This window comes from Centroberyx gerrardi, chromosome 8, assembly GCF_048128805.1.
Source record: "Centroberyx gerrardi isolate f3 chromosome 8, fCenGer3.hap1.cur.20231027, whole genome shotgun sequence".
Taxonomy (NCBI): Eukaryota; Metazoa; Chordata; class Actinopteri; order Beryciformes; family Berycidae; genus Centroberyx; species Centroberyx gerrardi.
Window position 1 is genome coordinate 23,556,030 of NC_136004.1, and position 72,089 is coordinate 23,628,118.

Sequence of the window (72,089 nt, forward strand, 5' to 3'; positions counted from 1 at the left end):
TGCCGTTCACTTACCTGTGCCTCCTTCAAGAGTTGATCTCCAAACCACACCCCCACACCACGGAGATCTGCGTCAAAGCCTTCATTGTCACTCTCTTGGGGAAATTGACCGGCAGCAGCGGCGTTTGGCGGATCTGCGCCACCATATCAGACGGCACCGGCTACTTGGATGTGGAGCTGTCAGATGAGGTTTTGACGGGTCTGCTGGGGTTCTCGGTCGCAGAGAAGGGGGTTCTGAAGCGTGACCCGAGTCGGAGAGGTGAGCTGGACGCCGGGATGAAGAGGTGTCAGGAAGAGCTGGTGGACATGTGCTGCGTGATGACCATCGTGGTTGAGCCACACGGGAGGAAAGCTGTGGTGACCAAGGCAGACCCCGTCACCGAGAAAGTGCTTCAGGCGCTGGAGCAGAGGGTGAGAGACAGGAGAAAATAGAAATAGAGGAGAGGTCAAGAAGGGAGAGAGTTCAAGGTAAGGGTGATGAGAATATTAGAGGCAGGGAAGCAGGGATAAAAATGTGCAGATGGGACATGATTGTGGCCAATATAAGATTGCACATCAGCAGTGCCTTTTAAAAAGTTAGCCCATATCTAATGACCCTAAGGTATTGTCAGCTGATTGGCCACTGACCTCTATCAGCAGATATAAACTGCATATGAGATGAGTGATCAACCTGCCATTCTGCTCCGGTTTTGGAGAGCAGAATGTGTGAACTGCTTGTCTGATGATCACCAAGCAGCATGTTGCAATGCGCCCCATCTGCTATATGTGAAGAACGTAACATTCTGTCATTTGTCAGTAAAGGATTTCATTCATCATTTATATCAACTTATTTTTTTCTGTTTGAAATGCACTGCAACCTGTTCAAGCAAAGTAAACAAAATGAAACATTTAAACATACTATATATTGATAAATCAGTATTCTGTTGTTGATGATCTTCTAAAAAAAGAAAAAAATGGTGATCATATCAGCTCAAAGAACCCAGAGTGGAGCATCCCTAGTTATATGTAGAGGTGGACCATTTTGAACTATCTGAAGGAAAGAGTGAGGTATAAAGGGGGGAAAAGAGTGAAGGATTTGAGATGAGGAAAAGGGATACGGTGAGCAGAGGGGGAAAAAAATAGAATTCATACTCTGATTGTTGTAATGAATTGCCAGCCTTTGCATTCATTCAATACATCCAGTTCTCCCAATTGAAAAATGATTGAATGTCCAAGGGCAGTGTGGGTCTTTAATAAACTCCCACAGAAGAGAATGAGAGGAAAGGAAGATAAAGGAGAGGCCACGAGCTTCAATTATTTCCATTCATTAAAGAGCTCATCTGTGTTTTGTCTGTGATGAATATATTTCTAACACAGCACCACAGAGATAGTATACCACAAATTTAATGCTTTGCCTGTACATATGTTGGAATATAACCGTTGCCAAGGTTTTACAATGTCTTTCACACACTTAATAAAACTTGCTTGAAATAAACGCTTGACTCCACTAATTTTACCTTTTCCATTTCTGCTCGTCAAATGAGTATTCCCATTCCCTGCAGCGTCATAATTTACTTAATTCTATCAAATCATAAAACATGCATATCAACTCTACAAACTAATTTGAAGTTGGAGTGTTTCAACAATATGCATTACAATTAATTTGTATCTTGTTAGATAAATAAAGCCCAATGCATCTTCTCTGCCATGACGTTATTAGATGCCATTTTTAGGAGTATGTATTATAAGTCTTAGTCTTAGTCGTACCTCAGTACAGGGACAAAGGCTTTTTTCAGTGTGATAATGAGCAAAGCACAGGCTAATAAAGGTGCCATATATGGAATGTATATTTGTGTGTATGTATGCATGCATGCTTGCTTGTGTGTGTGGTTGCGTGCAGGAAGAAACATGCATGTGTCTTATTGCTATGCCACAGTGTGCACTTCCATTCAGATGGCTGGTCTCAGCTCATTAAGACCTAATCAGGTTGAACATCTAAATCAGGGCCCTGCTACGCATGTCGTTAGCCTGTTATGTGCTAATGAGGCCGCTACGACGGAAGGATGGGGGAGGAGGAGAAGGAGACAGAGAAGGAGGAGAGAGGAAACCCATAGGGAGAAAATATAGGGTGATAGAGAAGATAACACAAGAAGGGAGTGCTGTAACAGTAGATAAGGCAGTTGTTGTATGCAACCCACCCATTCTATATATTCAGTGGTAATTAGGCTGATAGGTGGGTATACTCTGTGTACCTGTGTTTACCTTTGACTGTATTACTGAGAGAGGGGCGAATAAAGCAGGGGACATGGGTAGGGCTAAAGGAGAATAAGATGGGAGAAGGGATGGTAAAGGTGAAAGCAAGACAAAATTATTGATTGGTTTATAAATTGATATGACTGACTGGTAAGGTTATGATTACCATTCAAGGATTTGCAAGATCCATTGCTATCTGAATTTCTTGGTGTGAATTTACTTTGGCAATAAGCACCTTTGTATTTCATGCGAATAAAGCCTATTTGCAGAGGGAAGGACAGAAAATCTTTAGACAATGTCACTTAACTATAGGTGTCCATTTATTAAAGTCAAATTTTGTGTCTTTGATGTCAAAAATTAGCTGCTTGCATTGATTTTCTCCAATCTTCTATGATGCATCATAAGCTAAAATTAGTTTCTATCATTAACCACCCTTTACATTTGTATTTATCATAAGTAAGGCCCCGGGTCCCAGGGCTAAACTGTTTCTTATTTGGGTCCTAGGCTGAAAATGATCAGGAGTAGAAGAAGAAGTAGGCAGGGGGACAAATACAGACAACTCAAAACACAACTTTCATAACATGAATCCTTTTCTGAAAGGTAAATGGTATACTAAGCCATGATCTTCATCATTTCCCTAAAATGTATTACATCTGCACTGTGGTTCCGGCAGCATTTAAAGGCTGGACTGCACAGTCTTGTGAGGAAATCACACAATTTTGCACACATCAAAGGTTTGCCATGTATGGGCAAATGATAAATGATATGGGGAGGAGGCATGAGAAAATGTTCAACCGCACTAATAGCTTTCCATTTGCAATGTTATTTCCTTGATTATGTTAGTCTTCCGCTTCTGACTCAGTCTAGAGAGGTAGTTAGAGATAAAAGAAGCTTTTTCATTCCCCTGTGAGTTTGGACGTACCTTTCCAAATTGCATATAGCAGGCGAGTGCAGGAGAGTGAGACATAGGGGAAGAGAATGCACATGTGGGAGAGAGCAGACCTCTTTGGTCATCACAAATATCGAGGTAAAAAGTATACGAGCAATCCTGACTAATACCCTCCTGCTGTAGCAGCTGTAATTTTCTTTGCCCTATTAGAGCTATTAATGAAAAATCCACTTAGGCAGCTCGACCTCTCTGTTAGGCCTCCACCAAGATGAGCAAATGGTTTCGCTCCATGGCAAAAACATACCTGTGTGTGTGTGTGTGTGTGTGTGTGTGTGTGTGCATGCCTGCTGAGGCTTGAGGATGTGAGTCATTAAAGAAATTGAAAATTATGAGGAAATTGGACTTTTTTTTTGGACTACTTTTGTAAGTTTGATTCATATTTGGTGTCATGTTTTTTTTTAGGGCCATTAATGCAATGTTTCAACATATAGATTTACTATAATCAAAAAACCAACACAACAAAGTTCTGAAAAGTGTAGAAAAAGTTTGGAGACACAGGTAAGAAACTTTCTCAAAGGCAATAAAATGGTAATTTGAAGCACATCATCTGTACTTTTCTCTGATGTTATGACACAAAAATCCAGAAATACAGCTGGTAGAAACAATGTGAGTAGTAGGCGAGAAAAGGCTGTAACGATTTTATACAGTAGAAGAAATCCATGCAATTACGGAGAGATAATTAATATGGTCTTTGGCCTTTTATTGACGACTCAGGTGAATGGTGGTTAACAACACTTAATGGAAAAGCCTATTAAAGCTCAGTGAGACAGCTCTGAAAGAGTGGAGATAGACGATTGACAAGCCCACAATACAGCCAGGATTAGAACAACACCTGGCCTCTATACTCTCTCTCTCTCTCTCTCTCTCTCTCTCAGTCCTCTCTTCATCTGTCTCTCTCCCACCCCCCCTTTCGTCTCCCTATCTCTTTTTCTCTATATCCTAGTCTCATTCTCCACAAAGTCATTACCACCATTTGAATATGCGCAGGATGTACTTTAGAAACGGGGGTTAAAAAAGAAAGAAAGAAAAGAAAACAAAAGGAACTATAAAGAGAGCCGAATGAGTGAGTGATTTCTCCGTGACAAGGAAGAGAATGGCTCGCTCCCCCCCGCTTGTCCTTTCTCTCCAATGAGACGAGGCGGCCTGACAAGCTAGCCATTAGGAAGGTAATTTGACAAGCTGTGCAGAGTGTTTTCGCTGTGCCCTTACACCTCTTGAACATCTTGAAGCCTTGTTCTGTACCCCTGGTTAATGATGAGAGAATACGAAGGCTGCACAAGACTGGTGAGGGAGGGGAATGACAGCCGGTGTGTCTAACATACAGGTCTTCGCGGTTCAACGTGGTTTGTTGAACACGCCGGCAGTCAAAGAGCAGTCAGTCAGTCAAGCCAGATGTTCATGGCTCGCAAACTGTCGGTGAATTCCTGTTATGTGTTGTTCATCTGGGAGACAATCGTAAGTTGATCTTTTGGTGAGCTGGTCACATTTTTAGGTGAAGGCATCGACGTCACATATGCCATTAGGGTGTTAATTTATTGGTGTATGCACCTTTGTGTGTGTGTGTGTGTGTGTGTTTATTGGTAGAGTTAATGCCTTTAATACATGAGGCAGGATATGAAATAAAAGGTCACCATCAGGAAACCATTGGGACAAGAAAGAATTAAGGGAAATGAGATCCCCCCTAGAAGAAATTAAGAAGTGTGTGCGCGTGTGTGTGTGTGTGTGTGTGTGTGTGTGTGTGTGTGTGAGAGAGAGAGAGAGAGAGAGAGAAAGAGAGAGAGAGAGAGAGACAGAGAAAGAGAGAGTCCTTGTTGTAGTGTGTATGAAAGAGTTTCTAAACATTGTCAAAAAGTTAAGTTTCAGCTTGTGTCTGAGAGCATGCTTGCGTGTGTTTGTGTGTGTGCGTGTGTGTGTGTGTGTGTGTGCGTGTGTGTACATGTGTGTGTGTTTGTACAGAGACAGAAAAGGCATGTAAAGGTTGAAGTGACAGACCTCTCATCAGCGTCAATCCAAATGACTCCTCATCCCTGAGTATCTGCACACATACACACAAACACAATACACCCAGAGACTGAAAGGCTGTTTGCCGATTGTCTGTGTTGTTGCCGTAGTGATGGGCAAAACAGGAATAAACCTCCAGACAGCCGCTGTCTTGTAAAAAGGACAGTATTCACCGCTGAAGGCTGTACAGTATATCACAACCCATCATCCAGCCTTTCCTCCCATGTTAGTCTATTTCTGTTTTCCTCTCCTCTTAAACCCCAGTCTCTCTCTCTCTCTCTCTCTCTTTTGTTCCTCTCCTCCCTCCTTTCTTATGCTCTATTCTACTTCTTTCTCTCTATCTCTCTCTCTATTTCCATTATGTTTAGATAATCAATCTATATGCTGTATGCTGTTCTTGAAAAAAATATTTTGTTTGTTTTTGTTTTTTTCACAGAGCTATAACTGGAAAAATATGAAATAAACTTTAGAGAGAACAATATTCTTTTTGGCACCTAGAAATTGGGGGCCATTTAAAAAAGGACTGTAAACAAACTGTTCATCTGTTAAATTAATGCTCCTTATCTGACTATTAACCTCATAGAGAGTGAATTATTCATATCCGTTGTGTTAGCGTAGATCAGAATTAAATATTCTCAAAGAATCATTGTCCAAATACATTTGGAGGTGATTTGTCCTTCACAGATTTGTTTAATGTCGCCCCACCTGTTGCCCCATCCTTGCCTTACATGCAATTTCTGGGAAAATACATGCCAGACTATGATGAAACTTGGGTCAGTGATGTGTCTTAATACTGAGATATAGCATTTACAAAATTACAATCAAAACTAATTGGCTTAGGTGCGTGCTATAGGAATTAGGCAAACTGAAAACTCTGAACCAGCCTATATCCTGAGCTACAGTCATTGTGGGAATTAAGTTTCTCATGAAGACCTTCTCCCATTATGTTCTCCAAAAGAAATTAAGACTTGGGACAGTGTTGGGCAACAACATGTTTACTGTAAGTTTGTTTGTTGTGTTCTTCTAACTTGTGGTCATCTCAGCTTTACTTTTCAGTTTCTTAGCAGCTATAAACAAGGCAGAGTCAGAGAGGCTGCTGGGTACATTGTGTTTGCGCTTACTACACTGCACCGTGTGCCACCGGAGCGCTCTCTGATATTCTCTCTTTCTTTCTCACACACACACACACACAAAGTTGCGCTAAATAAGCTACACCGCTTGTGGAAGAGCAAGGTTATGTTGCCTGCAGAGGCGAAATTATACAAACATAATCAGAATTAGTAGCTCATTTATGCACACGCACACACACATGGTCATGAGAAACAGAGTCTTGGATGTCTGTGGGGACATTATCAAGTCTTATTAATGGACCTGATCAGAAATGGACCAGCTGGCTGCTAACTGTTGCTCATCCATTAGAATGCATTATCACACCCTTGCAAATGTCTTGCACCATAACCATGTTTGTTTCTCTACTGACGCCATGAATCTTGTATCCAGTGGATGATTTATTCAAATTTAACAAGAGGGGGGTAGTGGGCAGGTACATTTTTGTTCTGCTCATTTCCCCTTTAAACCAATAGTTAACGAGGAGGATGCAGGTTAATATTTGTGGGTAATCACCCCTGCTTGTATCAACATGGCAGCCTATTTGGCCAAATGGTTGATTGCGTGTTTGTCCCAAGGTCCCAAGCAAAATGTTCTATCTTGATTTCCACAGGCCTGGACAAAATCGCACATCCATGCATCAACACTGTATGCTCTCTAGCATATTAATTCTCAGTCTTTTAGGCTTGCAAACCCTATAAAAACTCAATATTCAGAAGAAATGTGTAAGTCTGAACCCTGTGTTTATTTGCATTCCTTTCATGCTCTTGCAACCCCCTAAAGTCATCTCACAGTCCCCCGGGGTGTCCTGAACCTCATGTTGAATACTACTGCTCTCAAGCCACTCGATTCAATCATCTCTTATTGGAGAAAACTGAGATGCCTCTTACTCTGAAATCCAATTTGATGAGCATAAATACAACTGTGGATGGGGAAGAGGAGTGTATGGGGAGAACGAGGAGGGAAACGGTGGAGGGGGAGGAGGAAATTATAAGAAGACACAACGAGGGGGGGGACAGAAGGAGGAGAGGCTGCGGACGAAGCGGAGGAGAGGCCGAGCGATAAAGGAGGGACGGATGAGGAGGGAGAGAGAAGAGGTGTTTGGTGACAGGAGAGGAGATGAGTGGGGATGAGAGGAGAGGGGAGAGGACAGATGGAGAGACAAAGGAGATGAGGAGAGGTCTTAACTGAAATGTTCTCTTGTACACGTTTCTATAGCAGAGGCCATGAAGGAAAGGCTGTGTGTGTGTGTGTGTGTGTATACATGTATGTGAGTGAGTACATATGTGAAAAATCTGACACTAAGGTTGAGATAATGTCAGTGCAGTCTTATGTGTCAAGATTTTTCTTGAAGAAGAAAAAAGTATCTTATAAAAGGCATGTGACTCAAGATAATGTCACTTGTTACAAGAAAAGTCCTGAAATAAGTTGGATTGTGTTGAAAAATTGAAAAAAAAAATTGTCATCCCACTAGCAGATTTATCTGATTTTTTAAGGGGGAAAAAATTATGTAATCTTTTTTAAGACTAAATTTGTTAAGACAAGACTTAAGACAATTTTGTATGATAACCAGTATGGATTTATGGGTTATTCATGATATTCTGCCTGTTGGAGCCATTTCACATTAATGTTGCCCCTACTGTTGGTCTAGGTGAATAGCAGCATAGTTTACTTTAATTAAGCGGCAGGTGCGCGTGGAGGCAGGACGCCAGAAAGAGAAAAGGTTTTCAACCGCACGCACGCACGCATACAGGAACATAGATCAACAAACACATGATAGAAAGAGTTTTGTTTCGAATATTATATATATATATATATATATATATATATATATATATATATATATATACATATATACATATATATATGTATAATATTCGAAACAAAACTCTTTCTCTTTCTCTTTTCTCTTTATATATATATATATATATATATATATATATATATATATATATATATACATGATTTTTTTTTGTTTGTTTATTTGTTGATTTGAACCTGGATCCCTGCTGTTTGGTTTGATTTCCCCTTTTATTTTGATACATCGATCATTATTACCACACACACACACTCCTGCCATAAAATCATCCGCTTGGATTCCACCATCAGAAAATCATCAACCAGCCTCATCAAACCGTGAGTAACCTAAGCAAACAACAGCAGAACAATCCAAATGTGAGCGCGTTGTTACCCCCGTATTATTTGGCATAAAGGCTGTTGGTGGAAAACAAGTGAAAGCCATAGGCCTTACATAACTTGAAAACCTTTCTGATACGGACGCTGTATCGTTGGAAATGGACTCGGAATGAACCAGACAATTGAAACGGATGTGTCTCGCCTAATTGAAGTTTATGGAATACGTGATGTGATGTTTTGGATAACTGAACGTGGAAATTGCGGTAATACTGTGGATCTGAATTTGATGGATGTCGCAATTAGATAAATTCTGTACATCGCTATATTGTTTGCTTTGGACAAGGACTGCTGTTGGTGCGTTCTTGAGATTGAAAGTTGCTTATAGTGTGAAGAGAAAAGGACCGCCGCTATTTCTTACGTGAATATTGACGGTCTGTGTTTTTTTGCCGTTTTAATTATGTCTGCACATGAGAGTGAAAAATTATGTGAAGCTGCCGGTGGAGTGACTGAAGTTAGTACAATTCACTGTTCTGAAAAAATCATACACATGCCTGTGACTGATGGAAAAAGACAAGGGAAGCCAACTCAAAGGGCCCTTTAAGCTAATTTTGCAAAACAATGTAAGGCAAGAAAAGCTTTGAAAAACTTGGACAGCTCACAAGCAAAAAGAATGTTATAGAACCACTTCTGGTCCTCACCAGCTTGTATTATGGATCTTGGACTTCTTGACTGACAGAGAGCAGAGGGTCTCTGTAAATGGCCGTTTCTCAGACTTTATGTCCACAGGCTCGCCACAAGGGTGCGTCCTTTCACCCTTACTCTTTATTATGTACACTGACGGATGCAGGAGCACTCAGGAGGGCAGCTATTTGGTCAAATTTTCTGACGATACTGCATTGCTGTCCCTTCTCCGAGGTTCAGAGTCAGACCACAGGAATGCTCTCACTGATTTTATTTCTTGGTGTGATCATGGGCGGAAATTACGGGGGGGACAGGGGGGGACAGGGGGGTCCGGACCCCCCCTTCCTGGGAAAAACAGACAGTTGTCCCCCTCAGTATATCATTGTAAACATAACTATATAATTTTAAATAATATAATAATATGCATTGAAAGCACTTGTGCTAATTATAGACACAAAACGATGCGTTTTTAAGTTTCGAAAGATTGCCCCCCCATGCCTCACAGTGGTTTGGTCCACTGCCTACCTGCCTCCCCGAACCCCCACACACATCAGCCCTCGGTACGAGTGTCTGTGGAGCAATCTCTGGAAGTGTGTCAGTGGTGGCAGACCTCCAGTAAGTAGCTACTTCGCAAAGGTTAACTTAAAACAAAGGATGTGTCAGACATTTTTCTTTACTTCTACCACTCAATAGAATAAAACACATTTACAATTGTAACCAGACTACATTTTGTTCGCTCCATTACCTGGTTGAATCTTGTGCGTCAACGTATTGGTACGGGGCGGCCGCGTCTCCTAATGCATGTACGTCTATGGAGGCAGGAGGTCTATCCACAATTAAAATCATCATAACTCACTGAATTTTCGACCGATTTTCAAGCGGTTTGGTTTGTTACAAATGCCAGACATGTATTTATGATACAGGATACTTTGTTAAATTAAAATGCGGGTTTTCATACCAAAATTATCTTTTGTAGATGGTAACAGTAATATTTCTATAATATAATATTTAAGATTAACTTACCCTACGTAATTAGGTTCTAAGTATATTCTTTTTTTCTTACTGCATGTAAAATGGCTGCCACTATGTAATTTTGTTTATAATTTTGGAAATAAATGAAGACTTAATTCATAAAAAATACATAATTACAACAAACACTATGTTAAAATATTAAGTAAGTTTCTGGCAGGCTAGCGTTCTGGACTTTTACACATTGACAGCAAAACATTAGAGATCTGCTTTTTCGGGAAAACTAAATCTAATTAGGCATATATTAGCTTTAGTTAAGTTAATGGGTGTTGCTTCTCTCCTACTACTGCCAGCCAGCCAGGTCAGTTAAAATGGCAGAAAAAAGAAAAACAGACATCCGATCATTTTTCAGTGCACCGAAAGAAAGACCCCAGTAATATCAAAGGCAGCTTGATAAAATCTTCTTAAGAAAGGAATGAAGTGCTTATGGAAATGTTTCATAATGGACCTCTATATACATTTAATACAACAGTACTTTTGGCGGCACCTTTGGTGTCCCCTTCAGGAATTGCTCTTGAGAAATTTTTCTGTTTATTGTCCCCCCCAACAGTGAAAGGAAATATCCGCCCTTGGATGTGATAACAACTTCCTGGACTTAAATGTATCTAAAACCAAGGAACTGATTATTGATTTTAGACATAACAGAGATGCAGCTAAAGAGTGCATCATACATAAGGAAAGTGTGGAAATTGTCACATCATACAAATATTTGGGTACTATTTTTGATGACCATCTTAAATTTGATGTGAACACTGAGGCTATTGTGAAGCGGGGGCAACAGAGAATTCACCTTCTCCGTAAACTAAATTCCTTTTCTGTCAGGCCCGTCATCCTTTGTCGTTTTTATCAATCTTTTATTGAGAGTCTCCTGAGTTTTTCTTTTATCTGCTGGTTTCACAGCCTCACAGTAAAAGACAGAAACAGTCTCAACAGCATTGTTAAAATCTGTTCTAAGATCATCGGAGTGAAACAAAGAGACCTGAATTCTTTCTGCAACCAACAAATCCTCCGGAAAGTAGCAAGTATTTTGGCTTCTTCTGGACATGTTCTTGCAAGTGAATTTTCTCTGTTGCCATCAGGGCGTCGTTATGTTTTACCTGCTTGTAAAACTAACCGCCATTCAAAATCGTTTATCCCCTCTGCAATCCAACTTTTAAATGCTCTGTAGGTTTTTTTTTTTTTTTTTTTTTTTTAAATTTATTTTATTTATTTATTTATTTTTTATTTGTGTTGTGTTTACCAAGTTTATTTATCAACATTATTTATAGATTTTATTCCACATTTTAGCTCCTTGGTGTATTGTTTGTTTGTATGTTGTTGGATGTTACTGTGTTTTTCTGCGTACAACAAGCTGCTCGTAACTAATTGCCCCTAGTGGGATTAATAAAGTTGTTTTGAATTTGAATTAGGTCGATTTCGGAAATATTGAATTGGTGAAACAACTATTCCGCGGATTTATTGATAAAACAAATGAGTTCAAAGCACTTCACATGTCAGTACAGCAACTACTACAGAAAGAAGAAATAGAAAAGGACCATAATCAGTGGTACATGCCAAAAATTTTATTATTGCCAGAATTTCATGACAAAGTTGAACAATGGCTAAAAGAGGCACCTTTTGCACAAGTGACACAAGCACAAAGTTTAAAATCAAGTGATAGTGTTTCAGTTGGCATGATTAGCAGAAGATCCAGCGGAAGCACTTCAAGTACCTCCTCAGTTCCTCGTCAGGCAGAGGCAGAAAAAGCAGCTCTACTTGCACGTGCTGCTGCTCTCAAGCAAAAGGCAGGCATTGGAAATGGAGGAGGCAAATTTGAAAGCAAGAAAGCAAGCGTTTGAATTGGAAGTGGAAATTTCAGCTGCTATGCAAGGTTGAAAGTGTTGGATGCTACTCAGGATGTAGACTCCAAGCCTATTGCTAAGCCTTCAGACCGCATCAATGAATATTTTGCATCAATGGCACATGTACCATTGGACAATATGGAGAATGATGATGATGATGACCGTGATGGTGATGATGATGGTGATGATGGTGATGATGATGGTGATGACTATGGTGATGATGATGAGGAAAATGGAGCTTCTGCCTACCAGGAAAAGATTTTGTATTGGGATGTAATCCGGTCAGAGGACAGGAAAGCCTTGCACAGATATTCACTATTCCTGAGAACATGCTGTAATGCTATGAGTGATAATGAGATTCTGCAAGACATGAACAATCCTACACACTTGAAGTCTGTGATGTCAAAGCTACCATTCAAGCTCAGAGAGAGGTGGAGGACGGTGGCGTATGACTGTCATAAGCGCACAAACCAAAGAGCTAGGTTTCAACAGCTTGTGAATTTTATTGAAAGACAAGCAAACATTGCCGTTGATCCCTTCTTTGGAGACATTCAAGATACTGTATCAACAAAAGACAAGAAGGCAAGCCCTCGAAGCAGCAAATTTAAATCCATTCCTGGTTCATCATACAATAAGAGCAGTTTTGCCACTGTAACAGAAACACCTGAGCAAAGGAATGAACATCCAAACACAAACAACACTACATCCATGCCACTGAAGACATGTTTGTTTTACAGAAGAAATCACAGCATGGAGCTGTGCAAAGAGTTTGACAAGAAGATGCACAAGGACAAAGTTGAGTTCTTTAAAACGAATGGTTTATGTTTCGGTTGTGTCACCAAGGGACACATGAGTAAGGAATGTAAAAGGCGAATGACTTGTAAGATATGTTCAAAGAGGCATCCTACTGTGTTGCACATTGAAATTAAGAAAGATGCAAGTCCAAGCACAGATAACGTGTCAGTGAGCAGTGCGTTAGTCACTATGAAAAAGCCTATCCATACTGGGGCCAGTGACCAACAGAAATTGTCAATTGTTCCTGTTCAAGTTAAGTTGACAAATTCCAACCAGAGACTCCAAACGTATGCTTTCCTTGATCCAGGAAGCACTGGGACTTTCTGCACAGAAGCTTTAAGGAAGCAACTGAATGCCAAAGCGACACAAACTAGAATCCTACTTCGCACTCTAGGACAAGAAAAGGTCATTGGTATCAACATAATCAATGGGCTGGAAGTGTCAAGTCTTGAAGGAGATGATTTTCTTAAACTGCCACCACTCTACACCCAAGAAGAGATTCCTGTTACCAAGGAGCAAATTCCCACTCAGGATGATGTGCAAGAATGGGACTACCTAGAAGAGGTTAAGTTGCCATATATCGATGCAGACATTGGACTCCTGATTGGTAATGAGGCAGCTAAGATTATGGAACCTTGGACAGTGATCAATAGCAAGGGTAATGGACCCTACGCAGTCAAGACAAGACTTGGATGGGTGGTTAATGGACTACTACATGAAAACACAACGAGCAAGAAGCAGCCAAACCACATTTTCAGCAATCGCATATCGATAGTAAACCTGAATGACCTCATGATCCAACAATTCAACTATGATTTTCCAGAAAGAAGCTACAAAGAGAAGGCAGAAATGTCTATGGAAGATAAAAGATTCATGCAAATCATGTCTAACTCTACTGAGATGAAGGATGGTCACTACCAGCTAAAACTTCCATTCAAGCAGAATGACATCGCAATGCCTAACAACCACCATCTTGCAGAGCAGCGTGCTATGTCACTGAAAAGGAAGTTCAGAAAGGATCCTGAGTTTCACAAAGAGTATACTGACTTTCTTGAAAGTGTAATTCAAAAGGGACACGCCGAAGCTGTACCACAAGAGCAGCTAAAACAAGAGGAAGGAAAGATCTGGTACTTGCCTCACCATGGAGTGCGTCATCCCAAAAAACACAAACTTTGTGTAGTCTTTGACTGTTCGGCGTCATTTCAAGGAACTTCGTTAAACGATGAACTTATTCAAGGCCCAAACTTAACCAACACATTGCTGGGTGTCTTGATCCGATTTAGACAGGAGCCAGTGGCAATGATGGCAGACGTAGAAGGCATGTTTCATCAAGTGAAAGTCACACCAGCTGACAGCAACTTACTTCGATTTCTATGGTGGCCAAATGGTGATGTCAGTCAAAGCCTAGTTGAGTACCGAATGACAGTGCATCTGTTTGGAGCAACATCTTCATCCAGTTGTTCTAGTTATGCCTTGAGAAGGACTACTGAAGATAACAAAGACAAGTTCTCAGCAGTGGCTGTTAATGCTGTGAAGGAGAATTTCTATGTTGATGATTGTTTGAAGTCTGTGTCAAGTGAGAACGACTGCATAGCACTATGTAAAGAACTAAGAACCCTGTGTGCTCAAGGAGGTTTTGGCCTAACCAAATGGGTAAGCAACAGCCGTGCTGTACTGACCTCTATTCCAGAGGAAGAACGAGCTACTGGTAAAAGACATCGATTTGGATAAGAAGCACCTACCGGTTGAGCGGGCCCTTGGGGTGCAGTGGAATGTGGAAGAGGATACATTCACGATTCAAGTGAATATGAAGAATCAACCCTACACAAGAAGAGGAATCCTCTTGACTGTAAGTTCAGTCTATGACCCGCTGGGATTTTTAGCTCCATTCATATTCACTGCGAAGCATATCTTGCGGCAGCTATGTAAACTGAATTATGGATGGGATGACAGGATTCCAGAGGCCTTCAGTCAGTCATGGCATAAATGGCTCACTGGACTACAACAGATGGAGAACTTCAGCATTGCAAGATGCATTAGATCTAAGGAATTTGGCGAGATCAAGTCAGCCCAACTTCATCATTTCAGCGATGCAAGCGAGTCAGGATATGGTACTGTGACCTACCTGAAACTGAGCAACGCTGAGGACCAAGTACATCTCGCTTTAGTCATGGCAAAGGCAAGAGTCGCCCCCTTGAAGCAAGTCACGATTCCAAGAATGGAACTCACAGCTGCTGTACTTGCAGTACGAGTCGACAGGATGCTGGAGACAGAGCTACGCCTTCCACTTAGAAGAGCTGTGTTTTGGACAGACAGTACCTCCGTCTTGAAGTATATCAGAAACGACACCAAAAGATATCAGACATTGTTGGCTAACAGAGTCGGCATTATCAGAGAACTCTCTGCTGTTAAACAGTGGAGATACGTGAGCACCAAGATCAACCCTGCAGACCATGTATCCCGAGGTCTTACAGCTGATGCATTTTTAAAGTGTGAAAGCTGGAAGAATGGTCCAGACTTCCTACAAGAAAAGGAAGAGACATGGCCTGACTTACCTGCTGATCTCGCCTCCATACCAGCCGATGATCCTGAAATCAAAAGAGAGAAGGTTACAGTCAATACCATTCAGACAACAGATCAAGATCCTACTCGCACTCTGATACATCACTACTCAAGTCTCGACAGATTGAAAAGAGCTGTAGCATGGATGCTGCAATTTAAAACTCACCTTTTGCAACTGAGTAGGAAAAGGAAAGACATGTTTGCCATGGTACAAGTTCAAGAACCAGACCCAGACAGACAAAGACATGTGATTGAAGTAGAGATAAAAAGGTTCGAAGACACTGTAAGAGTACACAACCTCTCTCAGGATGATTTGAACAAGGCAGAGATGGCTGTTGTACAATTCTGTCAAAGGCAAGGATTTCAAGAGGAGATTGAAACTTTACAGAAGGGAAGTTTAAACGTGAGAAAAGACAGTTCAACCTACAAGCTTGATCCGAAACTTGTCCAGGAGGTATTAAGAGTGGGTGGGAGACTAAGCAGAGCAGCCATGCCGGAAGATGCAAAGCACCCTGCCATCCTCCCAAAAGACCACCATGTGTCTAAGCTCATTCTTCGAAATATCATCGGCAAGTAGGACACAATGGGAGAAACCACATGCTTTCCTTGCTGAGACAAAGGTATTGGATTCCATGTGCCAATTCATTGTCAAGAAAGATTATTTCTGAATGTGTGATATGTCGACGTCTTAATACATCTGTTGGTGAACAGAAGATAGCAGACCTGCCAAAGGATAGGATAACCCCCGACCTACCACCTTTCACACAAATAGGAGTGGGCTACTTCGGTCCGATTGAAGTGAAAAGAGGGCGTACCACAGTCAAAAGATACGGAGTCATTTTCACCTGCTTAGTCAGTAGAGCAGTACATCTTGAAGTGGCCTATTCTTTGGATACGGACTCGTGCATTAATGCTCTCAGGCGTTTTATCGCAAGAAGAGGTCAAGTGAGTGAAATGCATTCGGACAATGGGACCAATTTCATATCCACTGAAAAATAACTAAAAGAATATTTGAAAGCATGGAATTTGGACAAGATAGAAAGAGCTCTGCAACAGAAAAGAGTCAAATGGACATTCAATCCACCCGCTGCTGCCCATCATGGTGGGGTATGGGAACGATTAATCCGTTTACTCAAAAGGACCTTGCTTTCAGTCACAAAACAGCAAACACTGGATGACGAAAGTCTCCATACAGTAATGTGTGAAGTGGAAGCGATACTTAACAGCCGTCCACTCACAACAGTTTCAAGTGACCCCAACGACCTGGAAGCACTCACACCAAATCATCTGTTATTGCTTAAGAAACAGCCGATCCTTCCACCAGGAGTGTTCCAGGCCGATGATGTATATGCAAGACGCTGTTGGAAACAAGTACAATACCTATCAGATCTGTTTTGGACGAGATGGATAAAAGAATACCTACCTCTTATGAATGAACGTCAAAGATGGAACCGCATCCGGAGGAACTTTGAAAAGGGAGACACTGTGATCATAGCAGACACAAATGCACCAAGAAGATCCTGGATGCTGGCTAGAGTCCTGGAAGCAATGCCAGACTCAAGAAGACTTGTGAGAAGTGTGCATCTTCAGACGAAAACCAACATCCTTGAAAGGCCCATCAGCAAGATTTGCCTGCTGGTGCCAAACCCAAATTAAAGTACTGAAGATTAGGCAGGCCTATATACACCATGCCTGTTTAACACCTCTCACAAGTATTTACATTGCACAACACAAGTTAATCTTTTGTTGAACATTTTTCATATGGCTCCTGTTTTTTGAGCAGAACGCCAGAAAGAGAAAAGGTTTTCAACTGCATGCACGCACGCATACAGGAACATAGATCAACAAACACATGACAGAAAGAGTTTTGTTTCAAATATTTATTTTTTGTTTATTTGTTGATTTGAACCTGGATCCCTGCTCTGTTTGGTTTGATTTCCCCTTTTTTTTTTTTTTTTTGATACATCGATCATTATTACCACACACACACACTCCTGCCATAAAATTATCCGCTTGGATTCCATCATCAGAAAATCATCAACCAGCCTCATCAAACCGTGAGTAACCTAAGCAAACAGCAGAACAATCCAAGTGTGAGCGCGTTATTACCCCGTATTATTTGGCATAAAGGCTGTTGGTGGAAAACAAGTGAAAGCCATAGGCCTTACACTGCCATACAAATTTTCATTCTTGTAGTTGCAAATGGATGGAAGATATGAGACAAATTTAACAAGTTTCATCAACCAGATTTGTCATAATTGATGAAACACTGAACTGGAATTTGCCTTGTTTGCAACAAAGTCTCTCAGTATCAGAGAGATCAGTGGTTTGATTCATGACACATAACACTTCATTATAGTTTTCGTTATGTATTACTTCCACTTTGCAACTTTGCTTGGGCTTCAACATTTACCACCAAGATCCAACAAGAGATTTTTTAGACTTTCAACAGCCGGACTGAACATTCAGCTCCACTCTTGTCATCTAAATATTCTGCCCATCTTTGACATAAATATACTGTATCTTCAGCATGTATTTATATTCATAAATTCATACATCAAGTGCATTTTCAATTTAATTCACAGGTTCTTACAACACCAGACATCAACCTGCACCTTCCTAGATATAGAGGATCTCAACCTTGGAATAATTCCCTAAGCAACACAATACACACTCCTCTCTTTCTCTCTCACACACACACTCACACAGTGACACAATGTGTATTTGCTCCTTTCTCTGTTTAGACACACACACACACACACACACACACACACACACACACACACACACACACACACACACACCATCCCACTCACAACTATACTCTCACTATTTTTATTATATTATCTGCATCAAGGCCATTTTAGTTTAGTTTACCTGTCATTTATCTATTTTGTTGTTTTTGTACATATTTCCTGCAGTGCAAATTAATTAAGCTTAAACCTAAAATCCAGTTGATAAAATGGACATTTTGTGCAGTTTCAGTCTTGGTGGGCCAGAAAGCTTAGGATTAGTTTAAAGTACATCACACTTTAATGTATTTTTATGTCTTTCTTGGTTCCAAACAAGCAATAAAATAATATTAATAGGTGTCTGTGCTCCAATATGATTTTCAGACCACCAGCTAGTTAGTTAGCAAGTTAGTGAGTGACACTGGTTACCAGGACTGAGTGTTGAATGCTGTGGAATGACTATGAGGATATGAAGTAAATACTGAAAACTATGAATGTTTTGCAAAAGTGAAATGTTGCTTTAACCATCTCATTTGTCTAGAAATTAGACATAAAGTAATTCAAGTCAATTTTTAGCTTTCATCATTTCAGAAAATTCATGATGATGATGATACATTATTCAGCACCAAGTGCCTTTTGTTTTGAGGATTACCTTATAAGAGATGTAAGTTTTTAGGAAAAAGTTTTTGAATGGATTTCCAAGCTTTTCTGCGGATTTTCCACAACACAGGGCATAAATAATTTCCACTCTTGAAATGTTGCAAGAGAAAAACAATCCACTCTATACTTATTCTTTAGCCTTATTCTTATTCTTTTGAGTTTTCTTGCTCATTGAACCTCCATCTTACACTTTTTCATTATATTTCTATATACACACTCATTAGCCGGTCTCATCCAAGCTGCTCTCAAGGCAGCTCATATAGTGCACAGCGAGTGGAGAGCGAGCGCAAACTGGCCCAATCGCAGGTAAGATGCAGCCCGTCGTCGCAGGAAGGTCCTAATGCATCCTCAAGAGCCCTCCACCTGCTCTCCGCTACCTTGGTCGCCATGGAGATCGGAGTAATTCATCGAACGATAGGGTTAAATAAGTACGCATTCAGTCGAGCATGAAGAGCAGCAAAACACGTAAACACTTGTTGGATGCCTGGAACAACGGGCTGCATCGAATAGAGGGGCGAGACATGTGATGCTTTGATATGCTTTTAAAACTCCATCCTTCTCCTCCACTCAAGCAAAAGGTTGGAACCATCTCTCTAGGCGCTATTTGTGGAGTGGGAAACTAAATGGGATCAAAATTGATGGAGGGATGGACAGAAGGGCTGGCGGAAGGATGGTATAAATGTAAAGACTGAATAAAGATTCAGAATTAAAGAATTAAACAGTACTTGATATTCATCAGGCCATTAGGAGAGAGGCAGGTTCTCCAAATTGGAGTAATGAGGTGTTTGGAACTCAGCCAGGTCACATAAAAAAGGGATAGAAGGAAAAGAGAGAGAGGCAGGGAAGAGGAAAAAGTATGTGAGGAAAAAGAAAGAAAACATGATTCAATGCAAGAGAGAGAGAGAGAGGGAGGTGGAAAGATTCAAAATAGAGGGGGGAGAGAACAAAAAAACCCACAAACATCTAATTGCCTCTATACCAACAGTTCTCCGACAGGTTTGTGTGCAGAATACATTTGAAACACTCAGGTGTTCAAAGGGAGAGGGGGGTAAACAGAGAGAGGGGAGAGGTGCGGGTGGAGTGTGGGTGATAAGATGAAGAGAGAGAGAGAGAGAGAGAAGAGAGAGAGAGAGAGAGAGAGAGAGAGAGAGAGAGAGAGAGAGAGAGAGAGAGAGAGAGAGAGAGAGAGAGAGAGAGAGAGAGAGAGAGAGAGAGAGAGAGAGAGAGAGAGAGAGAGGTGCGGGTGGAGTGTGGGTGATAAGATGAAGAGAGAGAGAGAGAGAGAGAGAGAGAGAGAGAGAGAGAGAGAGAGAGGTGTGAATCACTCACTGCCGCTCTGATCCCAGCATGTGTCCGTCTCTGTCCCAGCTAGACCCCCTGCCTCGCCTCCAGGGAACTTGTGTTTGTGTGTGTGTGTGTGTGTGTGTGTTTGTGTGACTGAGAGGGAGAGAGAAGGAGCATGCGTGGGTCAGCAAGCGTATGTATGCCAGTGTGTTTTTGTGCATGCTTGTGTGCGTGTGTGTGTGTGTGTGAGCTCTCACAGTAGGGATGAAAGCACACGGGATGAAGGGCACATGCGACTACACACACATTTAGTGATAAAACTGTATAGCGAGCGCGGCAGAGGTTTTCTCAGAAGCTACCAGGAATGTGCATAGTTAATGGAAGAGGGGCTGCATTATTTCTCAGAACGAACAAACTGGAAACACTCTTGACCCCTGAATCACCAACACTCCCGACTGCAGCTTGATCTAAACAACAACGCTTTTCACTTTTGCCTAGCCTAAAAAAAAAAAAGAATAAAAAGGACCACAGATGTTCAGCTCTGTCCTTGCAGACTAAAAAGCCTTCTTACCAAGCCTAATTCAAAGGACGACTATCCAAAGGAGAAAGAAGAGATAGGAACATTTTTTTTTTTAATGTGTGGTATCAAACATTTAATGGGGCCACGTAATGCTGTCGGCCTCATACTCAGAATAGTTTGCTAGTTCGTAAAACACCATCTAACTCACATTCCTGTCTGATGGGAAGTAAGAAATTGAACACAAGTAAGGCGCTCATTGTTGTAACATCAGGGTAGATCCATAAGAAGCAGATTTGCACTCTATAAAATACAAATATTCATTCCACATGTTTCAGTGAAGCCTTCATTGGGGTTCAGTGGTTCAGTGATTCAACTTAAATGAATACACTACCAGTCAAAAGTTTGGACACACCATATTTTTCATTATTTTTACTATTTTCCACATTTTAGAATTATAGTAAAGACACCAAAACCATGAAATGACACAAATGGAATAATGCAGTGACCAAAAAAGTGTCAAACAAATCAAAACTATCTTATATTTTAGATTCTTTAAAGTAGCCACCTTTGCCTTGATGGAAAGGCAAAGGCTTTGAAAAGGAATTCATACATAGGCATCAACTTCACTATTTATATTTGTCTAAGAAACACATTTCAAGCATTTAAGCATAAGCCTTTAGATCAAAATGGCTTTAAGATAATGAAAAACAAAGTACATTCAATCAGGCGTGTCCAAACCTTTGACTGGTAGTGTTGATATTTTCAAGTTGCATGGGGAAAAGTAATCTGTTGAGTAGAAGTTGTCATGTTGTGTAGTTTAAGTGTGAACAATGAATAGCCGGAGTGGACCAACCAGTCTAGATATTGACAACAGATAGTGTTGAGATGCGGAGTTCCTTGGGTCAGTGTTAGCACAGTAGAAAATAACAGGCATCCAAGGCAATTTTTACTAAAGTGTGACGCCACCCTCAGCTGCTGCTCTCTGACTCCTTTTTTTTCCATTTTGGATTGAACAGTACAGGACACCATTTGCATCAGTGGGAAGCAAGGGGCTGTTAGTGGAGACAAGAGCAAACATCGATGACATCAGTCTCACACCCCCCCCCCCCAAAGAAAAAAGAAAATAGACAAATAATTATATGACATTTCCTTTTATGGCATTTTTGCTTTATTGGATAGTTTTACAGAAGAGAGAGAATGGACGGAAGGCAGCCAACTGAGCCACAAGGATATCAACAATTACATCACATTTCTAAAGGGATCTTTCAGTTACTGGGTAGAAGCAAGCTGTGCTGCTCTTTTCTAATGCAGTAAAAATTAGGAATATAATGCCCATTGATATCAGGATTTTGAACAGGATCGAATCTAATATGTTGAATTTCAGCTGAAAAAAGTCTTTAAACGTTGCTTACTTCCAAGAACATGGTGCTTCATGATGGAGGATAATGTATCATGTCTAAAACATGACAGTGTTTCTCATTGTTTCAGTGAACAAGCTCCAAAAACTAAAGGCAATTAAACTTGACCAGAGAGTGCCTTGATGTTTTTTTGTCACTTCTAGAATTTCAGTCTAATTGTTGTTTGAGCTGTCCATCCTCCAAAAAATCCTGGAGGAATCCATGATGAGGAGAGTAGCACGCCCACATACAGATGTAGACGCAGGAAGAATGGACGTATCACAAAGCATGATGTAAACCTTTACTTTCATTCCATTGAAAATAAAAGCAGAATTGTTGTTGCATATATGTCTTGTGTGTAAAATATGTTCATATGGCCAAACAGTAGTCCCACAATGCGCTAATTACTTGTGTGGGTAATATTCTGATGAGAAACATGCCTCTTGACTATCCACCGCAATTAATGTGCCGCTACCTCCATCCGTCTGCACGCATTTGTCAGGGATTCTCCTTTTTAATTTCTCACCCGGCGCCAAGACACGTCCACACAATTATGTGTCAACGAGCAATTAAAGCATCAATTAAGGTTTGTTAAGCGAAGGGCATATCATGGAGAACACTGATTAGGCGCAAACCTCACATCAGTGTTTGTGCAGCTTGATGTGTTTGTCAATAGGTTGATTATCTGTTTGGACAAAGAGGACAAATGCCTTGCTCCAGAGCTGCTGTGGCAATAATACTGAAGTGATAATGGGTGGAGAAAATCTATCTATCTATCTATCTATCTATCTATCTATCTATCTATCTATCTCTATCTCTATCTCTATCTCTATCTCTATATCTATATCTGTCTGTCTATATCTGTCTGTCTGTCTGTCTATATATCTACAGTATGTAGCTATCTAAATGTCTATCTACATATATCTATTTTAGTTTTATATAATATAAAGAAGGAATGACAGCCTGATTGTCTCTTGATAATTGCACAGAAAAATACAAAGGAGAAAATACAGAATCGTTTTTCCTTTTTTGTGGCTATACTTTTCTCGCATTTTGTTTGTTGTTTGCAGCACTATAATCAACATTTCCGCTGATTTTTCAGTGCCTCGCTCCATCTCCAGTCCTTTACCATCCTCCCCTCCTCCTGTCCGGCCCCTTTTTGAACCTTTTTCCACGTTCTTACCGTCTCTTGCTTTTCTAATCAGCATTCCAAGTGCCTCTGTGAATCCTTCATAACCCCTGTTTCAATCATTCAAGCCCTCTCTCTCTATTTTCTATCCTCCTCCATCCACCTCTATATGTTTCTCCATCCTCGGTGACGTCCCTCCCTTCATCCCAGCGGCCTCGCTCCCTCCCTCCATCCTGCCCCCTGTGTGTGTTCTTTGGAGTGGTGGTGGATGACAACTCCGTCTCCATCCTTCAGCTTCTCTCTCCTCCTCTCCATCCCCCTCTCCTTCTGTTGGAGTGGTGCTACATGACAATCCAATATCCACCAGCCTACAGCCCCCTAATATTCACGCTCTTCTGTTTTTCTCTCTTGCTTTCCCTCCCTCCCCGCTTTTCCTTTTCCTTCCATCCTTTTCTCTTTTCTGTGCTGCCAGAGAAAGCAGCAGTGTAGCGGCAGCCTAGTCTTGGTGTCCTCATGGAAAAAAAAAAAAATTAACAATCACTTTGGATGTTTTCCTGCTGTGGCGCTGATCTGTGCCTGGGACGCACTGGTTTAGATCACTGTTCACCCCGCACAGTTCCAGCAATATGAAAGGGCACTTCCTGCTGTACCGGGATAATTATCCTCGGCACACCCAAGGTGTGCCGTAATATTTTAGAATTTCAAACAGCGTGGCATATTTGATGATATTTCAATGTTCAGCCAAATTATTCCTTTGCCAGGTTAATCTCTGTTTATTTTCATGACAAATATCAACAACAAAATATAGAGGCCAAAGTTCATTTGAAGACATTTAATTTTGTATTTATTTAGTTATTTTTTTACCAGCAAAACCCCCATTCATGAACAGGGATTTGATTGGGCATATAGCAATTCTATCTATTCTGAGGATGTTGCCAACCAGCTCCAAAAACACCTTAGAATGAAGATCATAACTTACAACAACAATGACTTTTTGGCTGGACCGCAACAGCAGGGCCAGCCCTATAAACATGAATGTCTTTTCACTCACTGACTGACTGAGTGATGAAGTTACACCATTGGTCGGCCGTGACACGTGGCACATCATAGGATCACAGAGCCAGAAATTTAAGTTTCGTTTTCTCCGCTGAGATCGGGAACCTGTTTCTCCCACACAGTAAGCAGGCTGACCAATATCATGCATGTAAGCTGAAGCTAACTGAAGCTAAAGTAGAATCTATACAATTATATCATATCGCCGTTTATTTCGATGCATATGCGCGAGCTCAGTCCACCTGACAGCCCTCTGTTCTGTCGGCGGAGAGAGAGACACAGACAAGCATGGAGGTTTTGGCACGCTGAGGGCTTACTGCTGACGCTTCCCGGAGTTTCCCGGGGGCACGGTTCTGGCCAGTGCCGATAGCTGGGCGCTGATTTGTTCCCGGTGATCTGACCGACATTTCGGCGGGGGTCCCGACGCCGATGCGTCACCAGGTGTCCGGCGAACGGCGTTTTCGGCACCGATGGGTACCAGAGAGGCTGGGGCTTGGATCGGGAGGATCAATGCGGGCCATTGGTCGGCCGTGGCACGTGGCACACCCATACACGGTCCAGCCATATACTAGGTTTTGACCTAGTCTTGTTTTTAAACTTTCCCTCAAAGTATTGCTGCCCTATTAGTGTTGGAAAAAGTACTAAATCCTTTACTAGGTAAAAGTAGCAGTACCAAGTAAAAGTATAGAAGTATTAGCAGTAAAATGTACTTAAGTATCAAAAGTAGAAGTACTTGTTCTGAAGAACGGTCTCTTTCAGAGTGTGAAATGATGGATGCATTATCCTGTAAGAAGTATTTTACAGTAATGTTGTAAGTGGTCTAAGTGGCACTACTCCATATACTGTTATACTGGTAGTTTGAACTCATCATATGTGCATCATATTCTATGAGCTTATTTTATGTTTTGCAGTAACTATAGCCATCAAATAAATGTAGTGGAGTAAAAAGTACAATATGTCCCTCTGCAAGTACCTCAAAATTGTACTTAAGTACAGTACTTGAGTAAATGTACTTTGTTACTTTCCACCTCTGCCTATTATATACAGAGAGAGAGGGACAGACACAGATGATTGCAATATAGGCAAAACACTATTTGAGTGCATAATATTGCCTGAGATCCGTGCGGTATGTGCCTGATCTGACAGGTCAATGTCAGAGGGACCCTGTTTGTCTTGACAGTGCTGACAAACAAGAAAACGAGCTCACTGTGCTTTTTTATGGCGGACACATGCTACTGCCATGCCTAAAAATGCCCTATGTGTCAGTGTCTGATGGCTGAGTCTAATGTTCTCTGTCTGTGGGTGTGCGAAATTCACACATGTGAATACCACCTCCTGCCCGCCGAGAAGAGAGCCATCTGACCTTTTACTTGTGGCGGATTTAATGAAGAGACTGTCATTTGCCGTCTCTCATGCTGCATCCCCCCCATGTCTCACACATGCAGATGTAAGAGTGCACCCCCCCCCCCCCCACCCCCCTTGACACCCTCCTCACTGTTCCTTGGACAGTCAGTGTCTGTCATTTCTCTCAGTATTAATGAGTCAGTTATTTGGACAATCGGTCTGCAGTCCAGCCAAAACGACTGACTGACTGGCTGTGGTGGCCCTTTGAATCCGGTATGCACTAGACTAGATGTTTCAGATGGAGAACCAAAAGACACCAGTGACATCCAGTGGCCAAGTCATGCAATGCTTCTACTTGTCAACCGGTTCCTTTGGGCACGGCAGGGGAAAACTGCCATATATGTATATCAAATATGCAGGGACAACAAATATTTCTGGCAGAATTATTTGGTGGAGTGGAAAGGTTTCTAACGCAGCATCTGCACCTTGTGACACTGAAACTGCACTGACGCCAATATCTATGACGTTCTTTCAGAAGGGATGACAGCTGTAGGCAGATGGGGCTTTACCAGCTTTCTTTTTTTTCATTGATGTAAAAATATACGTAGGCAGAAATTACATAAAATTGCTTCCCTCACTTTCCTCTTTTTGCATCTCTGCTCGCCCTGAGCCTGATTGTAACCTGTTTATCAGTGCTAATCCATCCATGGCAAACATGTAAGTGAGTGTGTTAAGGCCACAGGGTTGGGAGTGTTGCACAAACAGAGCGGCATCCTGGTATCCTGTCTTTCTCCTTCTCCTCTCTCATATGTGTCTATGTGTGTGTGTGTGTGTGTGTGTGTGTATGGGGGGGGGGGGGTTAAAGTGCAACGTCAACATAGTCAACTTAAATAGTCAACGCCTAAAGGAGAATATAGGTGTCATTTAGAGTTATAACCCCATTACTACTGTCTACATCTAGTTTGTGATTTCCCCAATTATTTCGTAATACATGCTGTATGTAATTAGCCTGCATTTTTTAACATTTACATATTTTTAAAATACATATTTTTAAAATGCATATTTTTAAAATGCATATTTTTAAAATACATATTTTATGGTGTCAAACCTAGCTTGAAATTAACTGCTGTCCCAATTAATAACATCCCGACAATGCCCCAAATAAGACGACATGGGACTTCCATTTCTTCCCGTGGGTGTCAGGTGATTGACAGCAAGCAGAGCGTAATGTAACGCATGCACTGATATGTAAACAGTCACTCACACACAATGAAATAATGATAAAACAGAGAAACTTTGAAAAAACTAAATCAGGGCTTCATGTTTATTGTGATGGATTATCTAGTTTGGGCAATTTTCAAGTCTGTGGAAGTTATTTTTCATACTGTACAAGAATGAATGACAGCAAACGGCTCCTTCTGAAGGGAGGAAAACGAGCGCTGATATCTGCAGCTATCCTGACTGTGTGCAGACTGCACATGGAATAATGGAAAGCAGAGAGGCAACCTAGAAGACAGGCACAAACTCAAACAAACAAACAGAGGCATTAATCCTTTACTTTGATATGCCATTCTTAGTCGAAAACCAGTTTCTTCATCCAAAATAAAAAAAATAAAGTCAAAATACTTCTTTGAAAGGTTGCCTTCATACTGAGAAAACACTGAGGAAGAGCACTTGGCAGGACCCATTTTAGTGAGAATGCATTGTAAGTAGAATTTACAATGTTAATATTAAAAACTATGAATCTTGCACCAAAGTGAAGTTTCAAGTTAAAGCATTGGGGTACAGTTGTTGGTGTGTGTGTGTGTGTGTGTGGAGTGGAGTTCAAGGCACCAGGCTGCAGTTGAAGTGTGTAGGGGGTGTGACGGTGCAGCAGCGTTGCAGATTGCTCTGACTGAATCCTTCCCCAACCGTCACGTTCCAGGACTCAGACACCGTCACACTGCAACGACACACACACACACACACACACACACACACACACACACACACACACACACACACACACACACACACATCCACATATTGTATCAGCGCATCTCTCTTCCACATCAGCTGTATTCATTCTACAGCAGGGAAAGCCAGGGGTGACGTATCAGGACATTAAAGTGATGTTGAATTTTGGTAGGACCTTGGGTTGTGTAGCTTCCTGGACATGACATAACCCCAAAATCCGGCAGAGGCTATTGGAGAATTGTGTTTTTTTCTCTCTCCATTCACTGCCATTGTATGGAGGAACAGGTCTCAAAATCACACTTTTAGCACATACATGAACGCGAACAAATCTGATTCTGACAATATATAAAAAAAACAGAATCACTTTCTTTATGTTCATTAAACCTTTCAGTTTGAACAAGTGTAACACCAAAATCCAGTCAGAGGAAACTTATGCCAATGGAACGAAGAAAATAATACACAACTCAAGGTAGCCTACCACCAAAGTTCAACTGGAGCTAATGCTGCATTCCATTGTACTCGGAACTCGGAGAAAACGACTTCCAACACGGAAAAATGCAAAGGAACGGTCGTTCAAGTCGGAGTTCCCAGTCGGAAAGTCGGACAAAATTATTTCCGCCCGAGTTGTCCGACATAAACACAACTGACGTCACAGCATCAATCTGTACTGAATAAAACTTGATTTTACTTGATATGTAGTTTTTGTGTTATGAAACCGTGTTGTAACAACTTTGTAGTTTCCATGTGTAACGTAATTCAGTTGACTTGTGCTTCGTTACTAGGTAGAAGTCTTTCCTGTATGAACTCGCCTGCTAACGTAACTAGAGCTGTCAGATAGCTGCCGTTAACGCTAATGGGTAAAGGCTGTTGCGTCCATGTTTTCCCGAGAAGACGCACTGGAATGCAGCATTACTAGCTGAGGTTCAGGAGCAGGGCCACGCCTCAACTCCACCCCTTCCGGCCTTAACCTATTATATGCCTTCCTGCCCTGCACCCCTGTTTGTCCTCGTTCTTCCGTGCCCCTCCCACCCTCTCTCTCTTCTCTCTCCCTCTCTCTCTCTATCCTCTCATAGGGTCCGCAAGGGGTCTGCTGAGCCCGGGAGCTCCCCCACACCGCAGTCAACATGTCATACATATCCGAGAAGAAGCCGTCATCCATGGCCAAACGCTACAAACTGTCCTAACTGAAAACCTAACATAATCATTGAATAAACGTTTAAATTGCATTCTGTTGATGCTTGTGAACATCACTTTGAAGCAGACAGTTTTGTCTATAAGGTAATGTGAACACAAAATATAAAATGTTAAATGAACAAATGTGATGAGAAAACACACTAGACAGACACAGATGCAGGCCGTACATCCCCCAAAACATGCAAACACACACACACACACACACACACACACCTGTTGTATAGTTGCGTGCAGCAGGTGACTAGTTGTGTGCTGTTGGCCACATGAGTACTGTTGAGCCATGTGTCCAGGAAAAGCTGGCACGGAGGATCTGGGATGTACAGCATACCTAGGAGTCCACAGAACAATGATGTCATCGTCAAACCAGGTTTTGAGTTACATTAAGGCTCTTTGTGAAAGTTTCATGATGATGATGATGATGATGATGAATGATTGGAGGACGCTCATAAAAGGGTATGTCAAGTTCAGCGGAGTGATTTATTGAGACCCGGACAAAGCGGCAGATTTATCCTCTCGGGGTGCCACATTAGTTTCCACTTACAGCTCTACATCCAAGGAGGTTAAAGGATAATACCGGTGTCTTTTTAAGTTTGTGCCAATCTTCAGGCTTGCCCCTCCCCTTTCCATTAATCCTGATGGAGACTGCACACAGCGCAGTCGGAGATATCAGGGCTCGTTTCCCTCCCTTCAGAAGAAACCATTTTCTGGCATTCATTTTTGTATGATATGAAAAACAACTTCCACAGACTTGAAAATTGCCCGAGCTATACAGTATATAATTCGTCACAGTAAATGCGAAACTTTGATTTGGATTTTGCCAAAGTTTCTCTGTTTTACTGTGCCTGAGTTGAGTGTTTTGGTATCAGTGTGCACATTCAGAAACCTCTCATTAGACCAGAGGATATCTCAGGCTCTTTGACTGGATGTGTGTCACAGTGTAAACATAGGATCGGGATTACGTCACGCTCTGTTTACTGTCAATCACATGACACCCACAGGAGGAAATGGAAGTCTCCACCAAGAAATGTTCCCTCAAAAACATGTTGCCTTACAAGCTGCGGAAAAAAGTAGGAGGAGAAGGTAGGAGCGCCTTTTGGGTACACAGTAAAAGAAATAAAATGAGGTGCTCTTTGGTAGGGATAAACTGCATTTACCAACAAAGAAAATTATCCAAAGCACTCTACAAAAGTACATTAAAAATACCTTTATTTAACAATTCCAGAAGACATGCATTGCAAAATGACCGGGGGAAATGTAAACTAGATGCAGACAAAAGTAAATGAGCTATAACCTGATATGACACCAGTATTCTCCTTTAAGCTAGTAGTGAACAAACAAAGGTATATACAAAAAACTGAACTGGCAGGTCTTTCGAAACGCCGCCTAGATGTCTGCCAATTTCTGTGATTATTTGGCGAGCTCAGTTTGGCCCAAGAGGCCGACTCATTTTCTGTCAAAAATTCCAATTTTCCTTGGCAAATGGCAAATGGCAAATGTCACTCTGTGATAAAGGGGAATGACTGCACCCATCCCAGAATTGGGGTTGACATAAAGGTCAGGGGGAGAATTACTTAAATATGTTGTATTCTATTCGCAATCAGGATGAGAAATCATCTGTAGCCACGCATTTCAATAGCCATAACCACAACTTGAGTTAAGACACATGGGTATTAAAGCAATTAGGATGTCCCATAGGGGAAGAGAAGAGGCTGAATGAGGAATTGCCATTAACTTGTTTTCTGTGATCTGTTCTCATGTGCTACCTATACTGTATATACTGTATATATTAACCTCAGCTGTGTCATACAGGCATGTTTGACACATTGGCCGGAGACACACTGAGGAAACGTCTTGCTCCATATAAAATTAAAAATAATGGGAGTGCTTTCTTCCACACATAGGAACACAAAATAATGATGTTATTATAAAGCCGCACATAGCTACACACAGACAGGCTGACAATGCTGTTGTAAAACTTCCCATTTAAATCATCCCTATGAATACACAGTGACAAGGTCATCATCATTCTGTGTTCCTAGTGTCATTATATATAGTCAGTGAGACAGAGAGAGAAAGAAAGAAAGAAAGGAAGAAAGGAAGAAAGAAAGGAAGAAAGAGAGATGAAAACAAAGATGAGGGAGCGAATGAACAGTCACCTGCGATGCATGCGGTCATGAAGCAGGCGACGCTGCCTGAGATCAAAGCTCTGGGGCCACAACTGGAGATGTCAGTCCTTCTCTCTGGAACCATTGCCGCTGGGAATAGAGCAACTATATTACAATGCTAATACACATATATATATATGTATATATATACAGTATATATAGCAGCAGTATTGTACAAGCTGGAATGTCAAACCTCCTCTCTGCTGCACAACAACAACAATCAGCAATGCCCCTCAAAAGCTTAATCCCTGTGGAATTTTTGCACAGCTTCTTGCACTAAAAGGGGATTTCATTTCAAAATGCATTTATCAAGGACTTTCTATTCAATAGAAATCTAAAGGATACTCAAAAATATTTTGTGAGTTTTCAGTTTGTAATAGACAATTTTCACACCGTCAGAAACCCGTGCATTCAACTTCCTGTGGCAATTTTATTTTTGCGAAGAGGTAACTTGAGGCGAAGAACTTGTAGCCTTTCTCTAGTTGAATCTTTGTACTTCACCAATGTTAATTTTGGGCAGGTTATGGAGCGATTTACTGAAGGCCAGAGCTGGCAACAGGAAGTTGTAATGCACCTGTTTCTCAGTGCAGAAGCTGTTACCATGACGATGTGAAAAGGGCCTATTACAGAAAAATCTGATTTCTAAACTTTTTAATCTCTTTGCTTCACTGGACTGGATTAAATGACTTCACTGGCTTCATCTTGTATTGCATTCTGTTACATTGGATCACATTCTATGTTATGCTACATTTTCCTTTTAAAATTGTTCTAATTTTACCTCTATTATTTGCAAATCTCGACCCTTCATTACCTTTCAATGGGATTTTGCGGTGTAGGGTCGACACTTGTTTTTACAACTTTATTTATCCAGGGAAAGGTTTTTCTGAGCATGCAAGCTCATTTTCAGCACTGCTTCAGATTCATACAGTTATACATTCACACCTGGGAGCTGTCGCTGTATACATCAAGTTGTTAAGGGAAGAGAGATTTTATTATTGTAAGCCTGTTATAAAATCATGAGAGTTTGTGGGGGATATTTGATCTACTTTTTCAGGACCTAGGTTAAGGACACCACAGGCTAAATCAAATAGACTGAAGTTCTCATTCATCCCACACTGTAAACTTACTTAACTGTAACAGACTCCTCACCCCTGCTCCCACTTGTGCCAGTCATATAATCAAGTACTCTTGCCATTTACCATTTTCCATCTGGTAAATTATTTTAAATTGTGATAATGTCTAGTGTTGTGTGCCTTGTTTCAAGCCAAATGTTTACATTTGGGACAATAAAGTATTGAATTTGAACTCAAAATCATTTCTAAATTAGAATTTTGGAGCACATGAAAACAGTCAAGGGTTTTGGACTTTCTGAACTTTCATTTTCCTGTTCGTCTGTTTGACATTAAGACCGAGCCTTGGAAACAGCTTATGAGGTGGAACTCACACATTGCTCCAACTGTCATCCCCAGGGAGGCAAAGTTGGCAAAACCACACAAAGCGTAGGTTGCTATGGTTTCAGAGTGGACCTGAGGAGGAGGAAACAGCTTGTGTCGAAAGTTTTGAGTGAATACATTTAGTCTCTTAGACCATGCTGCCTCTAACAAATTACATTTTACATATATGTGCCATAAACATATGTAAACTGTTGGAGGCAACATATAGTGTGTAAGAGACTGAGAATAGATACACAAATAACAAGAAATATTGAAAAAAATACTATGTAGAAATTATAGTTATTGAGAACAACAGTCTTACAAATCAAGCTAACCCCAAATATCTGCATCAATCACACACAGACTCTAGCAATCAGCTTGATGTGGCGGTTAGACACTTATTTATTATTGAAGCCTGGATGTGGTTAGAATTGTATCCCAGTATGGTGTTGCTGAAGGAAATGCCTCTTTTGTCCACATTTGACATACTAAGTTTCCTCTCATTATCATTTCTAGTATGGAACACCTCAGCCAATGGTCAAGGCATTCACACATAGACATAAAACAGTTTTATCTCCATGCATTCACGATTCTTGATGAATGTTGCTTTTCATTGCTGTTGCGTGAAAACCTGGTAACTCCTTGGTAATATGTATTTATTTGAATTGAAGGTTTACTTTGTCCTCAAAGAGTTAAGCAAGTTAATTGACCCAAGAACAAAAACGCACCGGCAGCAATCAAAAAACTAGAAAACTTTCTGTGTGTGTGGTTGCTAGGGTGTTACTGGGTGGTTGCTAGGTGATTTAATAGTAATAGTAATTAATAGTGTTTTTAGTAGGCAGACTAGTTGAAGAACAAAAAATGCACGGGCATCAATCAAAAAATTAGACCAGGTACATTTTCTGTATCTGTGTGTATGTGTGTGTGTATGGTTGCTAGGGTGTTACTGGGTGGTTGCCAGATGATTACTAGTGGTTGTTAGGGTGTTACAAGGTGTTTATAGTAGTAATAATTAACAATAAGAATGACAGAGACAGAGGGAGAAAGAGACAGACAGATAAGTAAAGAGTTGAAAACTGAACAAGGCACAAGACCGACAATGAAAATGAAAACAAAAACGAGAGGACAAGATACAATTAATGAGACTCACAGAAATATACTGCTTTACGTTGTCCACATATTCTGGCCCCCCTGCCTTCCGATTCCTAATGAGCTCAGACAGCCTCTCATAGGCCACAAACTCATTGAAAAACGTCTTTAAGCCAATCATCTCACCCACGATGAAACTGTCTTCCCAGGACACGCCCATCAGGAAGGAGAAAGGCATGAACAGGTAAGAGCAGATGAGCTAAAAGAGAGAGAGAGAGAGAGAGAGAGAGAGAGAGAGAGAGAGAGAGAGAGACAGAGAGAGAGAGAGAGAGAGAGAAAGAAAGGAGAGGGAGTGTTAGTGTGTGTGTGTGTGTGTGTGTGTGGATGTTGATGTATATTTATGTGTATGTAGGGTGGTTGGGGGACAATATATCCCTGTAGGAATAGAAAAAAACAGTAGAGTAGTCAACTTTGAGCACTGGTTTCTGCACCTCATTAGGGAAACATATTTTTAAGGTTAGAGCTTGGGTTAAATTTGAGTGAGTGCGTGCTTGTGTGTGTGTGTTCATGTCCATCACCGAGAAGCTGAGCTGTGGATAGTCGAACATCCCTCCCAGCCAGGAGAGGGCAGCGTTGAGAAAGGCCGCCAGCGCCAGGAAGGCGATGAGGTTGGCGGCAATGTTGGCCACCAGAACCACAGCAGAAGACGCTCCGTAGGACGCCGCTTCCAGCACGTTCTTACTCTCTCTGAGGAGACACAGGCCACGTCTGAATGTTCATATTACATTCAGCCTCCTGAATAGTATCACATAGGAGCAAGAAGAGAGATATCTTTGCCCCTACTTTCCAAGGGTGGACATTGTAACAAATTTCAATTATTCTGGTTACTGTAATAGAGTCACTTTTTATATTTTAAAGTAAAGTAAATGATTGTAGCCGCACTCCCATGCAGAGTTCTTTATTGTCTTAAAAAGACAATAAACAATTAAGACAAAAAGACAATTAAGACAATAAAGAATTCTGCATCAGAGCTATGGGAGTGCGGCTACAATCTTTTACTTTGAATCTTTGTTCCTGGGAGCCAGCACCCCACTAATACTGGTGTGCGTTTCAATCTATTTTTCAGTATTATATACTTTGCCACATTTCACATCCATTATAGAGTGCAAATTTGTAGGGTCTACATAGAAGGGAGGGATGGGTGAAGCAGGAAGCAGAATTGGGTGAAAGAAGGGGAGAAGGGACCGCTGGATAGATGGATAGATAGATAGCTCCAAGGATAGATGCAGACAGGAAGAGAGGTATGGAGGAGGAATGAAAGGAGGGAAGGAAGGATGGAGGAAGGGATGGGTGAGTAAACTGCGGGGCATTTTGTAGTACGTATCTCTGCCTACACTTGAATAACACAACTTTCAAATTCAAATCTCCTTCAGTATCTTTACAAATCAGCCCTTTTAGGAAAAATGGCTAACACATTTTTGAAGCGAGAAAATTGATTTTAAATGTTTTTTTGGGGGGCAGAAGGGTCATGGACTTAGTACATAAAGGACCCTGTGTACTTTCAGTTAAATAAACCCACAAAAGATGAATTTACAAGGTTTTCATGAGAAAGACAACAGAAGATTATGTTTGTACGTACATATTTCTATTTATTCTGTCTTCTCTTACCCTTTGTCCAGCTTGATGCCACTAGCGGCTGTTATACTGGGCGTCTCGGTTTCTGGCCAGAAGATCTTAGCGATGGCCAAGGAGGCTGGTGCTGACATCATTGATGCTGTCAACAGGTGGGTCGCCTCAATCTGTAGAGTTGGAGGGGAGGCAGTGAGGGGACAAAGAGAATGAGCTTCCTTATGTGCACATGTTCTTGAAAGTGTGTGTGTGTGTGTGTGTGTGTGACCTCATGTTATGGGAAGTTATAAAAAAAGGTCAAGGCAGGACAGAGTGAGACAGAGAGAGATAGAGAAAGAAAGAGATACTGTAGATTCAGTGGTCAATCATTCACTTCCGGACAGAGCAGTTAAAGTCTTGCATCCTCTTCCTCAGCCCCTCTAACCTCCTCCTCACCCCAAAGGAGATGAAGGCTCCCATGACAGAACCGGAGACGCTGGCAAAGCCTCCTGTCATCACAGCATGGATCTCAGACCGGGTTAGCTGACTCAAGTATGGATGAATCAGGAGAGGTGCCTCTATCTGAGAGAGGGAGGGAGGGGGGAGGGGGGAGGGGGGAGGGAGGAGGGGCGGGGGGTGAGGGGGATAATATTGACACTTGCATCAGCGATTTGCGTGTTTCAAATCTTGGAAAAACTGTTGTTTATGTCACTGAATTGAGGTCTTTATTAAGAGGGAAATACTGATAAAGCATCACACACCTGTCCCAAGAATATGTTTCCAGCGGCAGCCATTGATTCTGTTGGAGACGTTCCCATGGTTACCTGCATTAGGAATCCACCCTAGATTAAAAAAAAAAAAAATGTGACAGAGAAAATCAGGAACATCACTGAACATTTAATTTACACTATATGCAATAGAATGTAATAATCTGCAGTAATCTCATTAAATTCAGGTGCTCATTCCATTGTCATGTTCATTCTCAAACAATTACCTTTACCATAATCAATAAATGCCTAACCTTAACTCTTACCCTTACTTTAACCGAACCCTAATTGTAACCCTAACCCTTACCTTACCTTACTAACCCATGAGTCTAAAACATTCCCTTCGCAAAGTGACGACTGACAAAATGTGTCTTTTAGCTCATCCTTTTGTCCCTCAAATTTCCAAAACGCCAAAAAAAGAAAACAAGAAAAAAGAAAAAAAAGAAACACCTCACTCCCTCCATGTATTCCTCCTTCACACTTTCTCACCTTAACAATGAGCCAGGGCATGAAGCCAACACAGTAGAGGATGGAGATGACTGTGCTGAAAAAAATCAAGATAGGCAGCACCTGGAGAGAGACCACTATCATCATCATCATCATCATCATCATCATCATCATCATCATCACTATCACCATCATTCATGTATGCGTGCCATTTGCTGGTGTGTGCCGTACCTTGAAGGCAACGAGGTGGTCTGTGTAACTCTCCCCGAAGACAAACTTAGATCCTTCGTTTGTGTAAGACAGAAAGATCTGTGTGGAGGAGATTTTAAAATATTTAATTCTTTGAAACATAACTCTTTGAATCTTAAAAAAAAAAGAAATTAAATCTTCAGGTGCAGCTTGTGTGTGTGAATATTTTATTAGGCAAATTGCAAGACTTTTTAGTATAAAATGGAAGACTAGTAGACTGGCAGAGTAGACAAACAGGAAGAAAAGTGTGTGTGTGTGTGTGTGTGTGTGTGTGTGTGTGTATACCTCTACTTGTTGTCCAAGCCATTGCACTGCGTTTAAGCCAACGTTGGTCCTGAGGATGAACAGACCAAAAGCAAACTGTAGCCCAATGCCCCATAGTAGAGTTCGCAAAGATCCCTGCAACACACACACAGATCAAATAATCGCGTATGTGCGTGCGTGTGTGTGTGTGTGTGTGTGTGTGTGTGTGTGTGTGTGTGTGTGTGCATGTGCTTGCATGTGTATCCCTTACCCTGAGTGGGTGTTTGGAGAACAGCCCTATTAAGAAGATGAAGACCAGCAGACCAGCAAAGGACACCAGCTGTCTGCTCCCCTGCTTGGCCGTGTCCACTACCAGCCAGGACACCAGCGCAGCCAGGAGCAACACACACACCGCCCTGGGGGGTGGGGTGGAGTGGGGGGGTGTCGAGGAGATGGAGGGACAGTGCGACAGGTAAAGCAGGAAAGAGGAAAGGAGGGAAGTGGAGAAAAGAAGGGGAGAGAAGTAGGAGCAGAGAGAAAGGGAGGGAGACATACAACTGTGATATGTGTATGTTATACAGGTGATTCTATAGGTGTGATAGGTGATTATTCTTGTACTTTTGGGGTTTTTAAGTCATACATGCATGGATGTATGCACTTTTTTATTCATGGGTTGGGGTGAGAGGGGGTCATGTGTTTTTTTCATGTATTTTATCATGCGTCTTTTATGATATATTATGCTTGAGGTCCTTGTTGTTAATGTTGTTCTGTTATGAGCACACTGAGACAAATTCCTAACTACTAAGTTTGTATGGCAATAAAGTATTGAATCTTGAATCTTGAATCTTGAGAGGAAAGCAAGAGGAAAGCAAGTGCAGTAAAGGAGGTACATGAAGACTGAAAACTTTTGATGCGCTCAGAGATGATGCACCCCTAGTTAACAACTCAGTCAGCAACTAATTCAATCTATTGGATAATTTCCTTTCACATTTCACCCTATTTTTAGTAATTCTTCACCTTCTTTTACCACTACTGGACTAGGCATTACTGGACTATGACTATACACTATGTTGTTGTCCTTCACTTGGGAGCAGCTGTTGGCCTCGAGGCTGGTAGCCGACCCGGTCCACAGAGTCTATACTGACTGAGCTGCTGGTACATCTGGGAGGGAGGAGAGTGGGGACGGAGGTGAAGGAGAGAGCAAGGACATTCACACCATCTATCGTATTTTGCATTGGTCAGGACTCATGGGAATATTGGCAATGCAAGGATATTTTTAAGTAGTATCTATTTTCCGATGGACAAAATGGTTTTGTCCGCCATGCTTCCTGCCCAAACGGCCCCAGGCTCAGCCAACTGGGAGGGTGCTGGCACTGTCTATAAACTACCCTGGATTGCTTTTTCTATTCCCATGCTGTGAACTAATCCATATAACATTTGCTTGCACAGTTTCTGATCTGTAGATATGCTGCAGCCTACATTCTGTGCATATGAGTCAGCACATATGACACATTTTCTGTACGTATGCTACCTCCTTCCATAAACATGTTCTGATAATAGTAATACTGGGAATACACAATAATGCATATACGTTTTGCGCTTTATTTCTGTACGCAAGGGAGCCTCCAGCTAGAGTTTTTGATAGAGTTTTTGACATCTAGCAATGCACAAATCCAAATCAGCACTTTGTATGAATATCTAATATCTAAATTGTGCATATGTGTTTGGATTTAAGTGGAAAAATGGTCAGTGTGCACATGTAGGCCACCAATTGGATGGTGCTACGTGAACAGACGTAAAACACACGTGTACGTCTTATTTACATTGAAATAAGTGAAGCTGCTATATTATGTCGTATTGTATTATCTGAAGGAGTTGACCTGTGACCTGTACTCTAGGTGACAGCTGTTACCATAGCTTGCCAATAGTTGCTTTGTTTCCTTTATCCTGCTCTGTTTGAATTCATTTTCCCATGCTGATTCCATGAACAATCCGTCCTCAGTCTGATTATGTTGTTGTCTAATCCTTCTCTTTCTGTTTCCAGGAGACAAACACTCAATTTGTCTGAAATGTCTCGCACATTGTATCGTGCCTGCTATTAAGTAGGCTTTTTTTAGTATCTTGATGTAAAAATTGTTTAGCAGGTAAATTTCTCCAATATCAATCTAGTGAAAGGACCAGTAAGACAAAATACTAACCAGAAAATAACAGAATAAAAACCTGCAAAACTACCCACAATGATGTGTGATGTGAGCGACAGCAAAATAATTTAGCCTGGAAAACAACAGCATGACCCTCAATGTCAGTATTTGGGCCTCAGTGAGGTTTGAATGTTGTTTGTTGAAGATTTAATTCAGCACTTTGGTGTTTTCATGCGCATGCTGCAATTTCCGGTATGGTTTTTAGACCTGGGACTGGATTTTGTGTACGGTTAACACTATTTGTGTCTCACTTCTCACCATCTGATCCAAAACCAGTTTCTGTTGAGGAGCTCCCTGACAGGAGAAAGCTCCTCCCACACCCGGTCGCCATAGCGCTCCATCATCCAATCCCAGACCAGGAAGAATGCAGTTACCAAGGAGATGACCAGCAGCCCGAGCGCCCGATGGAAGTTCAAAACGCACGCCGCTATCACCATGGCAACGGAACCTGAAACGAATTTGGAATTGATATAAAACATGCATTACATCCCACAGTGCTGAGAATAGATTGAAAAAGAATACATTTGAATTAGACAGAATTGAACAGGACAAAAGAGAAAGAACTGAGCAGAACACGTTTTCAAATGATATCCACCGCAGGTACATAAATTACACAGACGTACACTCCCACACCCTCAACATTAGCCGCATCAACCTCTACAAAAGACCAGAAAATATGATATTTAATGATATTTATGATATTTATTTTCTTGGATGTCTAAACTGCTTCCCTGCAGATTCTCCCAGCTTCAGCAGACAGGATGAGATCTGATCTCACTGCGCAAAAAGGGCCAAAATCTGGAAGTAGTGGGATTGGCTATCTGAGATTCTTTGGAGAATACGGTCCAATTCTGATGCATATTCAGAGTTTTGTTTATATGTGCCATATCTAGTCAAATATGGAGTCATTATACATCTTCAGGAGGACATACTGTATATTATACTATGATACCACATATATCTTATACTGTATATGTCATGTATGTGTTCCGAATATGACCTTATGTCATGTCTGGAAATATCTGAGCTAAATTCTTTTCTAGAATACTAATTGTATCTATGGCATATCTGTATGTTTCATTGCACAAACAAATACAGTTTTATATTGTTCATATGTGACTGAGAGTCATATCGTTAATCCGGAATCTCTAGGGAATATGGACCATTTCCAGTGCATATTTGGGGTTTTGTTGACATACCATATCTTGTAAAATATGGACTAAATATACATCTTTAGGACTTATCCTTGGATAAAAAAAAAAATAGATCATAGAAAAAGAAGAATTCAGAGATAGCACTCAGATGTATATTTTCTTAATTTTCTGTAGAATCCAAGTATATCTTAAGTTTATATATATGAAGTTAATATTTGGCTCACAGACATATTCATTAAATAATTTACGTATATTATACAAGTTCTGGATATGACGCCATGTAATATAGGCCTACATGGTGTATACTGACTCACTATCTTGAGTAGAATAGCATTATCAGCACTTCTTGTGGCATAAAAATATGGTGCAATATTTACTACAGATTTTGCCATTGGTGTTTTGGCTAAGAAAAGTGTCAGAATCCGGTGATTTCGAGAATGGATATTTTCTTGATTCTGTTGATAATATGGATAATTTCTGGAACATAATCTGGAATGTGTTCTGAGTTTTGTTTGTATGCCCCATATCTGATCAAATAATGACTCAATACCTCAATCACTTAAATCTCATACATGTCATGCATCATGTCTGGATATTAACTTATTCAGTATGTTAATATATCTTATTCACTCATTATCTTATCTAATTATTATCTTATTATTATATGATTAACAGTTACAATGCTTTATTATATTTAACCATTATTTAACCAGGAAAGCCTCATTGAGACACAGGATCTCTTACAAGAGGGACCTGGCCAAGAAAAGTAGCATCAATGATAGACATAAAGTTTACAGACACGCAACATAAAACAATATAAAGCATAAAAATAGGAAATAAAAATAAGTTAGGAGCAACAATAACACTACTTACTAAGTTACCAATGCTTATCAATGCTTTTGCTGGCTCACATAACACTGAGTAGACTGTATCTTCTCAGAGCAATAAGTGGGACTGTGTTACTGTATTGACCAAAGTTGATAATTAGATGACAAGCTTTGACTATGTTGTCACTTACATGATTAATTTAGTTGCTCTACTGTCCCTGTATGTAATGACTTCTGTATGTATGTTTGTACTGAAATGTTATAGCAGCTTTAATGTAAATGTGTTAATTCAGTCTGGTGTGTTAAATCAGTATATGACTGCAAAACACTAATAAAACCACAAGTATATGATGAAGCATTGTGTAACATGGGATTTTACTTGCAAGCTTGCGTCATAACATAGCACAGCATATTAAAACTCCAACTTTTTCCCTGGAACCTGCATATTCATAACCATTTTCAATCATTTTCAATATTCGTGATGACCCAAAACTGAATTTACAGACGGTTGGGTCAGCTAATCAACCAAATTTCTTCTTTTCAGACTATTTACCTTCATGCTCAATCATGATGAGTATTTTATTCAGCCTACATTTGCTTGCAGGGAAGTGGGAAGTCTTTGGCAACATAACATAGCCAATAGTTTAATGCACCAGTTTCTTCAGAATAATGTTGGAACCCATTTCATGCTTCCCAGTTGGGACCAAAAAACTGAAGTCGAATCTCTATAATCCAAATGAGACGTTTTCTCATGGCTACACTATTGAAATATTGAACCAACAGCCACGGGCTCAACAGTCAGAACACACAATGCATGCACATGCACATTCAAAATATGAGACATGCATGCAAACACAGTCACAACAGCCTGTGTGCTGTATCCACAGCTGAAATGCTTTTAAGATAAGAAATTCCAACAATTACCCGGAATAAATAAAATATTATCTCTGCATCACTGCCTATTTTATTCTTCATGCCTTTTTACTGCAGTACTTTGTTCTTTGGTTACTTTAGAAGTATAAAGGCTGCGTAATTGAGTTTCTAACTGTTATATGCTGCGAGGCAATTTTTTCTCCTTGGCCTTTCTGAAATGTTTTACTGACTATGCTCGTGGCAGTTTTTCCAAAGCAATTATGGTAAGTCATAAGTCATAGTCATACTGTGATTCCATTTACTTTACCTCTCCCTAACACATGGCCGTTTGTGGACAAGTAGTAGGCCTATAATGAAACCCTTTTCTGAAAGTAACAGTTACATTTCAAAAATGTTTGTGTATGTTACATTGGACATTGTATGCAGTGGTGCTTGTAGGTGTGTAACAATATAGTGTGATATGAACTTGCCATAGGTAGGCATTGGAAATTGACATGAAAAGCTCACCTGTGCATTGTGGCTGCTGCTACCAACTTTTGTGCCACTTAGGCAAGTAAATACTGTCATGTGTTCAGTTCACTCCCACCCAAGACAATTAGACTGTGTAATCAGTTGTTAGTGTCTCTGTTTATCCTGAACCAGGGGTGGATCAGTGTTTACCAGGAATGACCTGAAATTCACTTCCTACCTTGCAGAGCAGTTCAAAAGATTGTAATAGTTTGTTTTATGCATAGCTAAGATTCACACAGATAAAAAATAAAGCACATTGAATTGAATTGAATTAAGAACTAGCCTAAAAATAAATGATGACTGACTATCTCTCTCTCTCTCTCTGCCTCTCTCTCCACACACACACACACGGAATCAGACTTGTTCACTCCTTATGTTGCATTGGCAACGTCTGCTAACAGCACCAAAGCAGCCATTGCATCATTACGCGCAGCCATTATGCACCGCTACATATTGTGAGCCATAATAGCTTGATTGATCACACAAGAGTAGGTCTAATTTATGTGCGTTATTGTTATACTGCATGATTTGGTGACATTATGCTACTCACGCTAGAATAAAAATCCTGCTTGTACAAAAACAGATAAGGACGGAAATAAACTTGTTAGAGCTTTCACAGCAGGAATGGAAAGGTTAAGTTGTTCCAGACAGGACGTTGGATTAGTAAAATGGTCTTTGAACATATTTTCTATCAGAAATAAAGTTTACTATTATTACTGAATTAACCAGCCTCTTGCCCCTCCTCTCTGTCTCTCACTCTCCTTTCTGCTCTCCAGGCCTCCATGGTGCTAAAAGGACGCACACTGGTGCCAAATACTGCGGGTATAGACTATAGTTGGTCAAGAATGAACAACATAATGGATTCTCCAAGTCTCCATGCCAAAAACATAATGGCAGCGGGACATAATTCTAACAGGACAGGTGTGTTTAATAATAATAGCCTGTAAAAAACCCCCAATACCATTTCACCTCCACGGCTAAATACAAAGACTATTTACCTGCTGCTAAAACCAGGAGTATAATCAGCTTGATCTGGTCTCTGTGAGCTCTCAAATACTCCTGGAATGTCTCCACTTTCTTTTCCAAGAATCTAGGCACACAGAAGGGAGAAAGATAAGGGAGATAGACGAAGAGAGAGCACATAAATGTTACACCAAAGAGATAACAGAAAGGCTAGTAATTTAGAAAACACTGAGGGAATATCTGACATGAAAAGATATTGTGTGCTTGGCAAAAAAAAAAAAAAAAGACCTTTTTTTTGGGTTGTCTGCCTCTTCGTATGCATCCTCAGCAGCATTGTCAAGATCAATGTATATCTGATCCCCCTCCTGTCATGCACACACACACACACGCACACACACACACACACACACACGCACACACACAGTTTTAAGATCATTGATATTACAGTTTTTCACAATTGCTTACACACATTTTCTGAAACTAGGGCTCATTTTCTCAAAACTCTAAACACAAAACACAAAACCACTAACACAAATTGCAAAACTCCACAAATCACTGGCAAAATGAAGCACTGCATTCAAAACCATTTTATCTCTTTTCAAAATGCTATTTTGCAGTAAAATGACACACACAACCATCAAATGAATACATCTTTCTAACAACCGACTACACACTGATGTGCTTAACGGAAAACACTATTATGAATATCTCATCAGTAGGCTTATGCCTTTTGCATGTTCAGAGGTAGACTCATGCACAGCAGCCTGTTGTAAAAGGCTGTTACAGTAATGTATATATACATAAATACTGTTACGCCCAAATACTTTATTTCAATCACAAATACTTTATTTCAACACTTGAATATGTGTTGGATATGTGAAGTGTTCTACATACAAAACACAATGCAGCAGGAGAAAAACAGAAATAAGGCTTTTATGTAAAAAAATAAATAAATAAATAAAATTTGAAAAAGGATAAAAAAAAAAATGAGGCTGCATCCTGCCTCTTGTTTGTGTCGGACAGCACCTCATCTACATCACAAGCCAAGACTTGTCGTCTCTCAGTTCTGCAGAAGATCTAAAAACATGATGTGATTGGCTAGGGTACAAGAATATTTATATTTTTCAATATGAAATGACACATTACTGTAACATTGGCCAACCGTCACTGAGTAGCACAGGCCCACTGATGTGTAGGACTACTACTACTACTACTACTACTACTACTACTACAGTATACTACAGTATAAAGAACAGCAGCATGGTGTAGAGATTAGGCTACTTGCCTGTTCTCATTTCTGAATGTCTGGATGATGGAAGCAGCAGTGAAGCTGCTCAGGTTGGGCTGGACTCTCTGCCCAGCCTCCCTCATGCTCAACCCATGTCGACCACATGGTGAACCAAAGTGACCCGGATCTCATCTGAGATACAGTAACTGTTCTCCTTGTTCTTCTTTGTCTTCGTCCTCCTCTTCCTCCTCTTACTGTCACTCCTCTTCCTCTAGCTCTCACTGCAACATTGGTTTCCATTGTTCTCAAAAACAAGACAGCTCACCTGTGGCCTTTTTTTTTATAATGCTAAAGCTCTGATTTCTGAGTGAACAATTCAGATATTAGTGTTTATATGTGTAATGAGTGGATGTGGCCAATTGGTAAATGAAGTTAAGCATTTGGGACAGGTGTGCTTCCAAATGAACACATGTGATTTTAGTTTTTGAATGTTGTGCCTAATGTAGAGAATGAGAGAAAAATACACATTATTGTGTGTAGTGTTTTGCAAAAAGTGTGATAGAGAATTGCAAACTGAGTGAAAAGCAGAAGATGTGCGTAGTTTTGCAGACTTGGTTTAGGGATTTGATACATGAGTTTCAGGTTTCAGCGATTGTGTCCGAAGTTCCAGTTTTAGTGTGTAAACAATTGTGAACAACTTTAGGCATATGTTTACACAAGGCTGTTTGCACAAAGACACATATTTACTTAGAGCGGAAAGGCAAACTGATGATTTGAAGACATCACAGGTTAGGTGAGCCTGTTAGGTTGTAGCATTGTATTATACAGCAGAAAAGTTTCTTTGTCTGAAACAATCAAAAAACACTGCTGAAGCTCCTAAATCTATCTCACCAAACTGGTGTAGCAAACGCCTCATGCAGCAGAGAGATGCTGGTTTTACCAATTAAAGACTTTTTCATAACATTACTCATGATGTACTGCAGAGGCTCTCCAATGTTTTTAGTCCATTGAAATCTATTAGTACTCATGTTTTGTAGGGACCAACAAGAAACGGCAATGTGTTTTGGGTCCCAAACCATAGCTTGAGAAACATTGGCCTGCATTCAGATATTTAGCCTACCTCCAACTCAATGGCTTTGTTGTCCTTTCCCTTCTTTCGGCTCTGCTCTGCTCGTCCATTTGGCTCCATTCTCCTGCTGTTTATGTTAAAACTCTGGCTAGACACCTGCTGGGAGCCTTGTTACAGCATACCAGAATTTCCTCTTTCCCTCTCTCTCTCTCTCTCTCTCTCTCTCTCCCTCTCTCTCCCTCTCTCTCTCTCTCCCTCTCTCTCTCTCTCTCTCTCTTTTTTTGCTCTGTGACACCTTAGGTCAGTGGTTCTCAACGTGGGGTCCGGGGACCACCAGGGGTCCTTGAGGGGATTCCAGGGGGTCCCCGGCAAGTTGATTAATTGTGAAATTATGAAACCTCACCATTATTTCATTTACAAGAAGTTAACACAATTAGAGAATGTAGAAGAATGACTGTTTTGATCATAGTTTCACTGTTATCTCTCCACCTACAATACAGATAGTCATGGGATTCTGGACAAAATCATATCTAACAATAAAAATATTCTCAGATTTGGGTCCGAGAGACAAAATCTCATCAAATGGGGGTCTGTGGATCTAATGTGGACTAAATTAGGGTCCTTGATATGAAAAAGGTTGAGAATCACTGCCTTAGGTAATCTTTACTAGGAATGAGGAGGAGTGTGTACACTTTTATGTGCTTATTTGCACACATTTCTTTCTTTCTTTCTTTCTTTCTTTCTTTCTTTCTTTCTTTCTTTCTTTCTTTCTTTCTGTCTACAGGAATGTTCACTCAGACAGGCACACACATTATGAGTAAGGTCTCTGTTTCGCTTGCTGATGCTTCGTCGATCTGTCACCAGGTTAAATGGTCAAAGGTCATTAAGGGATTAGTTCGGCATGCACACACACACACACACACACACACACACACACACACACACACACACACACATACTTGTGTCATTATACTTGTGGGCACTTGTGGGTTACTGGGTTACAGTGATCTGAACTGGGGTGATGTATTGGACCAGCCTGCTCAAAATAGTTAATTACAAATTATGGTGAGGATTTTCCAAAATTAGAAAATTCCAAAATGATAGCAAATAGAAGTCAGCATGACAAGACCTCTCTCTCCTCCTTTATTCACCATTCCTCCAACTCTGATTCATGAGAGAGAGACTCACAAAGTGTGTGCATGTGCAGTGTCTGCTTGTGTATGTGTGTGTATATGTGTACAAGTATGTATGCGTGTGTGTTGAGAGCTCAAACCAATCTGTGTCTATAACCAATGTCTCAGTTTATCTACCAGAAGCCATATGTTTGTTTGCATGGTTAGTGAATCTTTCATTTTGCAGTGTGTAAATGGATTAGCTTCAATGTCAATGTTTAGTAGATCCAGGACTTTATATCCATTACTCAATATTTCACAAATATCTATGATTACACAGTAAAATGTAGTGCTGTTTTGTTAGAAATCAGCCACATTCCACAGTGAATTATATTTTCAAACTAATAAGCATTTTGCAAGTAGATGCTTTTTTCACATCGTGGATATCTTTGGGATGAACTCCTCAAATCTGCTGCTGTTGTTGTTTTTTGTTCTTCTTTGTATTGTTTTGTTTTTAAATGTGTGAATGTGTTCATTTATTGCTGTCATTCATAGCTTGGCACCTAGCTGGGAATGTTACAAGACACTGATGGTGTCTAAATGAAATGAATTTTCACTGAAAAATAGACTACCTTTTCAACATGGTCCACTATATCTGCTTTGTTCAATTACTTATTTTTGGGTCAGTGTGCCAGTCTGGGTGTAATTTGTTTTCTAGCAGCCACTAGAGAGCACTAGTGGATCATTTCTCAGAGCCACGACCCATGTGGCAGGTATATAGAGGCCGGAGTAGGTTGACGTTCACATGACAACAATATTTAATTTTACAGGGTGACAGGCTGGAAGCGAAGCTGTCATTCACAACTCCTAACAAAAGAAACAACAACTTAAAATCATTCACGTTTTCAAATGGGAAAGGCCTACAGCTCATCTGTTACCCTCATCTGAGGATAAGACTTGAACATTTAGTTTGATCTTTACTAGCGGTGGGAGTCACTGTACTGTACAAGTTATCTTTTCCTGCATCTGCCCTGCATTTGTACTGCAGGATTTCTCAAGCCTTTTCTTGTGGGGGTGGAGCAACAATTGTGTCCCAGTTCAGACAGCTGAGTGGGACATCAGCCCTCAAAACTATCTGTCTTCAAAGCTGTGCAGTTGGCTGGCTTGTTGGCTGGACAATTAATGATCTATGAAAAACTAAGACCCCAGATTCAGCCATCGTTCTAAATAATGAAATCAAACCATATATCAGGGACTCCCTGGGCCCCTGAAGACCCACTCTGAGATCTACTGTCTATTTGATGTAGCCTGATCCACATGTTAAAATCGTTAATCAAGCCGAAGCCAAGAAGTTCAAGAAAACAAGGACGGAAGAAACGGTTCCGTCTGACTGAGTTTTGTTTTTCCATAGAACACCTGCCAAAAACTCTCAAAGTTTGTAGCAGAGAAAAAACATTGTGGGTATGCAGGCTGAGCAAGAGTGATGCTTTCTGCTAAATGCACACACACGCACACGCACACGCACACGCACACGCGTGCACGCACGCACGCACGCACGCACGCACGCACGCACGCACGCACGCACGCACGCACACATTCTGTTATTTGCACCTACCCTTACGGAATATTTGCACCTACTCTTATTTGCACCTAACCAGTATGACTAGTGTTCCTGTCTTGACCTTATATACCACTAATAGCTTAGGGCCAAGGCAGGCTACAAGACACTTTATGTATTTTTTGGAGCCTACATGCATAAATCATGAATTGATTTAGTAAATGTTTAGACCTGAAAAAGGTTCATTCTTCTATTTTGGCTTATTTGAATCTAAAGTGACTACCATTAAAATAATATAATAAATGCCCATTTAACACCAAGAAATCAACTTGACAGGCAAAGACAGTTGATTGTGATACAACTGATTGAGATCAGACATGTCATTGTGATCAAACAACAGGTGAATATGACCAAACAATGTGATTGTGACCAAACAACAGATGATTGTGATCAAACAGCAGGTGATTGTGATCAAACATGTGATTGTGATCAAACAACAGGTGATTGTGATCAAACATGTGATTGTGATCAAACAACAGGTGATTGTGATCAAACAACAGGTGATTGTGATCAAACAACAGGTGATTGTGATCAAACATGTGATTGTGATCAAACATGTGATTGTGATCAAACAACAGGTGATTGTGATCAAACAACAGGTGATTGTGATCAAACAACAGGTGATTGTGATCAAACGTGATTGTGATCAAACAACAGGTGATTGTGACCAAACAACATGTGATTGTGATCAAACATGTGATTGTGACCAAACAACAGGTGATTGTGATCAAACAACATGTGGTTGTGATCAAACGTGACTGTGACCAAACAACAGGTGATTGTGATCAAACATGTGATTGTGATACAAAAACAGGTTATTGTGATCAAATAACATGCAATTATGATCAAACAACGTGATTGTGATCAAACAGCAGGATATTCTCATCAAAAACCAGCTGATTGTGATCAAACAAAAGGTAACTGTGATCACATAGCCAGAGACAAAGAGCTGTATTTATAGCAATATGCCATGTTGCTAGGAAAGCTGAGTGACATCATGAGAACACCATAAATACACATGGGCCATCTGAGCGATTCTATCAGTCTCTTTTTCCATCTTAACATTATGAGGTCAGCAATTCTTTTTCTAGAGTTTGTTGAACAGCTAACAACATGACAGGCAACAAAAACACAAAAAATGAATGTGTAGAGTTTGCTCAGTGACAATTTTGAGATGTGTGGTTTGGATGGGGGTTTTATGATTCTAGGGCACATGACTCATTCACAACCGCTTGCATAACAAATATGCACGGTAATCAACCTGAAAATAAAGCTTTTTTAAAATTAATTGCTTTTTAATTGATTGTTTTTTGGATATAAAGTTAATATCTGACAGTGGTGATGTGAGAAAACACACAACTTTGTTCACTGCACTCCGCTTGATGAAAAGGCCCTGCCCCAGCATTTAAAAAGTATAGATGTGAGAAGGATGTGTCATTTTCAACATGTTAGTGAATCCAGTCAGTGGCAGCACTGTTTTACAGCATGTGTGAATAGCTGTTGTGAATTGACTTTGTGATGATGTGTTGATATTAACATGTGTGCTTTCTTAGTAGCACAAGGATGCCAAAAGATGTGTGGCATCCCAAACAGACACTCACAGATGTGTTGAAAATGTGTGACACAGGAGTGATGCATTGTCTATGGATTTACTTGTGGCTCAATGGGCAGATAACACATGTTCACAATGTCAGACCTTTGACACAGGTTACAACCTCTCCATATTCTCAAATAGTACACAAAGACATTGGAATTATCTTAAAAAAAATAAAGATTGTCACACCTTTATTTTTTAGAGAATATTTTAATTGATACACCCCCATTGTTCTGTGCAGGCTCTGTATGCGTCGGTTTCTGAGGCATCCACCAGATTTGTTCAGACACAGGCAGGGATCCATAATTACACTCTTCCATTCAGTAGCACTGCCTGTGCGTCACCACGAACGTCATATCAGAGCCGCACATGGGGACAGGACATTGGAGAGAGGAGAGGAGAGGAGAGGAGAGGAGGAGAAAGGAGGAGAAAGGAAAGGAGAGAAGAGGAGAGGAGAGGAAGAGAGGAGAAGAAAGGAGAAGAGGGGAGAGGAGAGAGAGGAGGAGAGGAGAAGAGGAGAGAAGAGGAGAGAAGAGAGGAGAAGAGAGAAGAGGAGAGGAGAGGAGAGGAGAGGAGGAGAAAAGAGGAGAGAGGAGAGGAGAGGAGAGGAGGAGAGAGGAGAGGAGAAAAGAAGAGAAGAGGAGAGGAGAGGAGAGGAAAGGAGAGGAGAGGAGAGAGAGGAGGAGAGGAGAAGAGGAGAGAAGAGGAGAGAGGAGAGGATAAAGAGAAGAGGAGAGGAGAGGAGGAGAGAAGAGGAGAGAGGTGAGGAGAGGAGAGGAGGAGAGAGGAAAAGAGGAGAGAAGAGGAGAGAGGATAAAGAGAAGAGAAGAGGAGAGGAGAGGAGGAGAGAAGAGGAGAGAGGTGAGGAGAGGAGAGGAGGAGAGAGGAGAGGAGGAGAGAGGAGAAGAGGAGAGGAGAGGAGAGAGGCGAGGAGAGGAGGAGAGAGGAAAGGAGGAGAGAGGAGAAGAGGAGAGGAGAGGAGAGTAGAGGAGAGGAGAGGAGAGAGGATAGAGGAGAAAGGAGAGTATACACATCTTACAACTGGGGTGTGTTGGAGCTGCTGCTGCTCACTACAGCAGATGCATTGTCATTCTCTTTCTGTCTCTCACACACAAGGTGAAAGATTGAGGGGGAAGAGAGGATCCAGCTCTGTTTTTGAGCGACTGAGTGGCGTAAAAGACAGATTTACTCCCGTGTTTTGAAGTGAATCCAAGAGTAAGAGACCTATAGCAGGAGAGAGTGAGTGACTGGCGTGCCGCCCTATAGCCTCCACTCTAAGATGACAACTTATTGATTCAGGTCTGGCTTGGCTGGGAGCCCCACGTGGTTATGAAATATGGCCTAATGATTTAATAAGGTGACGCTCGGTCTGGTACACGGCAGCTAAAGACTTGATGATTGGTGACGGAGAGCTGCGACGGAGAGACCCACCATCTCCCTCTGCTCTCTCTTTCTCTCTTGCTCTCTCATTCTCTCTCACCTCTCTCATAAGTCTTGGGGTATGTGCTGCTATCCAGAGAATATCCACCTCTTTTCCTGGGCATTTAGACTATACACACCCATCTCAGTTAGATAGATAGATAGATAGATACATAGATAGATAGATAGATAGATAGATAGATAGATAGATACATAGATAGATAGATAGATAGATAGATGAGAGAGAGAGAGAGAGAGAGAGAGAGAGAGAGAGAGAGAGATTGGTTAGGTAATGGCAAAAGTTTTTAATTAATTCTCACTGCATTATTAGGGAATAAATAAGTTCAAAATTACTACAATTATACAGATTTACTTTTCATTCTTATACTTATTGGAAATGGAATAGCCAACCTACTTGTGAAACACTCGGCATAATAACCTAATGATGATAATGATGACGACGATGATGATGATGATAATAATGATGATGAGACTATTTAGTCTCTAAATTAATAGCCCTATTAACTATTCTACGCACGCAATCAGTCTGTTAGGCTACCAAATACATTTCGACAATAACCTCTTCAACCCAGGCGCCTGACCACCTCTCTCTCTCTCTCTCTCTCTCTCTCTCTCTCTCTCTCTCTCTCTCTCTCTCTCTCTCTCTCTCTCTCTGTCTCTGTCTCTCTCTCTCTCTGGTTTGGAGGTTATTCAACCGGTAGACAAGGACGCTGCTTACACCTCGATCACAACTCAAGGCCGGTGACGCCTGTCACGGACCGCGCGCTCTGAAGATCTTTAACCCCTGACAGCCCACTAACAACCACCAAAAACAACAGATTGAGTGTGGATTAAAGGGGGGCAGGGGAGGAGGTAGAGAGAGAGAGAGAGAGAGAGAGAGAGAGAGGAGAGAGAGAGAGAGAGAGAGAGAGAGAGAGAGAGAGAGAGAGAGAGAGAGAGAGAGCATCCTTCAACCTGAAAACAAGCATCAGCCCCCGCTGAAGTGTCTTTGAGCAAGAGACTGAAACCCCCGCCAGCTCCTGTTCTGCACCTGACCCTGCACTCCGACCTCGAGGCGCATATTTCCCCATGGGGATCAATAAAGTATCACATTATACATGATCTGCTTTTGATGCTGGTACCCATCCATCTCCTCCTCCTCCTCTCTTCCCTCCCTTTCTCCTCTCATCCCCTCATCATCCCTCCCTCCTATAGCTCTTTCAGCGCTAAACAAGCAGCGGAGCGGCAGCGGCGCGCACCACAAGGCTTTCCCATCCGCTCTGTCATTTATTCTGTTCTCCCTCCCGTCTCCCTGTCGAGAATAATCCACACACAGAGAACATTGTGTCGAGGAGGCTCCAGCCTATATACAACACACACTGCGTGTCGGCTGAGAGAGAGAGAGAGAGAGAGAGAGAGAGAGAGAGAGAGAGAGAGAGAGAGAGAGAGAGAGAGAGAGAGAGAGAGAGAGAGAGAGAGAGAGAGAGAGAGAGAGAGAGAGAGGAATCCTCCTTGGCACACACCCGTCAGTGTGGCAGTGTGATTTTGACTGACTGGCTGACAGACGGATTCTGGAGGAAACAAACAGGAAAGGGAGGATACATTTTTCTCCCCCCCCTCTTGCTGTCTTTTTCACACCTTTTCGCTCTGTCTTGTCTCTCAGTGTGTCAGGGCCGATGGTTTTCTAGCTGCGTGCAGTATTATCCACCTCAGCATCGGATTTTCTTTCCCCTCATTTCTTTTCTCCTTGCTTGGCTGTACCGGGGCTGATCCCAACCATCCTGGGCCGGGCCGTGGGGGTGTTCAGCGAGCCGTAGCTGAAGTTGGCACCCGAGATGAGCGCCTTGAGACCCGGGACCGGGGCTCTGTCTCCGCCGGGGAGAGGGTCCGGGTCGTGGCGGTGGTGGTGGTGGGTCGTGGTGGTAGGGCTGGCGGTGGGTTCGGGGGGGTTGTGGAGGTCCGGGGCGGCGTGCCCGTCTTCATGCTCCTGCAGCGGGACCAGGATCTCCTGCGTGGACCAGGAGCGGAGGATCATGGCTTTCCCCGTCCTGCAGAGCGAGCTGGAGATGGAGAATATCACCGACATGTGAGTGTTTCTCTTAAGAGTCCGACTCCTGTTTTTTTTTTGTTTTTGTTTTTTTAAGGGAGATGTTTGGTTGGTGAATTGTCGTTAATCCCTCATATTTCGCCTGCTTTCATCAAGGTGGCTGCATTAATTCATTCCAAAAAAGGGAATGCCATCTCCTTTCATCCCTCCTGTCACATTGCTCCTTGTATGTCTGGAGCTGACTGCCTGCATGGTCCATATAGGCTGGGAAGCACTGGAACCGGTGCGGACATAGGCTGTTTTATTGCAATGAATGATAAACTGTCTGTACGTGCATTTAATATTAAGTCATTAATTTAGCCAGTCAATTACAGATTTAGGCTAAATCCCATTTATTCATCCTGGGTTCGTCACAGTCAGACGCGCATCATCATGTGTAACCTATATTGCATAACAAACCTATTGCCAACATGGAGCACATTCTTTCGATATCATCGTGGAAATGTTTAAAAATGAAAGCAAATTAGGTTGATAGACTTTGTTTTGCCTGTAATTTGAAAATGGACAAAGCTCATTTTGTGTGTGTGTAGCTTATGTGCGTGTGTGTGTGCGTGTGCAGGGAGAGACGCACTGAGAGTAGGGAAGACTAGACCATCTATGCCGCTGAATGCCAGACACCGCTGTCCAAATATTAGCACAGACACTTCCCGAGATGGTTATGAGTGTATTAAAATGAATCCCAAAAGCCGAGAAAAATCGATGTTCAAGAAAAGGGACGTTTTGCCAATCAAAGCCAACATTTTGCCATCTAGTATTTGAAGGACCGGACCCTCCTTTTTGGGCTGCCAGGCGATAATTCAAGATGAGACAAAATCTGTATCAGTGCGTATTTCAAATGTAAATCCCATCATTTCGTAAAACGCCATTTGGCCGAGAAATAACCAGATAAAGGTCTAAGCATTTATCTCTGAATAATTAAAGAGGAGATAATACCCCGATTAAAATATTTGATTGCCACGATATCAATCTTGGCAAAGATAAACGACCTTGTTGATATCACTTTTGGCAGAGATAAACAATCTTGTTTATCGTCGGCCTTGGAGAAGCCTTGGAAGCTGTTTAAATGAGCCAGCAATCTGGTGAAAAGCATGCATCCACTGAGTGCTTGGCTAATGTAAATAGACAAATTACTGATGACCACGCGACGTCTAATTCCAAACGACCTTGCCAAAACCAGGCAGATAGGCGATCATGTCCCCCTGTCTGTGTTAGTTGGTTAGACATCTTGTTCCGATTTTATCACATCTACATAGATACACTGCAACTTGGCAATTTGAGAGGATGTGCCTTATTATTTTGTATGACTTATTTTCAAGAAATCGTGTTTTGAATCCTTGTAAATCACAAAAAAAGCTTTGCAAAATGATGTATAAGTTTACTTTAAGTTCTGTCTTTGCTACTCAGTTTGTGAATTTGTTTCAATAAGTCAAAAGAGAATCAAATGATGTTTAGGAAGACTTAGTTAAGGAGGTGGGAGTACTGCCAGCAGATGGTAGGCTGTGACACCATGCAATATATTTAAATGGCAATGAGGGAGATACTGTGTACCCCCAAATAACACAATGGTTATTGATCAAAGCTGATGAAAAAACAGAGAGGTGGGTACACGTCCAAATACGGTGTGATGCTCTCCCAGACTTTAGCTATCTCACTTTAATTGGACTGTGTTCTGACTTTATAGAGCTGCATCTTGGTGATATACAGTAAACTGTAGCTTTAACCAGCTTCACTGGTGAGTTACTGGAGACGTAAAAGATATAAGTCAGTATTGCATCTTTTGTTGTTTGTCGTTTTTGCACAACGCTTGTGTAATATTGCTCTGGGAAATTTAATTCTATAACAGTTAGCTTCTCACTTTACAATACACTTAACATGAAGCCATTGATTCTTTAACATTATACAGTGATACAAAGAATGGGCTTCATTTATCAATGTTTCCCTGTGTGTAAAACACTGGGAAATGCTGATGGGCTGTGTCGGAGGTTCTCTAATTAATGAAACACGCATACCAAATGTTTTTTAGAGGTTAGGTACTGAGTGTTTCTGTCTAGTATTTATTAAAATATAATTCTTTTTAAATACATTTATAAATATAAAAAGCAGAGATTACAACTTTCTTGACTGAGCTCTGTTGATACAACTATGTAAAACAACTGTTTAGCTTTGATGTCCTGCAGAAATCTTTTATCTCTAATATTTACAATTCTCCAGTATTTTATTATTATTACATATTTTCACCTTTGTTGGAATCAAAATAGGGAGAGACAGGAAAGACTGGGGGGATGACGTGACAAAGGTCCCGGGCCGGATTCAAACCCAGAACACTGTGTTTACATGGTCTGGTCTCCTTTTTTTTTTTTTTTACTGTAATTGATAGCTGACACTGTCTACCTCATGCCAAAAAGGTTTAATGACCTTGTGAATTAGCCAAACAATAGGCCTAAATGTATTGTAAAGTTTTGGGTGCCAAAGAGAAAATCAGCAAGCTTCTCTCAATACCGATCAAGTTGCCTTTTTGGAGGTTTAGGATTTCTGCAGGACACTGTTGATGGACACTCAGTACTTTGCTGTGACTTGACCGGTACAGCATGTTCTTCACATTGTACTGTCAGTTCACTCCAGAGGTTTTGTTTAATCCTATCCAGAAGTTTGACCACAGATCTGATCCCAAAAGCCAAGTGTACACATTCTCTTTTTTAGCAACATCCTGTTTCATGTTCATACAGTTACACTCATTCACACAGGGGAGCTGCCCACCACAATCATCTCCTGTTAGCCATGAAGCACTGAGGGGTCGAGTGCCTTGCTCAAGTGCAGCTCAGTGTTAGCTGCAGATGAAGGGGAGAGAGTCGTATGTTCAGTTTCCCTGACTGGCAAACTTTGGTCAAACTTGTTTCTATACCTTTTAGGCTACCAGCTCCCCCATATACATCTGTTATGGTTCCTCAGGGGTTCATTGGTTATTTTTGGTTAGGGTTAGGGTTAGTGGTCCAAGTATCTTTGAAATTGCCTCCAACCTATAGCTTTGAATAGATAGATAGATAGATAGATACATCTTTATTGGCCACTACTTTACATGCAATGGAAAATTGTCTCCAGCCATAAAAATCCAACACACCAGACTTTATATACATAAGAGATAAAAGATAAAATAAAATTCAGATAAAATTCAATATAAATAGATAAAATAAAAGGAGAAAATAGAATAAAAAGTAGAAAATATAAAATAGATATGCCACTTGAACTCTGACTGTTGAATCTCAAACAGTTAATAGGAATAAAAAAAAAGTTTGGCAGTGAGGTGGCGCTATACATAAAGCACCATGTGAGCTTGGTTCTCTATTGTGATCCTAACAACCTTTTTTGGGGGGTTATTTTGTACTTTTTTTCTTGCTGAAATGTTTCTGTTCCTGTTTCCCTCAGTTAACAAATGAGCCCTCTGACATGTGCTTGTATCTCCTGACAGCTACATCGCCAACCAGAGCAGCTTCTCCTCCATCAACGACAAAGACCTGCACCTCTACAGGAACCTCAGGAACCTGTGAGTCTTTCAGCCGCTCAAATAACCAGCACAAAATCGCTGATCCACGGCACATAGGAAACATTTTGAGATATTGCAAGTGACCAGTTTTGCTTAAAATATGACTATATTTTATATTTTTATATGTTTTAGCTGACACTGTTAACCTCATTAATCCATATCCCTGATTGAAAGCAATAATATCCACATACATTGCTTCAAAACGTTGCCTACACTGTCCATCATCACCTTAAATCTTAAGGTCGTGATAACATGTGCAGCATTTTGAGGCAGCAAGTGGAGCGATTTTATTACCTTTCATGCCCAACAGTATGTATCATAATTATGTGGTCCCTTATGGCCCGCTATATTAGACATATAGATTTTTTTTGCCTAAGCTGATAATTTCTATCCTTCTCCACTGCCTTAAAACCATGCAGTGTTTATCTGTGTGTCCCAGAGTGCTTGTAGTTATTGTGTTTTTCTATGCTTCTGTGTCTCATTTTACAAGTTTTATTTCTTAATCTGAAAAGGATTGTCTATCATGGAGCAATTTCTCGTAATGTAATATCCTGTTAGATAGAGACTAGCTAATGTCCTAGCCAATATCCCATTTGGAAGACACTTTTGTACAAAGCACCTTACCTACTGTAAAGTGCACACACTTTTAATTGTGGTTGGACCCAGTGGGAATGAAACCCTGCATGCTGAGAGAATGAGTGCTGTGCTGCAGCCACTGATCTATCAAGGACAACTGTCTCATGTGTTTGAGAGACTCTGTACACATGATTACACCCTCTATAATTTTCTTTTTGGATGCAAAGGTCTTGAGATACCCAATAATAATATTCCACAGTGAGTTTTAACATCTTGCCAGTAACCATTTTGTAAGAGGTAGGCGTCACATTTTTTTAAAATGGTTTATATCTCATTTTTTGACTGAAAATCTTCACTCGTTCCATTTGTGTCAGACAAGATCAATCAATCGCAGAACAGTCATTAAACCAACTTCACATCAGACGGTGATTTAGCCCTACAGCCTCACCTCAGTAGATCAAGGGCACAGGCTGTCTAAGTACCTGTACTTACTGAAGTATAAAGGCACCTGACTCTTGGAAGAGCACATTTTTGTACATGGAGAGACTTTTTATTGAATCTCTAAGTTTATATGTAGAAGAAAGAATATAGCTTCTGACTGACACCGTTTTTGGTGGCATCACTCATTCAAATGTAGCCTTCGTGGAAAAATTACGATGACAAGATGTAGTAATGACTGATTTCTTTCTTTCCATTTGAACATTCTCTTTCTTTCTATGCCGGTTTACATCACTACTATTACTACATGCTGTGGACTTATCACATTCTAGCAGCAATAATATCTGCTGCTATTTGGCTGGTACAGATAGGCCGATATTATCTGAGTCCCTGTACAGCCCACTAGCCCTAAAGTCCAGCCTTCATTTTGGCCTGAGTGACTCAGTCTCCATGGAGCTGAGTCTGGTCCGCAATAAATAACCTCTGCTGTTGTTGATATTGTTGAAATTCACTGTTGTTGTTGATATTTTCATTGTTGTTGTTGATGATAATATTGATGATATGCAGAGGTGGGAAGTAACTAAGTACGTTTACTCCAGTACTCTACTTAAGTACAATTTCGAGGTACTGGCACTTTACTTGAGTATTTCCATTTTGTGAGACTTTATACTTTTACACATTTCAGAGGGAAATATTGTACTTTTTACTCCATTATTCTGACGGCTGTGGTTACTAGCTACTTTGCAGAATGTTGTTTTTACATGCAAAACAAACTATGAGCTCATAAATATGTTGCATTGTTAGAGTTTAAACTTTAAACAGTATGGAGCAGTTAGACCTACAACATTCTTACAGGATAATGCATCAATAATTTAACACTCTGAAAGAATGAGTACTTTTACTTTTGATACTTAAGTACGTTTTGCTGCTGACACTTCTATACTTTTACTTAAGTAGAATTTTGAATGCAGGACTTTTACTTTTAATGGAGTATTTTTCCATTGTGGTATTGCTACTTTTACTTAAGTAAAGGATTTGATTACTTTTTCCACCTCTGATGATATGGTGTTTGTTTTGTGTCAGAACGGTGACCAACAGCAGACTAACATATGTGTCGAAGCTGGCCTTTCAAAACAACCTCAAACTACAGTACCTGTGAGTAAAAACACCTTCTGTACTTTATATTCCTTCCTTTCTATGGATGTGACAGCTACAACCAAGATAAGGCGGCCATTATTCATCCCTTTTAGTAAGCATTTTGTTTAATTCAGATGAGGACGGCACAGTTAAAAACAGCCTATCTTTTGATTTTGTATTGTTCAATTGTTACTATGCATTTATTGTATGATGTATTGTTTAAATTGCCTAACAATTATTATTCAGTACACAGAGGAATCGATATGTAACATTTATGAAGGATAACTCAAAAAGACGGCCCAATCTGAGTAATTCTAAAGAACAAAACCCCGTGATAGAAGAGAGATAGTTTCCTTGTGGGAAACGAAGCCCCAGTCCAGGTTCATCCGTGAATAGGATTTGTAATTGATCCTCGAATCTTGAGACATTGTTAGCATAATTTGACAATATTGTGCTGATCAATGCACCACTTAAGGTTAATTGCCACCATACTTAGAGGGAGGGGGAGACTTCTAATGAGAAAATGATAAAGGCTTATTGGTTCACTCGAAATAGAAATGCGCCATCGGTTGTATAGTAGCATCAACATCAGCTTAACATTTTGTTGGGGTATTGCAAAAGTAATCTCATTCCCTGATGCCCTATTTAATTTCCAGGAATCTGAAAGATAACAACCTGTCATCACTGTCCTGGAGGATATTCAGACACCTCAACATCTCATATCTGTGAGTTTGGTGTAGCCCTTTATATCAGTCTGTCTATCTCTACGCCTGTCTGTCTGCCTGCCTGTCTTTCTCTCCCTCTCTCTCACTCTCTGTCTGCCTGTCTTTCTGCTTTCCCGGCCTGTTATTTGACTATCAGCTAGTTTTTTTTTTGTGGCTCCCTCTTTTTTCAGTTTCTCTGTCCCTCCTTCTCTCTTGTGTGTTTTTCTTTTAGTTACCTGAGTGTATTACTCACTGTTTTTGACTTCCCTCTCTCTCTCTCTCTCTCTCTCTCTCTCTCTCTCTCTCTGTCTGTCTCTTACATGCACACGCACAATATGGTACAATAGTCTAACTATTTTGTGTGTGTTGTGTGTATATGTCACTGTTTGCGTGCATTTCTGTGTGTGCACTTTTGTATATATATACTGTGTGTGTGTGTGTGTGTGTGTGTGTGTGTGTGTGTGTATAGGATCCTGTCAGGGAACCCTCTGCACTGCTCCTGTGAGAATATGTGGATCAAGCTGTGGTTGGGGGAGGAAGCTGACACACAGGAGCTGCGCTGCATCGAGGAGGGAGGAGGACGCAAGCTGCTGTCCAGACTCACACTACCTAACTGTGGTGAGGACACACACACACACACACACACACACACTGAAGCAGACAGAAGACAAGCTATACGCCCCCAAATTTACTTGTGCTTGCATGAGAACACAGATGCAGAAACACAGACACAAGTGCACACACATGTACACACACACACACACACACACAAACACACACACACAGCGGAGGTAAGGAGCTGCACAAGGATTTTATAAGATATACTGCATACCATACTGCAAAGTGCTTAAACACCTGGAGGAAAGCGGTAATACTAATGGTTTCCAAATATTGTTTTTTGCGTGTGTGACTATGTGTGTTTTTGCAATCATTCGTACTGTATGTGTAGGGGGAGTATGCATGATTGGAGTTAGTGACACCATGTTGACTTTGAAAACTCCACCAGTTAACACCAAAGTGGTGTGGTAGCACAGTGTTGTTGTTGTAACTAAGAGAATCGCTGAACAAAATATTTCATTCATATGTTGACTTACCCACCACACTTAGAAAAGCATCAAGCTATACTTGCTGGTGTGCAGCGAGGAGCCTGTCCATGCTTGTGACTTTTACCGTACTGGTGTAACTTTTACCGTCACTGGTGTACGAGCTCCCACTGTATTTTTTGGCCTGTGCATACCACAACTCCTCTAAGAACTGTGCATTGCAAAAAGCGTTACACATGAACAAATGAACAAACAGGCGAACAAATGAACAAACGACTGAACGCACAAACACACACACAAACGAATGCACACACAGACTCCTAATAATGTAGCCTGGTTTGTTGTGGGTGTCAGTTTCATCCGTCACTGGACCCTGATCCACTAAAAGCTCACTGGCTCTAAATGGGCTGACATTGTCTCTGTCCTGTGCGGGTGTTCTCATATGATGTATAGATTAGTTACTAGACAGAGGAGAGTGCGCGTGTGTGAGAGACTCAGAGAGAGAGAGAGAGAGAGAGAGTGTGTGTGTGTGTGTGTGTGTGGTTATGTCATAGTATAGACTGGTTACGGTCATCGGGGATATGAGCTGGAGAAAGGTCACTGTAACGGACATTATGGAGAGATATTAACCTGAAATGGAACGGTTGTGCAATTAAACACAACAATGACATCACCGAGTCTCAAAGATGCTGAGTGGAGGATTTTCACCACATGCATCACAGTGAAATGAAGTGTTATAACCACCGTCTGCACTATGTTCTATAGCACCTGTGACCCACTGTCTGGCCGGCAGATTTCATTTCCTTTTCCACTGAAGCTGTTGAAGCATCATTTACCACTCTGCTAGAGAGGAATTCTTGAGATTTCGGGGGGAAATTATACTCCAAGACTCCTCACATTGTCTCGCACGAAGGGGACAAGATGACCAGCGATTGTCACATTTTTTGTGAGCTCTGGAAGACTTTTTTCTTCTTTTCATAGATTTAATAGTGAAAAATGAATGAGAAAATGCTACATCTGCAGCGTTTAAGAGATAAAGAAACAAGTCTCTCTCAACAGAGATAAAAAGACAACATATTTTGTATTCCCCTAAGGAATACTGTGTAATCTATAAAACTAATCTGAATATTCTGAAAGTCATCAGAGAGTGTAACCCTCTCTGAGTGTTCAGAGGGCAACTCAGGCCAAGGATCAGGAGCAGAGGGGTATTCAAATATTTACAGCACAAGTGAGTGTTGTGTCAAGCTAAACTAGCTGACTCTCCACAATGATGAAGATCTTCTCCAGATCTGGCTTGTGCGAGTGTTTATCAAACATAAACGTAAATGACAACAGTTAATTGACACTTCATCCCTTCTTCTTTTAGCACACAGCGTCACCGCAGCTTGACTCGTCCCGAAAAATTTGAGTTTCTGACCTGCTTCAAAATCCCTGAAAACCTTCTGTCCAAACCGGAGGAGTCTAAGCTTTTTATGAGTTGAAATCTGATTAAAATTGGCAATCACTTGCTCATCATGTTATTTTTCAACACTATTTCAGAATTTGAGCACGGACCAAGCAGTAAAGTAAGAAATTGAGGCTGTTACGCCCCGTGGGGGCATGAGTCCAGTCAGATCCCGTCAAGTTTGAACATAAATGTCAAGCTCTATGTCTGATTTAATTTAGAAAACACACACACTAACAGTTGTGCAATAATAGAAGTGGCAATAGTAGTGGTCATTTAATGGAAGGTTTATAGGCCTCAATCGAAATGTCATCACAGAGGCATAGCCCCGTAACAGAAAGCCAGACCATGGATGTGGAGATATTTTTGCATTCTCTGTTGTTGACAGAACAATTGATAAAATTGCAAACAATATGTGACAGCTAAACATAATTTCTGAATGCAGTTTGTCTGTTATGTTTAACTTACAGTAGAAAATAGACCCGCAGATTGAAATACATATAATTCAAAAAGATTAAGCATGCTTATACCCATAACTGATATGGTCAAAAATAGCACAGGGCAGTCGGGACACGGAGGACGCTAACGCTAAGTTAGCTAGCAGGAAGCTAACAATGTCATTGATAACTCCTATTGATCCGTCCCCTCTGCCTCCATTAGCGGCGGTTATTTTTGGCATTACCACAGTTACAGCAGGGCCCCTGGAGAGGTGGGCGGGGGACCCCCTGGCAGAGTGACATATGAGGAGGGCATGGGGGGGGGAGCATGCCAAACGACGCCCCAGGGCAAACAGTGATAGACCAAAAGACCTCTCAATCTGGCCAAACTGCTGACCTTTCGCTCTGTCTGTCGCTGTGTCTCTTTTTTTTTTCTTCTTCTTGCTGTCTTTTGCCGCTCCCTCTGTCTGGCCTTCTTTCTTTTATTCTGTATTTTCATCTGCAGTTCTTCTTTATCACTCATTATCTGCCTGTCTGTCTGTCTGCCTGTCTCTCCCTCTGCCTGTCTGCCCATCGCTGAGTGACATATGAGGAGGGCACAAAGGAGAGGAAGTGCCAAACGATGCCCCAGGGCTGACACTGATCTCTCAGGCCACTCGCATGTCTCTCTCTCTCTCTCTCTCTCTCTCTCTCTCACTGCTTGTTCTCCACTCTGAAAGGCTACAGAATCTGGACTTTTCACACTGCCGACCCATACGAAACTTTACCAAAAATGTCCCGGGCCTGATTTTACCGCAGTTCCCAATGCCTGTGTAATATAGAAAATAAGTGAACCGTATCATTCAGCACACTTCAGCACACTTCACTTCTTACAGCATCCACTCTTAGTTATTTGCTAATAGGATGAATACGGTAACCCACTCACACCAAAAGGTTTCCAATTTTCGAAATTTCTAATCCGGAAATGTCGCTTACAGCTCTGCCCTCCCCACAGCAGTCGGGCCGCTGACTCCTGGCTCCCCTCTCGCTCCAGCAGGCTCCCTCTCCCTCTGTTGCACTCTGAAAACTCATCTCTTATACTAAAACATCCTCAGCTCCCCCTCGAATCACATCCCCCACTCCCACATCTCCCCCCCTCTCTTTCCTCTAATATGCTCTTGCCTTGACGTTCTATACTGTACCTCTCCACTCTCCACTCTGCTCTTATTTCCCTTTCTGACACTTCTCCATTTTACACGATCATTCTAGGGTCAGAGGAATAGTTTTCCACATCTAATCTCAAGGCACTGAGGCTCTGACCGTTGTACTCCATAGTATTGATTGCTTGTTAAATTGGTGATCTAGAAATGTAAGTTTATTCTACCGTCGCACTCAGCTCTGGATAGGAGCATCAGCTAAATGCATAAATGTTATGAATTGAACCCCGCTGTCCTGAGCGAGGGTCGCTCTTTTTCCATGTGCTGTGGAAATGACAGCTCCAACTATTGCTGGATAGATTACCAGACCTCTGCTGGTCACAGCACAGCGCTGGCCTACTCTCTCTCCATCTGTCTATCTGTCTGTTTGTCTGTCTGTCTTTCTGTTTGGCTGGCAGGCTGTCGATCAGACTTTCTTGCCTTTTTTTGTACCTTCTTCTGTCTTTCTGTTTCTGTTTTTCCCCCTCCAACTTCTGTGTATTTGGTCTTGTCTGTCTGTCTGTCTCTCTCTGTCTGTCTGTCTGTCTGTCTCTCTCTCTCTTCCTCCCTCTCATGTAGAGTGCCCTCTTACAACTACATTATGTGAGGCATGGGTGCAGCATGCGGTCACAGACCCAGTAAATGACAGTCTCTTCAAATAGACCAACCAAAAAGGCCAGATGGCTCCCTTCTCTGTGGGCAGCAGTGTGAATTCATAAGAAAAGGCAAAGAATCCACACACTACTTAAAATATAAAAGACTAAGAAGGAGGCTGAAAAAGTATTTTCAAGGCATTTATTAAGCCATACTCTGCTCACCATCTTCATCAGTGTTTTACCAGCTCCGATATCAGAACCCCTTATACAGGTAGAAGACACAAGTCACATGATAGGGTAACGTAGTCACATGATACATAGCCACACCTTGTGAGTCATTATCCAGGTTCTATACATCTATTTACAAAGAGGATATATAGTATACAAAACAATGGACAACTACATGAGGAGTCTCTTCTTTATAACACAATATCTTTTCTATAGACGATATCCTTAATTTCCCACACCCAGACAGTGTCATGTGGCCATGTGGATGCTCTAACAGAGGCTAGCTTTAAAAGGGGCAAAAGTGTCTTAAGACAGAAGGGCATCAGTGGTGGGAGTGGGAAAATTGAGGCATGCTATTGCTAAGATTTTCAAAAATGTCAGCGCTACAGTATGTTCAGTAAAGATGTGAGAATGTACAGTATGCTTTTGTAATGTAGCAGCAGTCTGTAATACGCTAATAAAAATAATGCATAGATGATCAGAGACCAAAATATCTTCTAAAACCAAGGAATTTAAATTCAAACCAAAACTAGACCTTAAGTAGCCTATGACCATGGGAGTTGGACCAGTCACATGTTGTGTTAAATTGATATTTTAAAACTCAACAATTTTGTCAATGTAGATATTAAAATCACCTGCTATAATGACTGTGTCAGGGTTAGGGTTAGGGTAAAATAATAAAAAAAAAAAAACGGATTACAAAAATCTGATTAATCTGTGACAGTTTAAAAATTACAGTAATCCAGTTATAGATACAGAAAAAAAAATATGCTAGTGAAAGTTTTACTTTTACTAGAGTCTGACCTATTCCTGTTACCTCTATTTTAAGTGACCAACCAAATTATACAGGCCTCCCTGGCGAGAACAGATCAGTGAAAGTGTCAATGGGCTTGTTTCAGATCCTGATTCCGGAGAAGGGAAAGATGAGTCTCAGAGTTGTCTTTCTCAGGTTTTATTCAAAAAACACACAAGTAATACAACACGCTTCCTTTATTTAGAAAACACGCGGTTTTCCAACCTTAGGTTGTGCTTTTGCGAGTGACAGTTCCCCTTTTAGAAGATATATAGGTACAGTTTAATACCTCTGAATTGTCTCTCAGCCCTCAGAAGAGCTTCCTAGCAAGCTGTCTGTCTAGTCCCCCTTTAAGAGAGGAGTTCTGCGTTTTGCAGCTGGCTGGGTATATATGCCGTTTTTTTTCTAGCTGTTCTAACCACATGCTCTTATCACATCCTATATGGGCTCCTGTTAAGCGGGCCCAGTTTCCTAGTAAAGCAAGCGGAAGCATAGCCAAGCGGAAACATAGCCATTCCTGCCTGCTCTTGTCTCTTCTCTCTCCTCCTCTTCCAGATGAACTTTTTCAGCTGTTCTCTGGTTGCTGTGGCCCCTGCCCCCTGCCCTTTTCATGGCACACTGTACTCTGGTGGAGGGGTCCAGGACCCTTTGTGCCACTTTGGGACCAGGCTTTACAATATTCAATGGATTCGAAGGCTAAGTAAAACAAGTAAAACAGAGATAACTGCAAATTATCTGACTGCAGTTTTGAGCAAGAAATCAATAATCTATAACAGATTCTAGATTTAAAAGAAAACCTCCAAAGCCATCAGCCGCTGACACAAAGGAAACAGTTTTCTCTTAGTCTCACCTCTCTTTCTCTCCTCTCTCTCTCCTCGCCCTCGCTCTTTGTCCAGAAATCGTTTTGTGAATCCCTTTCAGATGTAATGCATCGACAGTCTCCCTGCTTTCACTATTGCTTGAACAACAGACAGACTCAGGGACAGATTTTGTGTTGTATGAATCTCTAACACAATTCCATCTCTCCCTATTACATGTTTTTTCCATTCAGAGGCCAGAGAATCACCTTTTTCTCTCCTCTGCTGTTGGTTCTGCCTCTAATCAGAAATCGCAGTGTCTCTGTGCTGGGAAGGCTGGACTGCTGCACAATAAATGTGAACAGTACTCTAAACATCAATATGTTTCATTGAGGCTCCTATTGTGGCTTATAGCTGTATGATCTTTTGAACAAGGGCTGCCAGTAATGACACTGTACTGTAATATACTGTGGCCTATTGTGCTGAAGTTTCTACCCAGAGAATAGTAGCCTATATGTTTTTCCTTTTAAAAATGTGCTTTATTGTGACCAGCTGTTCAGCATCACATCACAGAGACATGCTGTATATCCTTGATACTGTGTTGGCAAGTTGCACAGTACATGCACTTGGTGGATGAAGGCAATTGGGATTCTGTGTCAAGGAGCGGTCATATAATCCATGCTAATTTAACATATTCTTTGTACATTTAGTCATAAACAACACTTCAAATGTTGAATCTCAACTTTCTAGTGACTATAATGTGTCACTAAAAAGTCTACTGAGTTTCAAGAGATGCTCATAATTGTGTGAAAAGCAGTCTATAGATGTTCAATTAACCCTGGACTAGGGTTAAACTTTGGGTTGGGGTTAAATACGGTCAGATTAAGGTTGGGGTTAGGTTTAAAAATGGGGTCAGGTTAGGGTTAGGCTACGGTCAAGTTTTGGGTTACATAGTTTATGGAGATGCACCAAGTAGGCAAGTGGCACTTTGTTGAACATCTACTTTTTGTCACCTGATAGTTAGTTGAGTATCTACATTGGATTATCCAAAGAAAGTGTTATCAAGTTTTCATCTTTATGAATCATGTTCAGTCAGCTATACTCTACAATACCTGTTGAAATAAAGGATGCATCGGTGAATAAGGGGTACAAAGCATACTGAGAGCAGGGGAGGTTTTCTGACATTGCCATGGTCCAGTTAAAATCTAAACACCAAATATTAAAAAGACTCCATTTTAGGGTGAATCTCTGTTCAAAAATCTGGTTTTGCCCCACAATGAAACTCTCAGAGCAACGGTTTAAATTATATTCCCTCTGTGTTCTCATATTGCAAGTGAAAACATTGCAGGAGCAAACCTGATACGTGAATGCCAATTATGTCTCCTAGCAATATGAGAGAAAATGTGAGAAAAAAAAAAAAAAGAGAAAAAATGAAAGTAAATGAAAGTACAGTGCAGCAAACCATTGTTGGGCATTGGTTGTCTTCTGCATTTGCCAACACTGAAGAATGTGGATTCCTGTAACACTGCTCTGTTGGATTGCCTTCTGTAGACACTTGACTGATGGCATTTTCCATATGTTTGCAATTGGCTGCAGGTGCGCTGTAGCCTGGCCACATAGAATAGTAAATCTTTCCATGTAATCACTCATGTAATCCCAGTGTTGCAGCAGACAGGCCAGCTAGCTGTTCTTGTGATTAATTAATTCTATAATTTAATTAATTGCGTTCACACCAGGTTTTTTGTGAGAGTAGGGATTTCCATTGCAATCCGACCACTTGATACACAGGCAAATTTTTTGGGCAAATTTGGGGCAAAATTTGCCAGCAATGAGCAATGAGTATGAATGACTGGGCGATGGGCAAGAGTAACTGACAAATTTGACAGTAGGAGTGAAAATGGATGAAATAAACAGATACTGCTGTCATCACTGTTATCTTGGCCCCCTCTTTTCTACTGAAAATGTGATAGTTTAATCATTTTATCAAGGTTATCCGCTTGAATTTCCCAACATGTGTATTATAGCTAGGCTAGCATGTGTATTATAGGCATGTGTATTACAGATATAGCTGTTAGCTAGCTTGCTAGATTAAATGTTCTATAAAAAGAATCACAGCTGTTATTTCCTAGCTATGTTTACTATTTAGTAGCAGTTGGACCATTTTGGAAATATTTCATGCTGAGAACAGGGCACCTGATCAGTTTTATTGTCTCTGATTGGTTGATGCTCTCTGATCAAGCTTGGCTAGATTTCATACTGCTACATGGTTTTCAGTGAGAAAATATTTACAGCAAAATCTGCAATTTTTTGCCCCAAATTTGACCTAAAAAAAAGCCTTTCGTATCAAAGCAACTAAAGATTTACATATACAGCATAGTATGACTATTGTAGGTGCACTTGTGAATAATTCAACATTTAACTTATTTCTCTATGTATGGATTCATGTTCAGGACGCACATCATAACAACCCCATTCACATCAAAACCAAGTAGGCTTCCATAATGACAGCTTGGTCACGGATGGCTTGGCTCCATGTACTGTAGCTGTGTGTGTGTGTGTGTGTGTGTGTGTGTGTGTGTGCGTGCGTGCGTGTGTGTAATGTGATCTACAGACGGCAGACGTAGCAGCAGTAGAAAGCTGATTTACTGAGAGCCTGTTAAGATATGTGGGTCTGATATGGCAGCTGGCCTGCCACCACTGAAATGACTGGTTTTTACTACGTCCCAGGGTGATTGAGTGGGTTGCCGTAGTGATAAGTGGGTTGCCCTGGTGATAAGCATTCCGGCGACGGACAGAAGAGGTGGAAGAGGGAGAGAAGGGGAGAGGAGAGGGTTCGATAAGGAATCTGTCCGTTTTTATCTGCAGTAGCTGTTGACACCCATTTCTTCTGCACTGTTCTTTTGTCTTCTCCTGCTCTCTTCTCTTCTCTTCTCTTCTCTTCTCTTCTTCTCTTCTCTTCTCTTCTCTTCTCCTCTCTTCTCTTCTCTTCTTCTCTTCTCTTCCCTCCTTTCTTCACCGTGGATGTTATTGGACAGGGACAAAAGGGTGGCAAGACTCTGATTGAGCCTGATTGGTCATGCTCAGGTCACCTCCTGGTCAGCACTGTACACACACACACACACACACACACACACACACATACACACACATACACACACACACGCATGCACGCACACACAGAGTCGCCAGTGTCTTTGCTTTGACAGAGGCTTCAGACTGTGTCCAATCAATTTAGTACTTGGGCTACTGAAGACATGCACTAGTAATCAGTGTAGCCATCACTGTGTTTGAACTCTGTCTCTTTGTCTGACTGTCTGATTGGGGTGAGTGTGCTTAAATGAAAGAGAGAGAGAGAGAGAGAGAGAGAGAGAGAGAGAGAGACATTGAAATAGAGTTATTTCTTTGTGTGTCTTTTTTTCCAGTGTGTGGGAGTGGGCTTCTACTCTTATTGTTTAGGTTATTACGTGTTCTGTGTTTCAACTAAAATGACAAGAGTTGACCATGAACCCTAAGTCTGTTTTTTTTCTCCCTTTTTTACTTCCCTCCTCCCTCCCTCCCTCCCTCCCTCCCTGATTGCTTTTTCTCTCTCCTCTCTCTGTTGCTCTCCCTCCTCCCCCCTTCCTGGCTGTGTGTAGTGGTTCCCATGGCAACACTGAGCCCATCCAAGGTGACAGTGAGGGAGGGGGCGGATGTGGTGCTGACCTGTAACACTTCTGGGGTGCCCTCACCTGAACTTATATGGAACATGAGCCCCCTGGTCACCAACTATGAGGTTAGGTCTCTTTTAGTTACCTGAGTGTATTACTCACTGTTTTTGACTTCCCTCTCTCTCTCTTTCTCTCTCTCTCTCTCTCTCTCTCCCTCTCTTTCTCTCTCTCTCTCTCTCCTACACACGCACACATTCAGTCATCCAGACCCACACAAACTCAAATTTACAGAAACATCTCAAATAAACAGACTACTATTTACTAAATTGTTCTCATATGCATATACAGTGTATTATCATGCTGCATTATGCTAGTGATAATACTGTAAACCCAAACTAGCACCATATATTTTATTATGATTCAGACCTGGGCAAAATATATATATTCATAAACTGCCAGAATTGTTGTTGATTTTTCTTGCCAGACAGTTAAACTGCCTTGAATGTAGTGACATCAGTTGTAAGATAATGCTGAATCTGGCACTTCACATATCTGAAACATTATTCAGCTACTAGTTTGTCCAGGTCTGTTCAGATTTAAATGGCAAATCTAATCCCAGCAGCATTCGTACCTAGAGAGAGCATTTTGTCACGGCAGTCTCATCACATCACCAATAAAAACTTTCGCTTTCCTAAAGGAATACAGACTTTTCGGCCTAGTAAGCCCTACGATCAACTGTTGTGTGATGACAAGATATAGGCAGCAGTTTCACCTCTTTGTGTTCAGGCAAAAAAAAAATACATCCAGAGATACATCCAAACAAAGATGTGTTTATTCATCCAGATCCAGACATCGGGCCAGATGTCGATGCTGCGTCTGTCCAACCTGTCGTCGCTGGACCACAACAGCAAGATCACCTGCACCGCCGAGAACGTTGTAGGGGAGAAGGAGTCTTCACTGCTGCTGGATATACTTTGTAAGTTCAGACCCAGAGGAGGAGATTCACAGGCAGCAATTTGCAGCAAAGTCGTTTGCTTCCATATTGCGTCCAGCGGGAGTGAGGATTGGCAAATGGGCCTGAGTCAATGTAGATAAATACCTCAAAGCGTCATCAGTGTATCATGGTCTTTAAAACAGAAAATGAAAAGCTGGAGAGGACAGTTGTTTCTCTCCTCTTTAAATCGGCGCTTTTGCATAGTCTCTCACTTCTAACTTGCCCTCTCCCCCTCGATTTCTGTCTTTTCTCCTTGTATCTTTGTTTGCTTGTATCTTGTTCTTTCAACCTGACATCATCTTTCCTCCACCACCTCTGTTCTCTCTTCTGCATCCAGTTGCTCCCAACATCACTAAGCTGAGTGATGCAATCCCAGACCATCACTGGTGCATCCCCTTCAGCGTTTCAGGTGAGAGTCTGTCAGGTTTGGTCCGCAGACCGGCAAGGAGGCTGGATAATATTCACCATAACCTTTTGTTAGTCCAATTCAATTTGTAAACCTTTGATTACATTTATACTCAAGTAATAAATCAAAACACGATATGATAGTCTATTTGGAGTTCATTTATTCTTGCCTGTGAAATAATGTGGAAAATATGCGTACTGCATATTGTCATTGGCATAGTGTCCCTTTGTGATATTTTGCTTAGTCCCAGTATGAGATATTTTCTAAAAGTGGCGTATAGTGTTATCTGTCAATTATAGCAATGACTAAACAAACAAACAGAAATAAGGAAAAAAAAAATAGGAAAATGATGGAAAAAATGGAGATGCAATGTTTTTACATGACGTGATACAGTATATTTGCACTGTCCATAGTCTATGTTGCTCGATACGTTTTCCAGGAAACCCGGAGCCGCAGCTGCAGTGGCTGCTGAATGGTGAGGAGGTGATGGAGGGGGAGTACATCATGACCATGATCCATGACGTGACGGAGAGAGAATACCACGGCTGCCTGCAGCTGGACAGCCCCACGCACCTCAACAACGGCCTGTACAAACTGCTGGCTACCAACGAATACGGGCAAGACAGCAAGTTCGTGATGGCTCACTTCATGCACAAGCCCTGGGATGGTGAGAAGCAACACTGTGCCATTTAGTTGACTTTCTCCTTACGAGTGGTAAAGCTAACATACGGTTTTATGGTCAGATATCAATCGCTTAAAATGGTCTTAACAACTTTTAAATGTTATTGTTTAACTGGTATACTACCGTGCCTTACAAATGTGTCTTATCTTGGCACCGTGGATAAGGATAAGCCTT

General features: G+C 41.2%; 3 protein-coding genes across 11 annotated transcripts in view; 2 read left to right on the plus strand and 1 right to left on the minus strand.

The window, feature by feature from the left end:
- rmi1 (RMI1, RecQ mediated genome instability 1, homolog (S. cerevisiae)) overlaps nt 1-1,443 on the plus strand; it is a 10,441-nt gene extending 8,998 nt beyond the window's left edge. Inside the window, exon 8 of the mRNA XM_071920297.2 lies at nt 1-1,443. This exon is cut by the window's left edge and continues 956 nt beyond it. Coding sequence (XP_071776398.2) covers nt 1-431 — 431 coding nt within the window. The 3' untranslated portion in view covers nt 432-1,443.
- A 13,878-nt stretch (nt 1,444-15,321) lies between these two features.
- On the minus strand, nt 15,322-44,161 carry LOC139927973 (solute carrier family 28 member 3-like). The gene is made up of 16 exons (XM_078285373.1): nt 44,157-44,161; nt 43,166-43,257; nt 39,062-39,251; nt 36,874-37,018; nt 36,645-36,758; nt 36,342-36,419; nt 36,153-36,233; nt 35,658-35,738; nt 35,353-35,478; nt 34,957-35,087; nt 33,867-34,035; nt 33,350-33,547; nt 32,211-32,292; nt 30,758-30,856; nt 28,815-28,929; nt 15,322-15,358 (listed from the first exon to the last, which is right to left on the minus strand). Exons 1-16 carry the CDS (start codon nt 44,159-44,161, stop codon nt 15,322-15,324), a joined length of 1,743 nt encoding a protein of 580 aa, XP_078141499.1.
- An 8,844-nt stretch (nt 44,162-53,005) lies between these two features.
- The window catches only part of ntrk2a (neurotrophic tyrosine kinase, receptor, type 2a), a 77,151-nt gene continuing 58,067 nt past the window's right edge, over nt 53,006-72,089 (plus strand). For 5 of the 9 annotated variants that reach the window (XM_078285130.1, XM_078285134.1, XM_078285131.1 and 2 more), the window contains exons 1-9: nt 53,006-53,256; nt 56,744-56,818; nt 58,916-58,987; nt 59,626-59,694; nt 60,143-60,291; nt 69,822-69,958; nt 70,677-70,809; nt 71,165-71,236; nt 71,673-71,900. In XM_078285130.1, the coding sequence (XP_078141256.1) occupies nt 53,006-53,256; nt 56,744-56,818; nt 58,916-58,987; nt 59,626-59,694; nt 60,143-60,291; nt 69,822-69,958; nt 70,677-70,809; nt 71,165-71,236; nt 71,673-71,900 (1,186 nt within the window). Of the gene's footprint in view, nt 53,257-56,743; nt 56,819-58,915; nt 58,988-59,625; nt 59,695-60,142; nt 60,292-69,821; nt 69,959-70,676; nt 70,810-71,164; nt 71,237-71,672; nt 71,916-72,089 lie in introns of all 9 variants that reach the window. The other 4 variants (XM_078285133.1, XM_078285136.1, XM_078285132.1 and 1 more) reach the window with 2 other exon arrangements.

Excerpts from the sequence above, each read along its gene's own strand:
- LOC139927973 (XM_078285373.1), bottom strand. Across the intron at positions 37,019-39,061 it reads AACTGGTTTTGGATCAGATG|GGCGGTGTGTGTGTTGCTCC; the intron begins GTGAGAAGTGAG and ends CCCACCCCCCAG. Across the intron at positions 33,548-33,866 it reads ATCCACAGCTCAGCTTCTCG|CTCATCTGCTCTTACCTGTT; the intron begins GTGATGGACATG and ends TCTCTCTTTTAG.